This window comes from Myzus persicae, unplaced genomic scaffold (assembly GCF_001856785.1).
Source record: "Myzus persicae strain clone G006 unplaced genomic scaffold, MPER_G0061.0, whole genome shotgun sequence".
Lineage (NCBI taxonomy): Eukaryota > Metazoa > Arthropoda > Insecta > Hemiptera > Aphididae > Myzus > Myzus persicae.
In genome coordinates, this window is record NW_019104133.1 from 146,048 (window position 1) to 218,136 (window position 72,089).

General features: G+C 30.3%; 5 protein-coding genes across 36 annotated transcripts in view; 2 read left to right on the forward strand and 3 right to left on the reverse strand.

Moving 5' to 3' along the window:
- Positions 1 to 13,310: 13,310 nt before the first annotated feature.
- On the reverse strand, positions 13,311 to 20,542 carry LOC111039086 (cathepsin L1). Of its 2 annotated transcripts, none has more exons than XM_022322401.1 (6): positions 20,289 to 20,542; positions 17,174 to 17,279; positions 16,950 to 17,102; positions 16,683 to 16,886; positions 14,114 to 14,305; positions 13,311 to 14,051 (listed from the first exon to the last, which is right to left on the reverse strand). In XM_022322401.1, the coding sequence occupies exons 2-6, from the start codon at positions 17,273 to 17,275 to the stop codon at positions 13,677 to 13,679; spliced, it is 1,026 nt and encodes a 341-aa protein (XP_022178093.1). In that variant the 5' UTR covers positions 17,276 to 17,279; positions 20,289 to 20,542; the 3' UTR covers positions 13,311 to 13,676. The 2 variants fall into 2 exon arrangements, with proteins under 2 accessions (XP_022178093.1, XP_022178092.1); XM_022322400.1 differs by lacking the exon at positions 20,289 to 20,542 and adding an exon at positions 18,572 to 18,782.
- A 6,189-nt stretch (positions 20,543 to 26,731) lies between these two features.
- On the forward strand, positions 26,732 to 33,485 carry LOC111039085 (PHD finger protein 7-like). 3 transcript variants are annotated; one of them, XM_022322397.1, is made up of 11 exons: positions 26,732 to 27,261; positions 27,366 to 27,452; positions 27,539 to 27,714; positions 27,780 to 27,881; positions 27,939 to 28,063; positions 28,142 to 28,420; positions 28,907 to 29,050; positions 30,893 to 31,008; positions 31,965 to 32,173; positions 32,547 to 32,727; positions 33,330 to 33,485. In XM_022322397.1, exons 1-11 carry the CDS (start codon positions 27,240 to 27,242, stop codon positions 33,371 to 33,373), a joined length of 1,485 nt encoding a protein of 494 aa, XP_022178089.1. In that variant the 5' UTR covers positions 26,732 to 27,239; the 3' UTR covers positions 33,374 to 33,485. The 3 variants fall into 3 exon arrangements, with proteins under 3 accessions (XP_022178089.1, XP_022178090.1, XP_022178091.1); XM_022322398.1 differs by having other exon boundaries at positions 26,733 to 27,261; positions 28,931 to 29,050; XM_022322399.1 differs by lacking the exon at positions 27,366 to 27,452 and having other exon boundaries at positions 26,735 to 27,261.
- Positions 33,486 to 33,674: 189 nt separating this feature from the next.
- LOC111039084 (SWR1-complex protein 3-like) lies at positions 33,675 to 39,647 on the reverse strand. Of its 2 annotated transcripts, XM_022322395.1 has the most exons (11): positions 39,306 to 39,647; positions 38,775 to 39,020; positions 38,527 to 38,598; positions 38,271 to 38,423; positions 38,124 to 38,201; positions 37,542 to 37,581; positions 37,386 to 37,448; positions 37,089 to 37,309; positions 36,640 to 36,870; positions 36,245 to 36,571; positions 33,675 to 34,066 (listed from the first exon to the last, which is right to left on the reverse strand). In XM_022322395.1, the coding sequence occupies exons 1-11, from the start codon at positions 39,441 to 39,443 to the stop codon at positions 33,929 to 33,931; spliced, it is 1,707 nt and encodes a 568-aa protein (XP_022178087.1). In that variant the 5' UTR covers positions 39,444 to 39,647; the 3' UTR covers positions 33,675 to 33,928. The 2 variants fall into 2 exon arrangements, with proteins under 2 accessions (XP_022178087.1, XP_022178088.1); XM_022322396.1 differs by lacking the exons at positions 38,775 to 39,020; positions 39,306 to 39,647 and adding an exon at positions 38,683 to 38,703.
- A 9,654-nt stretch (positions 39,648 to 49,301) lies between these two features.
- Positions 49,302 to 52,345, forward strand: LOC111039080 (polyubiquitin-G). The gene is made up of 2 exons (XM_022322392.1): positions 49,302 to 49,441; positions 51,010 to 52,345. The coding sequence occupies exon 2, from the start codon at positions 51,017 to 51,019 to the stop codon at positions 52,163 to 52,165; it is 1,149 nt and encodes a 382-aa protein (XP_022178084.1). The 5' UTR covers positions 49,302 to 49,441; positions 51,010 to 51,016; the 3' UTR covers positions 52,166 to 52,345.
- Positions 52,346 to 57,396: 5,051 nt separating this feature from the next.
- LOC111039072 (ensconsin-like) overlaps positions 57,397 to 72,089 on the reverse strand; it is a 36,348-nt gene continuing 21,655 nt past the window's right edge. For 6 of the 28 annotated variants that reach the window (XM_022322368.1, XM_022322364.1, XM_022322366.1 and 3 more), the window contains exons 2-16: positions 71,116 to 71,187; positions 70,573 to 70,641; positions 69,728 to 69,828; positions 69,447 to 69,614; positions 69,207 to 69,334; positions 68,887 to 69,035; positions 68,662 to 68,757; positions 66,754 to 67,146; positions 62,775 to 63,070; positions 62,238 to 62,519; positions 61,874 to 62,115; positions 60,867 to 60,990; positions 60,462 to 60,781; positions 59,847 to 60,022; positions 57,397 to 58,659 (exon numbers count right to left, since the gene is read on the reverse strand). In XM_022322368.1, the coding sequence (XP_022178060.1) occupies positions 58,646 to 58,659; positions 59,847 to 60,022; positions 60,462 to 60,781; positions 60,867 to 60,990; positions 61,874 to 62,115; positions 62,238 to 62,519; positions 62,775 to 63,070; positions 66,754 to 67,146; positions 68,662 to 68,757; positions 68,887 to 69,035; positions 69,207 to 69,334; positions 69,447 to 69,614; positions 69,728 to 69,828; positions 70,573 to 70,641; positions 71,116 to 71,187 (2,630 nt within the window). In that variant the 3' untranslated portion in view covers positions 57,397 to 58,645. The remainder of the gene's footprint in view (positions 58,660 to 59,846; positions 60,023 to 60,461; positions 60,782 to 60,866; positions 60,991 to 61,873; positions 62,116 to 62,237; positions 62,520 to 62,774; positions 63,071 to 66,753; positions 67,147 to 68,661; positions 68,758 to 68,886; positions 69,036 to 69,206; positions 69,335 to 69,446; positions 69,615 to 69,727; positions 69,829 to 70,572; positions 70,642 to 71,115; positions 71,188 to 72,089) is intronic. The other 22 variants (XM_022322378.1, XM_022322374.1, XM_022322376.1 and 19 more) reach the window with 10 other exon arrangements.

Sequence of the window (72,089 nt, forward strand, 5' to 3'; positions counted from 1 at the left end):
CGTTAACTCAATCGTAAAAGCCGGGGTTTCATATAAAATAAAATGTCTACTGTAAATTGTGATTCTTAACCGTATAATTTAATTTTAACGTAAAAACATTATGCTCAAACACTCGGTACAGTTATTATGTTTGTGTATAGCTGTTGAACTGAAATATTTAACAATAAATAGGTTATACTATTATACTATCATAAATGTAATTATATATATGTATTGTAACATTGTATTATATGTGTCATTTATATATGGGCTATATTATTTACAAAACGAATGCATGTGACAGTTAATGTGGGGGGAGGGGGTACTGCTCGACTTAAAAGTTCAAAATAAAAGAGGTGATGCCTTATGAGTTACTATAATAAATGTACTGTATGTATCTACACTATACATAGATATGTACAAAATATAAGTACAATAGGAGATAACTGGATGATGTAAGATGTAACTGGACTGGACTCGAGCGGGATCGTTTCAGTTATAACTTATAGTGAATGAGTAGTGTGACTTATAGTCGTATAGACTCAGACTATAGGGAGTAGGTGGTCACTATATAAACAACAGTTTCGAGTATAAAGTGATGGTTCTATCGTGTCTTCGAGAATTGCGATTGCCGATGGCAGTATGAATCGAACGCCAAAATACGTAGTACAGCAATAGAGAACAATTTGAAAAATGCACTTCCCACATAACAACTATCAATTTTTAACTTTTCTTAAATACCTATTGAATATACATTGAACTCTCAATAATAATCCTATACAAACGTTTATTTAGGTAGTATTTTATGAGTATTATGTACCCTATATTAAGGTAAATAAATCAATTACCTACACAATATAATATACTGAATATTAATTTTAGATTAAAGCATGAATATTAAGTGACAAAATCTCAATATTCGTTTAAGTTAATAATATGTTTATAGCTTAAATTATATTATATTTTTACTAATTTGTGAATTTATATGTAAATTGAATTATATGTAGGTACTTAACTGTGGTCAAAAAATATAAACGTTTACAAAAAAAAAACCGTAATTTTGCAAGAAAATTTTCAATTGAAATGTTTGTTTTACTCTTAAATCCAAATAGGAGGAAGGCTTTGTTTTAAAAGTTTCAAGTTAACTACCATTGGAACTATTTGATGTTTAGTCGAACCAATAATAGTGTATTAAAAATATAATAATATAATACCTATCCAAAGTTTTTTTACTTTTAATGGTCAACATAAAAATGATTAATTAATTTGATTTCAACGTATACGCATAACATTGTACACTGTAAAAGTTGTCGATTCATAGACTTTTTATGAGATAACCTACAAAATGTATTTAATTGAACATAGATATATCCTTAGTTCCTAACTAGTGATCATGCATAGTGCACAGTACTTAGTATTAGAGTCGATATCAAAGGCTATATATAACTGATGAAAAATAATAAGACAGATAAAATATATACATGGTCTAGTTTCAATTATATACGCCATAAATAACCACCAAAAACATCTTTACATATTATTGTTTAATAGATTGATAGTTATAAAGTTTGCTTGCACTTAAAGTAAGATGAATTAAATTGTATTAAATATACATTATCTATTTTTGGGAAATAGTTTGCAGGTAAAAAAAAGTGTCAATGATCTGAAAGGAATGAATCTGTCCTCCACATATTATCCTTCTTCAGAAAAATGTAAATGTATGTATAGCTATACTATCTAATTACTAGAAAAATGGTATATACAAAACCAGGCATTTGACAAATTAGAAAACATAAAAAAATCTCACCTTACGTACATTATGTTTGCATTATAATAGCAGGCTATGTAATAACATATTAATAAATATAAATTATAAAAGTCTTAATGTCTGTAAAGAAAGATAATTTCAGCAACATTTATTTACGATCATTAGACAGGTAACAACATCATAATATTATGATAATCCACTACATTTATCATGTAGATCACGTAATTTATATAGATTAAAAATTAAATTATAAAGTATAATGTCGGTGCTTCTGATTCTACCTCTAAAATTATTCAAGGCATAATAATCGTCTTTCGATTCAAATCGTCTTAATAAACAAACTACTTAATCTAATTGAGTACTCGACATTAATATAAACAATTATTCGAGAGTCTATTTACATATTATAATTATGAGAAAATTATTACTAGATCTATAATATAAATATGTGTCGTACCTGTATTGTCAACAATAAATAAACATGTGGTAATATTTTGTTCTGTTTCATAATTTACATGACGAAGTTAATAGACCAAGAAACGGTAAATTGGTTACGTTTTATAATTCACCATTGAAGTCTGAATCGCTAGGTTAGGTTAAATATATAATATATTTAATATATCTAGGTACCTACCTATGAACTTAGAGGAACCAAGACACGGGGCGTGCAGGGTATGTGACAGCATAGACGATCGCTTTAATTTAGGTCACCAAGTTTTCGAACACCGGGGTGATTGTGTGTGAATTCAATTTTGAAACTTTTATTAGAATTTGTTTTACCATTTTATGCCATTTTTTTCATTTTATTGCATTTTATTGCATTTTACGGTATTTTTAAAAATTCTTTCAACTAAATGTTTATCACACATTTTATGAATAATTTTTTTTAATCACTTGTGGTTTATCATTTTTATCGTATTTAAGAACCTTCGTAAACAAATGAAATAGTTTGTTTTTAATCAAATTAACATAAAAATATAGTTTTACAGACTATATAGTGCATTAAATTACAGCCATAGATATCAGATATAATAAAATCATACTTCCTACTTAAAATGTTAAGCTCAATTATTTAAAAACTCTAATGCTTAGAATTATTCACATTTTTACTCTCACTTATATTAGTGGAGCTATTATCTTTTTTTTTTGGAAATAACATTATATAGGTATATAAGTTAAAAATAGAAATTCATGTGGTGGCGTAAAAAGGGGTAAACTATGTACACGACTTCAGACTCCACCCATGACGCACACTGTGATAATTTATTAACAATGTTTTTCGACCCGAATCAATTAAAAATGTTGTTGATATGTCTTTGAAAGTACATTAGTACTGATCAGTTGAATATATTTTTAAATTATGAGTTGCTCTTGGCTAGGTATATAACAAGAGAGTATATTTATATAAAGTGCCGTCTGCCTCTGTTATTTACTCTGTACAATGTGTAGTATAACTTTATAATATATTATGTTTATACAAGTCATGTTAAATTGATGCGTTTTTAGTGGAGTAAGTCCCCTTAGCAGATTTGAGCTCCGATGTACCTATAGGGTCTGCAAAAATAAATAAGACAACATAAACAGATATTTAATCTTGAAGTGTAATTCTGGGTACAGCAAAATGCGAGTAAGACTACTAAGCTACTTTTAACAAACGACTAAATCTAATACATAATGAACAGAAAAAACAACATTACGGAAACTGTAATAATATAATGATAATAATATTGTAAATTGAGGCCCTAGAACGCGAAACATGGACATCGTTAAGATTGTGGTAGGAGCGGGCGGTAGTCGCAATAATGGCCGAAGTAGTCTCGTATAACAGGAAAGTACCAAATTAATATTATATTATAATTATTTAATTAAATACCAATCAGCTATATGTAGAGATATAATTGTTTTTAACCAAAAAAGACGTTCTGAATTATTTTACCGGAATATTAAAATAACTATTTATAATAACAATAATTCAAATATTTTATTTCTAACAATAAGTGTCAACAAACCTCTGTAGGTACAAAAAAGTATAATATAGTTGGATCAACTCAAAAGCCATTAGGTAACGCCAGAGATAAGATTGATGAGAGTTCCATTTATCAATATAATATTAAATAATTTAAATAATAGTGAATATACTCACTATTATCACCGTAAATAGTTCACAATAGATAAGATAATACATACCTAGTCGTTAAAATAATAATTACAGTACAGTTTATTAAACCCACAAAAATAACATTAGATTAATTGAAGTAGTAGACTTTTAAATTATTTAAAATCATCTTTAATGAAAGAATTCATATTTATTCCGAATTCAATACAAAATCTTACAAATACATAATCATATGGCCCGCATTGCCCAAATATAGTTCTCGCCCTAGATGAAACTAAGTTAATATTTCGCCAAAAATTAGTACCAATTATCATAATAAGCAAAGTAATAAGAGTTCAGCTATCAGTAATATTCTTAAATCTAAAAACAGTTTTACAAACATTCGGGGTACAATATATAGTAAGATTGTAAGTTGTAAGTGCTCAAAACTTCATTAAAAGTTTTGAAGAGTTAAGTCTTGACTTGAAGAATAGCTAAAATGTCAGTAAAGAATTAAGAATTAATCTATAGATGGTACATGCGAGCCATATAAACCTGTATACAACGGATACTTATCTATATATTTGACACTTTTGGTGGTCCCGCGAGTGTCCCTTATAGGCAGATTAAAGTATTTAACCGTATATATACACATAATTTATGACTACAGGACCAAGAATATACATATTCGCATAGCCTTTGGAATGCTATTCGATTTCACGCAAAAAGGCTTTTATTTATATTCGTAAAAATGACAGATGTGTATTGCAGTTGCTCTATCAAAAAAAAAATCCATCGACCGATCGTCCGTAGCCTGTAAGTATGGGTACCAAATTACATATCATTCATAGACAATTATACTATTAGACAAGCAATGAGTGTATGGGAAGCGTATCAACATAGAGGACGCTTTTTGATTACTCGATTACTCGAACAAACTGTAGTGCGGGGTAGCCGGGTAAAATATATTTATAGAACATTGTATTTTTGCGTAAAGATAGCCTACATCACTGCGAGGTGTTGTTACGCAGCTCGTAACTCTGTTTTTATCCGTAGTTTTTATACACAGATTTTATCAAGTCGTAGTATAAGATCTATGGTATTATTATGTTATGTTCGTTTATCGTCATAAAGTACCTGTAATATGTAGGTACGCCATAATACGTCCATCATCAATAGTTTTATATTATTATACACACGTTTATGCGTTAATTTTCCGCTTACCTTGTACCTTTTACGAGTATTTTCTCAAGTGTATTTCTCAAGAAGCTCTTGCTGCTTAATAAGAAGAAACTACCGGTCCAAAAGAAGTTTTCTGCGACCAATACACTCCAATACGTTATATAGGTAGCTATAGCCTATAGGTGAGTACTCAATTGCCTCGTGCCATGCAACGAAGAAAGAAGTTTGAAGGGTTAACATTTCTCCACAGACGTCTACTTAGGTTTATTATATAAGTTTGTTTTTTTTTTTTTAATCAAATCCCAAACTCCCAAGAAACGTGTCGTTCTGCTCGTATAAATACATCTATATAATAGGATGGTGTGTTACTGCGTAAACAGTCTCAAATAACAGAAAGTAAAATAAAAGAGTAAATACCTAATTTACTTTTTAGGAATGCAGGATTTTAATGGGCCGGTATACTAATGGTAGTTTTAATTACTTTATTTATAAGTCCTTAAACGGTTTCTATTTAAATTAAATGGATTCTTCCGTTGTCTAAGAGACCTTTTCGTCCTCAGAAATATCTAATAGAACAGCTTTTGTTGTGTTTTTAATAACGAAATTCACAATATGTTTTAAGCTAAATTAAATTGCAATTGTAAGTGCTATGAATAATACCGGGAAAAAAGATTTTCGATTACGATCATTCGTTAGAATAACATATATATATTCAACAGTTAACGTGTGTATGGAAAACTCTGAAACACTCTATATAAATAACAGTGGTGTAGAAACAAATTTTGGTGCCTAGCAACCGCAGTTTTAAAAGTCAGCACCCTCATAATTTTATGCTATTTATGGTTAAATCTCGTAATTAGTTCTTATTATACAATAACAAATTAAATATGTACAATACAAAGCCGTTATTCAATATAAGATTATTATTGTACCAGGGTGAAGGAAGAATCAAAGTGGTTATAAATGATAAGATAATGAGGCTAGCTGAATAATTATTAGGGGGTTCAACACCCCTAGTTTTCTTTTATTGAAATTTTTCCCTGCAGGTTATTTCATCATCTCCAATATGTATCAATATATAGGTGAGTAGGTACCTTACTACAGAGTTACAGCCGACGGCAGGAGACATTTAATCATATTATATATTCATGGCTTACTGCAGGTTTAATGATAAATAATTTTCTGATTATATTATTAGTAAGTAAGGATTAGATATAAGTACTGTTTTATAACCAAATTTTTAGGGATAGGTAAAATATAATATATATATAATAGGTGTGTAGGTGTGCGAAATGAACGTTAATAAATTGTTCTGCATTTATATAATATTATATATATCTTGGCCGGTAATACGCACTAATACGTAAGTGGCTGCCTCATTTATAACCCCAATTAATAAGCCGCCTGGCCGTGTTTACGGTGTAAGGGCGCCGTTTTGGGCGCGTCGAGTCTATAGATTACGTTTTTATTGCGTTAATAAAGTGCGAGGAGATCGGAGCAGAAAAGGTATATTTACAGACTTAAAACAATCGACCTAGATGGTGAGAGCGGTGCGTACCTTCATTTGTCACGAAATTGTTCATATTTATACCTATATGGTCATAATATGCCAACCTCATATTATTATTTCATAGGTACACATTTCATTTGGCCCTTTTAATTAGGTACAATATTGCTATATTATTATACTAGGACTAGGACGCAGTTTTTACTATTTTTGCGTCTCATTTGGATAAATAAACTGTATAATATAGATAAATATAGCCAATATGTAGATAATACAACAACTGCAGTATTTCCCTATCTTGTAGTAAACTAGTAAAGGCAATATTAGAGCTCAAATCCCTGAAAAAATGTAATCTCTATATGTTTGCTTTACATTATAATATATGTTTACATTTTTAACTACAGTACAGTAAATCGCAGAGTTGGAACACTTTTTCAAAAACTCGTGTACAATAACATCTGCAGCCTGTGGCGGTCACTGGTGAATTGGAAACCTTTTCATCTGTAATACTCAACTCTTGATAATACTAATTTACCTATACCACCTGCAAAACTTGTGAAAGATCAGCTTTTGAATTCTAACTTTAACAGCGAAATATTACTTTTTTCTTTTATTTAATTCAAATTGTATTATAATTACATTATTTTACTTAACATACGAAAAAACATACGTTTTGTAAAAACGAAGCCCAACTCCCGAAATGCGGTGGGGATACATTATTGCAATCCATCCTCAATTACGTTCTACCTAATATCGAAGAACCTTTTAAACGTACTGCCCACTGTTAATACAATTAGTTTCAAGTTAAAAAATCAAAGTGAAGTAGCCTGCCTCGAAATCTAAGGTATGCCTATAGAAGCATACTCGGTTATACCTCTACAGTTTGTCAGTTTGCTAGCAGAGACGGGCCACTATATTATTTCAAATAGCATATATTTTACCTTATATTCAGTATTTAGTGTTTACAGAGAGTTTTTCATAAGTTTTTTTGCATCTTATATTTAAATACTATTTCTACACGACTACACTGTGTACTTAGTAATTAGTACTTTTAATAACAAAATAATTTTAAGTCAATACTAAATGATTTTAATTTTCCTACCAACTTTACCATTGATGAAGAAACTATTTATTCGTCTCAATACCAAGTTTGTGTTCCTCGGCCACGGTTAAACGTATTTTTCAACGATTGACTTCATCCATGCTCAGAATCAGTCAAAATGTTCAGACTATAATTTTGAAAAAATTTTCATTTTGAATGGCAACCGTAAAATTAAATAACATACAGGTGTATATATATTTTCATATATTTATAAAAATGATTTTGAGTTTATCAGTACCCATAGGTAGGTTAACCACGTTAACCTCTAGGACAATCCGAAACACTAAACATGTTGTGTAATACACTGCACCCGTGTACACACTATACTTGATACTCAGGGGAGCGTATATAGCTTCATTCTTAATCTACTATAATATAGTATAGTAGCATAGGGTAAATCAAACAGAAGCTTCGTTTTGGCTCACGAAAACCGATTATTTTTTGGTTTTTATGTAAGTACTTACCATATTCATGTACAGGAAGGGTTGCCCCATCGACTATGGAAATAAAAGATACTTTTTTTAATCTATTTTGTATTATATAATATGAAAATGAGTTTGTGTGCACTTTGTCGACCCTACGTCGTTAGTAAGTATAACGCCACGTTCGACACGGCGGCGGCGGCGGTGGCGACGACGGCAAAACGATGGGCCGGCGGGAAACTTTTGGTGGCGGCTGCGGTGGCCACGCTTGGCGTCTCCGCCTCCCTCCCCATCTCGTGACGGTACACCGTCTGGCCAATGCGTTGGAGGTACAGGTTGACGGTATTGTATACCAGCCGGCGGGCGGACGGCGCCACGTTCGGGTGGTTCGTGAACTCCCGGCACGAATCGGCCACGTTCCGGCGCAGCGCGTTGTAGTAATCGTAGTCGTACGGGCCCGCGTCGTTCACGCACTTGCCGAAGTGCAGAAGACACCGCATATAGTTGTCCGGCCGCATGCGTACCGTCTGCTCGGTACAAGTGGACGGCGTGTGTTTGTGGGGTTCGGCGGAGGCGGCTGCAGCAGACGACCAACATAACAGCACCAAAACCGTGGCTTCCGCGGGTGACCAGCGAAGCGACATCGTAATAATATTATTGTTATTTACTATATTTAGACGAAATCACATTGAGAGGACTTGCGAATTCGGGGGGCGATGGCACTCGCGAAATCACGACCATCACGTAGTCATTTTCTTCTAAGACGGTGCCCGAGACACGATGACTCGTGGACGATGTTTTTGCCGCGCACGAATGATTTCCGGAAAAAATGACAGCGGCAAGAAAAAGAAAAACCTAAGAAACCCAAAGAAAAGAAAAGACCAAATAAATAAATTATACAACAATATAATATATTGAAATATGTTTAAACATGTTCTGTTGTCATGGAAGAGTCAGTTTTCAAAATAATCTAGTCCTTAGGTATAGTGTTCCAGGATTACAATATTAGTTGTATTTATTGGGGAACATTTCAAGTAAAATAATTTTTACCCTATTATGCCTAATTTGCAGTACAAGTGTAGGTGGGCAGAGGCGATTGGCCCACCAGAGTACCGGGAGAGTCCCCGACGAGCCGATCCAAGTGTTAAAACTATCTGGACCGATGTACTTGGATAACAAATTATTTGACAATATTTAACTGCGTGTCTATGTGTGTTGTTTGTTGTCGTTTACTCGTAACACGATTTTAGGTGTCATTTTGTCTACACTAATATCAAATATCAATAGTGCAATACACATGAGCTCATATTTATGTCCGTCAACTATGTTTTGATATTTTATATTCTGAACGGAGCAATGAATGAACTGTAGTTATGATGATGTTTTTTTAAATTGTTGCGACTGTCATCAGTTTTTCAGGCATTTCTGTTAGGAAAGTGAATCTATAGTTGGTAATTTGGGTAGTCATAAAAATATGTTACGTACTCGCATGTTAAACGTAGATTATATTAAATTAGATAGCCTAAGATAATTCTTAAAAAAAAGGTTTTATGAAAAATTAATTATTATAATATAGGTACCTATTCAATATTGGGTGGGCCTGTCACACGGTAATTTCCTGGCCGAAATTTATTGTTAGCCAATCCGCCAGGCGCTGATGTAGGTAAGTACATATCCTTGAAAACCTTAATATCTATTTACCTTATTAATGGAATTTCATTACATACATTTCTAAAAATTAGTGATACACTAAGACATATGTCTTGCAGTGTCTCAACAGTGGACTAACTAAATAATTTTGTTCAATCATATAATAATAAATTAATACCTAATACCTACAAATAAAGATATCTACCTAAAGAATGAAATAAAGTCAAGTAAACACAGAGAATTGCTTGCCAGTAATAAAAACGTATTTTACCAACTCTACAATCTACCTGCAGATTTTTATATATGATTGAAATTAAAAAAGTGTAAATATTATTTTTACCAAGATTTTGGGAATCATTTTTATTCATTCTTCCTCTGTCTTTTTTACCGATTACCCAACAACCGAAATACTGGAAAATCCCTACGAAACACATAATGAAATATTTCTCATTATATTATATAGATTATGTACTCATGTATAAGTACGACTTTCAAGTGAGTGCGACGGCGTTCGTTCAAATACCATATTACCTCCATAATTTATTCTATATTATTATTGTTTAAGAGTATGTCGTGACGTCTCTCGTGCAAGTGGTGTCCCCAAACGCACAACACAAGTTCATCAGAATCAATTTTGCGTTGTTAGAAAATAAAAGTGCCGTATTTGAAGGGAAAGAGGTCCATGGGCGGAAGTCCATTGAAAATGTTGGGGGGCTACAATTTTTCTCATGAACTGAAACACACACTCCCTCATAAATAATTCTTTACACATTTTTAAATTTTTTTTTATTTTTTTATTAAAACTTAAAATGTTTCAGCATATTGTACATGCTATTACAAATTTGTTAACAGTTTTTATTTAATGACAAATTACGAAAAAGTAATATCATATTTTGTTAGTGATATAGTGATAATAATGTGATATGAAGTATACATGCAAATGTTAGTTATTTACCAAATAATTTTACTGAACCAAATATTTAGAATAAAATAGCTGTCAAACTATTTTTTAGATTCTGAGCAGAGTGATGAATCGTGAATGTATTTATTTTACAATGATGTGTGTTTTTTTTTAAACAATTGTATGTAACGGTATGAACGACAAATAGTCAAAAAATACTTCAATTTTCGATCTCAGCATTTTTCTGGTAGAAAAGTGAATCAAGCTAATGCATTCAGGAAGTCAACATTTAAAATTTCCAATAATTTTCAAAAGCACCGAAAAAACAAAAAAAATAAGGAAATACGAGAAGTCTTTAGAAAATTGGTTTTCAGCTCTATGTAAACATGGGAAGAAAAATGAAGTTCCGTAATAATATATAACATGTGATTTAATTAAGATTTTTAATTAATATTTACCTAAAAGACAGGCCACAATTAAGAAGACATTTTTAGCAAGGGACGCAACTAATAGTCGGAGTAGTCCCCGATATAAAAATTGAGATTACTGACGTACTAATTGCGTATCCGATTATTTAATATCAGAATATACCTATAAATTATAATTATCTCAATCAGTAATCGATATGACTACCTATATTAGTACTTTTGAAATAAATATATAGGCACAGTTAGTATGTCTTTCATTATCGTCGAGTTGACAATCATGCACTGTTCTGTTTCTATTTCTTAAAAGTTAAAATATGAGCTATATTCAGGTTCAATTACACGAAGAAATAGCTGTGAATCTTTCAATTCAAAATTTAATAGTATGTTTTATTCTGCTCATCCAAATATCTACAAATTTATTGATGTACTTAAAAACGTACAAAAGACACTTACATCAAAATTCGCAGCAGTAGTCAAGTAAAGAAAATAAGACGTGAAATATGTGAAAAACAAGAATTTTTAAGAAAACAAATGATTAAATACGACGTCAACGAAATAACATGTTTTGATTACATCAAAACTGTATTGTTCAAAATATTACCAATATATAAAAAATATTATAATAACATTTTATTTTATTAGTACAATAACCTTTCATTTATTTTTTTTTAATGAATTAACAACGAAAACAATATTTTTATGTACATAGGTAGTTACTAAACGATGAAAAACAATATTTTTAACCTATCTTTGGCAATATAATATTTAATGTTGCTATTGACAATGTCTAAATCTATTGTCTGTGTTAAATGGGAAGGAAAATAATGTATTTACATCAGACGCAATTAGTGTAGTTGTTAAATATTATCGGAACGCGATCCGTATGAAAAAGGGATCTTAAGACGCAAATACGCATGTTATTGGAAATGGTTTAAAATATCTCCGACACGATAGCTTGGATACTAAATATCTCTAGACAAAAATATCCATCAAAAATATCTCTAATAGAAATGTCTCCCGAAAATATTTTAATATGACCGGGAACCATTTGAAATAAGGAGCAACTTATTAATTAGGTGCCATATTCCTAAATGTGTCACTGGTTATTAGCTCTAAATCATTAACCTATTATTGAATTCAAAGGTAAGAAACAAAGAACCGAGGAAGATCTTAATTTTTTTATGTTCCAAGTTTCTGACCTTTAAGTTTGACAACAGTCAACAGCAAACAACACAAAATCAATTTCGATGATCACAAAATTTAAAATGCTTTACGTTTGTAATAGTTACTCGACAACAGGTCGTATGGGTACATCCTCTTAACTCTTTTAAAGGAAAGAATATTATCTCTGATTGGTTTTTAAGTTGTTAACGATATTCTAATTTTTGGGCGAGTTGTGAGTGCTTATAAACATTAGTAGGTACTTAACATAGGTACTCATAACTCGCTTAAAAATTCAAATACCGTTTAAAATCCTATGAGAGAACACAGATTAAATATTTACCTTTTGATAATGAAATAATTCACTCTTATATTTAAGATACCAACACAAAATTGGAACTACTGAATCCGGACTGTATGTAAATGTTGGTATGTATGCGGTAAGTAAGGCGGATACAACACGAGAGTACAGCGTCCACTTAAGATGGACAGGATTTAATGACTTTTTCTCATCTATGTATATTATATAAAAAAGAATTTCTTGTAATTAATAGACTCAAACACTACTGGACAGTTTTCAATAAACATTAAATTGAGACTTGGAGAGTGTTCAATAAGTAAACCTTATTTGTTCAACACCTATAGGTAGCTATAGGATGGCTTCACAAATGAATTGTTTTTGTGTCACAAAAAAAACCATTGTATTTGTTTATTTATAGAGTTGCCATTGATTACAGATAATAATAATAATTTTTGGCACAAACTACGAACAGGACAATAATATACAAGTACAATTTTTGTCAAAAATAATATATTTTTTACTAAAACTTTTATCATTATCACAAACTAAACTTATGTTTTATTCCTTATGTAATATTTCAATAATATGAAATAAAAGAAATAGTTTTGATATAAATACAATGCATTTTGCATGAATTTGTTTTAACTTTTAACCTAACCTTAAGTATTATTAATATCTAGTCTTTGACAATTTTAAATTAACCATAAATGACACAATGATAATATTATTAACAATTGAGTTAAAATAATACTAACTTTATTAATTAATGAAAATATTAAATTACAAATATCCGTTTGAATTTTAAAATCTGTTATATTATTCTACAAGTATTCTAGAACTCGAGTAAATAGGAATTATTCCTTTTTTGATTAGTCTGGCTTGTTTTACAAGTTTATATTACAAAAAATGGCATTTACACGTAAAACAATGTCTTTAATATTTTTTTAAGAGTAATGATACAACATAGATGAGTCATATTTGAGAGAAAAATCAAATTAAACACCATAACGGTTTAAATTGAAAAAAAAACTTATAATGTAAAGATATCATATTAAAATTTGTTTTAGAAATCAATATATTTAGTCTTATAAATTAAGTGTACATTAAAAATGCTATTATAAAAATATTGAGAAATGTTTAAAATAAAAGTTCACAGTTAATAATTTTAAATTACAAACATTTAGACTAAAGGATAACTGGCACTGGAAGCAACACCACAGTTATTTTTCTTGTTACGTGCCATCATTATATAACCTTCATCTCCCCAAGTCTTGCCCCATGAATTTTTAACAATCCAGTAGTCACCTCCTTTTTTGTCAGTGCCGAAACCAACAGCAAGTACACCATGGTCCAGTTCTGTGGAACTACAACGGGGATTGTAAAACACACCCTTTTTATAGAACTGGAATTTCTCCGAGGAAGCATCAATAGCAATAGACACTGGTCCTACAGTAGCCAAAGCATGCATGAGGGCTTCTTCATCGCCTTCAGGTATATCTACAAAACCTTTGTCAGTGGCACCAGAGTTATCAGGATTATAACGGCACTTGTCATCCTAAATATAATTGCAAATAAATATTATTGGTTAATTATTAAGGAAACTCATAAATATCTCACCTCGGCTTCATAAGGGTAAGATTTTTCAGTATCTAGTCCCTTGTTAGATTTGATGTACTTGAATGCAAGATCCATAAGACCACCTTCACAACCATTGTTACCGTATTTACGAGAGCAATCAATAAGGTTTTGCTCACTCAAAGATACTAGCACACCAGTTTTGCGGAAATGTTGTCCTTCCAATGATCCAGTCTGTAATTACATAACAATGGAATAACATCTTAATTTCTATAAAAAATGTTGTATAGTAAATAGAGATAAAACATAAAAAATATGTATTGATACAAATGTAGTGTATCTCGGACTCAATAAAACAATAAGACATAAAAAATACTTATATTAATTACCATGTTAACATATTATTAACAATTTTATAAATATCTGTGTCATCAATCATCTACTCTTAAAATTAAAATAGTGATAAAAACATATAATATCTAGATACCTTGAGGCTGAAATTAACTAAGTATTGTTTAATAAGTAAAATTATTAATGAAAAATGTATAAATTAGCAAAATAATCAAAAACATATCATTGTTTATTTTGAATAGATATAATAAATCAGAAGATTAAATGACCTCATACAACAATGAAAACTAATAAGAAATTACATTAATGTTAGAAAATCTTGAAAATATTTATATACAACACATGGGTATAAACATATTAAAATGATGAAATACAGATGAATAAAAGTAAGCTGTACAATAGAAAAATAAATAAATGCATCGAGATCCTGAAACTATTATACATTTTGTATAATTGAAAATTTATAAAATGTTCAGTTTATATAACTAAGGATTGAAAATTTAAAACAAGGTATCTCAAAGGTAATTCATACTGTACTACAAATTTAAATGAAGAATAACAATCTTAATTATCTCTGATCAGAACCAATTTTGTGTACAATAATAATAATCAGTGAATTCAAATTTAACACCATCCATTACAGTGACACCCCACTTGTAACCTACTGTACAGCAGATCAGTACACCAGTAGTTTTTTTAATTTTAGACTAAGTGCTAACTTATTTAATTGTTCACTGTTTTGTAGTGTTTTACAATATTCAATATACTCTAATTTTTAGCTAGTTAATATTTAAAAAAATTAATTTTTCAAATTATGATGGTTTAATATTTTCTTTACGTACGTACCAATACATTACAATTATTTTACAAAAATAGTTTTATGAATATCATACTACCCAGTTATTAATAGTTAATATAATCTGCATTGATAAATGATAATAAATAATAAGTTAGTTTATTAAATACTTATTATTAAACATATGTAACAATTATATAAAATAATTTGACCTTAGTCGTTAAAACAAATAAATCACATAAATAAACAGCATACAGTGTTTAACACATAATAAAAGAATGTAATAAATAAAGAATGTCATAAAAGAAAACAATAAAATTGTATTAAATTATTCCAAACTTGATTAACACTGAAATATTGCATAATAATAATTTGATATCATTACGTTTTAACATTTATTATTAATGATTAGTAGAATGGGTACTTTCAACCGTTTTGTTTTACCATTATCGATGTTTTATTTAATAAAACAATTATTTAAATTCCATAATGATTTTCAATCTATACTTATCATAAACTATTAAGAATAATGTTATTGGTACTACTGCATAACTGCAAAAGTCAAAGAAACAATATTTAACCACAATTAAAAAATTAAAATAAGATAAATAATATAATATAATTGTAAAGCTAGCAAAAATGACTAAATCAATTAATGTTAAAAGTATAAAAAAAAATATTCAGTTAACAATGCCTTTTAATAGTTGTGGATTTAGACTAATAATAACAGGAATAATAACAATTTTTTTACCAACAAATAAGACCAATAATTTAAATTTAATAAAAGAATACTTCACTTTTTTACAAAATTCTACTATCATTAACCACTATAAATCATTGTCTATAGCTTAACTTATATTTCTAACAACAACAATTTTTTTTATTTTTTTTTATTTTATAAGTTCTAGTTTTAAATTTAAGAAATAATAAATATTTAAAACATTTTTTTGTAAGGCACAGTTAAGTAGACACTGGCAGCAGAAATTTAAAAAAATGATTTTATGAGCTCACGAGAGATGCACACGTTACACAACAAGTAAGTTTGCCAACACCCAATTCCGATCAAAGAAATATTTGTCGGAAACATGTTATAGTGGTATGTTATGTTTGTAATTGGAAACACATTTTTTACCACAACATTGTCGAAAACATATGTTACAAACAAATGTTACTTGTTTAATACAGGGCTTATTTGGTTTTGTACACATTATACATGTATTTCAGAAAATAAAAAATACACAACAATTAGAATATGTTCTGTTCAAAATAAGATCATTACCAAATGGCAACCAGTTTTCATCAGACAGTAATCAGGAACATTGCTAGACACTTCCCTTATCAAGTTGATGTGCCAGACCAGAACTTTGAAACAAATCTACGCCCATGCGCACAACTCGGCCACCAGGTAATGATCTCATTTAGAACAAAGTATTAATTAATGAGATACTTCTAATATGAACTTACGGCACTGAATGACCAGCATGATCCACATTGACCTTGGTTTTTGACAGGGGTTACATATCCTTTCTTTCTCCAGTCAATTGATTTTGGAATAACAACATTTTCAGATTTCAAGAAAGTCACACCTTCATCGTTAGTGAAATTGCTATCACCTCCAGCCAAACTGGGTTTGAATCCATTCATCATTTTAGAATATTCATGTTGCATCTAGAATGTTTTAAAATGAATAATATTCATATAAGCAATGAAATTAATTTTTGCTATACTAACCAAATCACCAAAATGATTCATTTCCAATGCATATGTTTCTTCGCCAGATTCATATAGTTTATTATGTCTTGCAATTTTTAACTTATTATCTAAATAAACTTTTTTACGGAATGTTTCTTCTTTAATATCTTCATATAATTTCTTGAATTGCATCTTAAAACAAAATAATCCAGAAAATAAATACCTCAACTCATTCAATAGTACAATGTTAATATTTTACATACTTTGAATAAGCTCCATTCTTCTTCAATAACTTCATTTAAGTTTATCGAGCTAACTGAGCTGATGGCAAAAGCCACCAATCCCAAAACTATGACTACCTTCATGTTACTATAAAAAAAAAAAATTATTAAAAAAAATCCATCTACCTAGTGCTATTAAACTTATTTTTACAATAATATTAATAAGAAATAACTAATTGAATAGGTAAATTTGCAATCATAATAATTATTAAACAACAAAAACAAATTTACTATTTATCTAATGATTTAAATAAAATAAATAGTAATTGAAGCCGTTAGTAAATACCTAGTAGATAATAACAATAAAATTGTCAATTATTGAACTGAACAATTTTAGGAACTTAGAGGTTATCAAAACTGTTAACAACTTTTATACTGATAACCTTTGATACATCATGAAAAAATATTACATCGTTGTATTAATAAAAACACAGACTAAGATCTATATATATCAAATAATATTAATGAGAGGTATCAATGTGATATTAATTAAATCATATGCAGTATATAATTATTTATGCAAGTTTCAAAAATGATAATTGCTTGTATTGATTTACATTCTCATTTACACGATTCAAAATATTGTTTATAAAATATCATAGAAATTATCTACCTGTTGCGCATAATGGAGCATAAAACAATAATAAGTAAAATTGTTACAAAAACTAAACAGAATAAAGTCAGATTTTAAAGTACTGTGTGTCAAGCACTGAAGCACAAAATAATACAAGTAAAGTTATGTAAAGTAAAGTATGTTGATGATTTAAAAACTATCAAAAATATTCTAAAAACTTTACATTTTAATTTGTTTAACATATTTGACAAGCTTTAGATATAAAATTAAATTAAAATAAATCGGTTAAATACTCAAGTACATAACGATGTAACAAGCTAGCAACCGCTATTATTCTTAGGGAAAACTCGATATTTAATATTATAACCAAAATTGTCTTAAAAAAACAACTGATGGCCTTAAAATTTTGAAAGTAGGTATATCAACTTCTATGACGGAAGGTTAAATTAGGTCTACGACAAAACAATAGATATCTATTCTGTATCCGTTCCATCAATCACAATAAAAATTATTTGACCGACTTCTTGGTAAAAAATTTAATCTGATTACAAGATAAAACCTCAAATCGTAGAGAATACTTACAAATTGTAATACATCAAAGAAAAAAACTATGGGAATACTAATTGGACGATCAGTGTCATATTTTATAAGCGCCAGTTATGATAGCAACACTGAGTTATCTACCAGGATACGTTGAAGTAAACAAAAAAACGAAAAAATTGGGAGGAAATTGGAAATTTACGAACGCCGTCCATAGGTTTCATAGTTGGGCTGTAAGGGGGAAAAAAATTTCAAAACACACTTACGTGTTGTATAGCAGACAATAACGTAAACTATAATAATCTATTAGTTTGTACGTGCAATACAAAGAAGCAGAACCAGTGACGCAGCAACAACGCGTTTGTCGAGTGAAATTGATGTACTGATGTACCGCAGAGTGTACGGCCCGGGACGTAGACGATTGACGTGTGATCGACTCGACCAACTGCGCAATAGTATTAAATATTTATAATAACAAGCAACGCGACAAAGCACAAAGAGGCAAGAACGTGCGGAGGGACCGAAGGCCGACTGTTTTCGACATAGAGGGGGCTGGCGAGCGGGAGTGATTCAGAGATCTAATTCGACAACGCAACGGACGTCAACAATTATTACGGTCGATCGTCGAAAAATGTATAATAACATACTACTATAGTATATTATTATGGCTGTTTCATTTCTATAATAAAATTATAAAGTGTACATATGACTCATAGTACATAATGTTACATAAGCCATTACTGATTAGTAACATTGTACATTTGTAATAACAGTACAATACTAACAAACGTCGAGCGATAACCACAGACTTGAGAGTTGAGACTAGCCTAACGATAACAAACAGTAAATAATTACAATGGTTACTATATTATAATATTTATTGAACACTGAATTTTTATATTGTGCAGAAGCCAAAAATGTTTCTTCGTCAATTCCGACGATAAGAATCCTGCTCGGGGCGATGGGTATAATAGAATTTTTAACGAGGAAATTTCGATAAAAATGTATTTTTAAAGTCGATATTTATTATTAAAGTATTATTGTTTATATTATTATTATTATTTACTTTGTATCAACAGCTGGCCTTAAAAACCAACTGCTAGTAGGAAGTACTACAAGTACAGTTTACTTGACTATAGTTCACGGATTTGTAGGCAGTTATTATGCGTATCAGTTATCGCAATAAATTTTATTCTTTTCGATTCCAATCGTTGTAATCCCATCCTATGTAAACAATCAATATATTTTGTCAATTTTAAAAAGTGCAAGTACTGTCGCAGTATCGCTCTCTTCGTCTATAATAGACGACAGGTAGCCATCAGCAGTGGCAGACTATGGAAAATTATTTGACCAGCTCTCAAATTTGTTTCGTTCTAGACGAGATCAAAACATAATTAGTGATGTCTTGGAGGATAAATGCTTTCTTATTTTTAAATCTTATAGAACACGTAGCCCTCCAATTAGTAATTAGGTATTAACCAAAGCAACTCATATTTTGCACTTAATAAAAACAAAATATAGGTAATATTAAATTTAAAACGATATACAATGTTAACTATTCAAAATAGAGCCTAAAAAAATAGATGCCCTTCTGCCCAATTCCTAAAAGATATCGACTATAACATACTATTATATATACAAGTGAACTGAAATTTCGATCACCGAGTAGAGAATATTCGGTCAATTTCGTTGCCGCGTTGCGGTCTGAGGCGAATTCGAAACGTACGGTAACGAGGAAGAGAATAAAAACGATGACGGCCGTGAGACGTCAGTTACGAGAACGTCGAGAACAAACGTAATAAGAAAATTAATTAATAACAAACAATACGCATGATATAAACAATGTTGACATGTTGTTCAATTATCATGAATTTATGATAACGAATTCGGACTTTGGAGTTAACAACCGACGGTGACAACACAACCGGTTGTTGCTGAAGTTCCGAGTTCACTCTTTACTCTTTAGGTTAACATTTAACTCACCTCACAATGGCTGGCGACGCTAACAAAGAACAACTGGTCCGACCTTAGGTAGGTCGTTTCGACGAGATACAGCGAATGAACGCCTTGTGAATCGTAATTGGCTTTGCGTTCGTTTTCCGTTGTCACGCGGAAATCGTCAAATGGAGATGTGAGCGTAGTACGTAACGAGTAACGACTAGTAATGCACTAACGTTATCCAATATTCAGATTTCAGGTATTCGAACAACATATAAATGTATATGATGAATTATGACTATGATCGGAATTCGGAGTATCGAATCGTTAACCAGTAACCACAACCCCGCGACCCGCTGATCTATAATCGAGATCAGCTGATAGCGGTCGTCGTCGTTGTTGATGTTTTTGTTGTTGTTGTTGTTGTTGTGGTTCGGGACGACCGGTCTCCTTTGTGTTTACGTTCGATCATCAGCAGCTGTTAACCTGCCCCTACTGAGAATCTGAGATACCGAAGGTTCGGACCATACATATATCAGCAATACAGCTGTGGATCCACAAATCCTGGTTCGCTTGTTCGGTAGTTCTGCCCTACTACTGGGAATTTAGAAATGCTATAAGTGGCGCCCTGTAACAATAACTACAAAAATATTTAAAAAATAAGTTTTGATGACATATTGTTAGTTAAATAATTTTTTTTTATAGGGTGTTAATTAAAGTTTAACTAAGATAAAATACAGAAATACTTGTCTGGATAAAGTTGGTATTTTGGAGAGTCAAAAGTAAAATATTATCAGTAGTTTTTAAAATAATCGGAAACACAATAATAAATTAAGAGAAAAGGGAATTTTTATGCTCAAACAGTTTTCGACAAAATTTGTTTATATGTTCTATATTGAAAACGATTAACTACAAATACTTTAATTTTTCTAAACTTTACATACCTACCTAATTTGGAAAATATTTTGAATCTGTGCTGTACTGTGGTTTATAGAAATTTGAAATTTTCTCTTATTAGTTTCTTACGATTTATATTTGATAGCATTTATATTTTAGAATAAAAAAGCTTGGAAATGTAATACAAAAGTTCTAGATAAATTTTTCTTACTGTAATAAAAAAACATTGAAAATAAAGTATCAAAAGTCATAATTTTTTTTTAATCCGTTTAAAGTTCAAATGTTGAATTACCAAATTAAGTAAAATTACGGAAATTTGAGTTTTGATTCAATACTTTGTAGTTGGAATAATTAACAACAAATGACCTACATGGAAATATCATACCAAATAATACAAAATAAAACAATGTATACTTAACTAATTCTCGCCTTCATCTCCGGCCATTTCCCAGCCATTATACGCCGTTATAAAAAACTAGTGAAAAGTCACCATTGATATCATGTACACGTAAATGATTATTTGAGGTCAAGGGTCAAAACAGCCTTTTGTAAATATCTCGCTTTTCATTGGTCCTATGATAAAAAGTTTCTAACAAAAATTATAGAGGAGATAATTATCTATAAAAAGAAAGGTCTTATAATATTCATCATACAAGAGTTATAGTTTTTGTGCAACAAACTTTAAAGCATACATATAAACTTTTAGTGGTATATTGCAATAACGCAATGGTCCTAGTAAATTTAATTGGTGGATGGGTCGATGGGTAGGTAGCTTATGAAGCTTGCTCCTTGAATATGGCAGACTCAGGCCGATACTGCAGAGACCCAGTGATTAGGCCACTATTTAAAACGATTTTATATTATTAAATCCGATAAGCAGAAGAATTTCAAGCAAAAGTTTATACACAAATAAGAAACGTAGGAACACCGAACATTAAAAAACAAGAAACGAACTTTAATTCGAAAGAATTATATTCTTAGTAAATTTTAAAAGTATAAAGGAAAAAACATTTTGAAATTTTTTAAATCTGTATTGCATATTTGAAAAAATAATTTTATTATTAAGTGATTGAAAAAAAATCAATTATTATTTGACTCATTTTATGTATCTAAGTAGTTTTATGAATTTATATTCATTCACAAAAAAAAATTGTTAAAATTATAAAAGTACTATTATAATTAATAAAAGTTAATTACCTGTAATAAATAGTTATGGATGAATACCTCTTGCTTTGAGCTACCATGCATTGATAAAATTACATTTTTGAAGATGTCTTCAATGGAGTGTTAGTTGTACATTTTAAACATTTCTGCTAAATTTTAAAGATCTGGGTGTTTTTTAAATAGTTTTAAACCTTCAACATTTCCTTAATTAAAAAATACAAATGTTGTTTCACATTTAGTGACAGCATACAAAAATAGTATCGTTTATATACATTAATTAAAATGGCTTCCAAATGAAGTACCCTGGGTCTTTACTGTGTATGTAAATATCGATTGTATCTTATTTAGATTGAAAATCTTTATTTTCCATCTAGATGTAAGTTACATCATGTAACCCCAAAACGATTGACGACCCGTCCTTCTTAGCCTACCCTAACCTATGTCGACGAATATTTACTTATTTGATATAAATAAAATTATTTTCCCTGATAATAAAATAATATTAACATCCGTTATTCCGTTTGAGTAAATCGCATCAATGCTCTTAGTGAAAAGTGCTAATTTATGATTATGACTTTGGCGAACCATAGAGTAACCTATCATTACTCTTTGTGGCAAACAGTGCCAAACACACACTGAGAGGATTCAAAGGCGACTTTGCAAATCACCTGATTTCCGGAAAAAAATTCAGTGCTATGATTGGCTGAATCTATAGTGGTTAATAAGCACAATTTTATCATAGTCATATGGGTTCCCGGTTTATATTTTCTAATGTTAGAATTATTTTTTTTTTCCTAGGAGTATTATAAATGTAGCTTGATATTGTTGCAATTGCTTGTTGTATAAATAATATTTATAATCAATAATAATAAGTACTTGATATTTGTGAGATTGGGCAATAATTTGTATTGTTGCCTGTTGGATTTGTTACCTTTATTGTGTATTGGTGGATTACTGAAATAATAAAGCATTCTGGAATAGCAGATTTTTGTTATAACCAACTTAAAAATGTGTGATAGTAGTTTAATCAATGAATGTATAATTAATTTGAGCATTTTTACTGTAATTCCATCTTATGGAGATGAAAAATGTTGCCTTTATAATTTATCCATCATTAATTAATCTAAATTTATTAAATGAAATATCAGTAGTATTTGATGTCAGTTATTAAGAGGCCGTCACAGTAGAAAAAAATCGACCGTAAAACATAGTTTCGTACTTCAAATAATACGGCTTATTGAAGAGGTTTACAGTAAAAATACCTATCATAAAAATTGTAGAGGAGAATTTTATCTAGAAACGTAAGAAGCCCGATTTTCGATATTTTTATTAATTAGTTGAATAATTAATCCATAAAAAGTTAAAACCCGTGTTATTTACCATGTGATATTGGACGATTGGAATACGATATCAAAAATCGGGCATCTGTACATTCTGTCATATTGTAATGTATGTTTTATTTGGTTATTCGTGTCTTGTGTTGTAAAAGTACTCGTTAAAGCAGTTCAATATTTCTTTTGGTTGATCCGAAGTGTGCAGTTTTTCACCAAATTTGTTATTAATAGTTTGAATAAAGACATTTGTTTTAGAACAATTTGCTGCATCTTTAATCATTTTCCAGTATAGTTTAAAGTCATTTCCAGCTTCTTTTAGTTCAGTTAATTTTCTAGTTTAATTTTAGTTCATATATTTATTTACAACTGTAAGACGTATTAAATTAATATGTTATTTTTTAGTTTAAAAAATATATTATTATTAATTTTATATATAAAAAAAAGTAACCAATTTTTAACTAAATTAAGTTATTATTATTTCTAATCAACTTCTATAAGTTAAAAAAGTAAGTTAACTAGCCCTACCTTTTGATGGAGTATGTAAGCCCCCCACCATTAAGTTATATTTTATCATATAAAATTACAACACCTCTCTAAAATAACCCCAGTTATAATGCCTTAGTTATTATTGTAAGGGACAGTAGGAAAACATATTCTGTGGTATTGATCAGTGCTGCAAGTGCGGCACTACAACTCTTTGGAGCCCTAGCAACAAAAATGCATGGTTTATTGGTATCCTACAATATATTATTTTCATTACCTATACATAATACATCTATAGTATAGATTTTATACCAGTACAAATATTGAAATATCTAATTAAATTATTTACATAATGTGTAATTAATTGTATACAAGAGCCAAGAGGGGACATGAATAGAGTACCTTGGTCAGTAGATAGTTTAATGTTAATAAATAATTTACAGAATTTAGTTTTTATTACATCATCAACAAATAAAATAACAGGAGTAATTGGTTGTAAAAAATCAGTTATAATGCATGAAATCTATTACAAACTTAAAAAATTATAGTACCAATAACTGAAAAAAATTTGAACCTTAAAGCTCTCCTCCGTAACATTTAATATCCTATCATTATCAACGTTATCAAAATGTTTTGGAAAATTTAGAAACGACTTCATGGAAATCTTTTGAAATTCCTCATTTATTACACATATATGGCTAATTAATACATACTAAGTCATCATACTCATTCCTTAAATTTTGAATAATACAATATTATTCTCATGCCCTCTTTTTTTGACAAGCATTGTGTTTATTAGTATTTTTATATTAGACTGATACTTTATATTATGGTCTTAATATTTTTTCTCCTAAGCATAACAACAAAACAAATTTTATTTTTTTTAGAATTAAAAATATTTCTTTTTTCTTTTTTTGAATTGTTAACAGCCCGATAATTTCAAAAAAACATTAAGAGGACGTCACACACGCATGTGTGTCTCCGTCTTACCAATGTACAACACACAGCCAGGGGCGCAATTTCAATGAAAAAAGTGGGGGTGCTGAAGCATATTTATTTTTTTCATATTAACTTATGATTGTGGATACCTGCATAATAACTATTAAAATGTAAATAAATATGAAAACATTTGGGGGTGCTAAGCAAATTGCGCCTATGCACGTAGCAAAAACTGTTTTGGGCAGGAGTGCAACATGAACATAGTACTGTACTAGCTCCCTACATGTATTTAAAGTTGAATTACCCAAATTCCACAACGCATAGGAAAGAACTTTATCTGTGTAGTAGTGTTTTTATTATTTGGATAACATGAATACAATCAAAATTATCAGAACATTCAGAACATAAGATTTTTTTCATTTTTTTAATAAAAATTATTATACGTGTTATACAAAAATATACAAATAATATACAAATTATACAAACGACACAGATAAAGTTGTCTCTATGCGTTGTGGGATTTTGATAACTCTACTATAAATACATTATACATAGAGTTTTATAATAGTTGTCCCGCTCAAAACAGTTACTATGTATGTCGTACATTAATTATAAGACGGTGACAACACATGCGACATGCCGACAATATTAGGTATTTAGGCATTAGCAAGTCGATTCTATCGTCCGTCTTCAGTCATCCGTGATAATTTTACAAATATTACTATTTTTGTTCTAATTTTAGGTGTTATACTTTTCCGTCTATTACCGCCTTCATAACTTACTATGACATGACCCTACCATCATGAAAGCACCGGTGGGACTCAACCACTGTACGCCGATAAAGGCATAAAACCAATCTATAAATAATATAAAAATAACAAAATTAAACGATAGTGTAACCGAATAAACAAATAACCTATTTTCGTAATTTTGACAAAAAATAGGTACCTTCATTACTGCCATCTTTAATCAAATCTTCATAATATTATTCGTAGCCCGTAGGGTATTTATTTTGGGGTAAAATAAATACCGGTTAAACAAATGCATCAAATAATGCCCCCAAAATGCAGGTACTCTGGCGCCTATCGAATTTATAAACGTTGAAGTTGGCGCGAACTCGGGCTACACATAAGTTACCTAGGTATAGAATATTGATTATAGTATTTTATGTTTTTGCTTATTTACTAGGGTACCTACAGTGTTATTGATTTTATGATTATTAGCAATCGCCACCGATTGTTTTCGACTCTAGACAGTCTCCTATGTCTCCATAATCTCTGAAAACTGTTGACGTTCATAACATCTGCTAGTTTTTTTTTAGTTTAATATAAAACATATTTTTTTTTTGGTGATCCCCCTCCCCTCATGCAAGCCAACACAAGACACTTAAAGTCTGTAACATAATTTAATAATTATATTTGTGTAGTTGGACTCAAATATACAAAGTCGGCAGTTGCTCCTTAGAATCCCGCCATAACGGCGTCAGCAATAAAGAACATTTTATCGTCGGGGAGGTGCATGGTGCACCAGCTGCAGCTGGGACCGGTTCGGGAAAACTGATACGGCTGCGAGCTGCACTATGTACGCTTGGCAACACTGTGGAGCCCGGTCGGCCCCGCCGGAACATCCGCGCTTGTCTCGAACACCGTCCGCCTACCGACACCCGAATACCACGGTACCACCGGCACCGAGTACCGAACTACCGACTGTTGAGTGTTCTATGGTATGCACCGGGGATCATCCGAACCGAATAACGATAGCCTGCTGATACACTCCGCACTCGTTTTTCGGCGTTCTGTCCGTGTGCCCACCATAACCGGTCCGCGGCACATGACGGGATCGCTTTTCGTTACAACTTCCGACTCTGTTTTACAGTGTCCCGACAACGGCCGTTTTGTGAGCGCATCTCGCGGGTCAGTGCCGAGCGCTTGCCGCGCTTTCTAAAGGACGGTGGACGCGGCACGTCGTCCATTACCGACGACTTACCGTTACGGCGTCGCGCACTCCGGCACTCGTCTGTTTGCCGTTTTTTGGCGGTAGAGTTTTTGTACAGTAGATCGGGAACAAAAGACCGTTTTCTTATTCTTCGCCGTCGTCAGAGCAATCGGGTCGTACCCGACGTACCCTGTGGTGACAAACAGGGAACCAGGAGGACTGTACAAATATTTATCATTCCACTATGGCGCCGACTACAAGGAGAAGTGAGTAACCAGCTTCCCTTTTGCCGGGATTTTTTTATTTTTGGTCCTCTGAAATTGTTGATGTTTAAGTTTTGAACTCAGAAGTCTTACATTTTTGGTTACAGTTGCTAGGTACGAGTTACCTAACGAGTACAAAATAATTGTTCTAAAAGTATCTAAATTTGATGATTTGCTACAGATATTATATGCCTGTAAATTATTATTTTCTTATTTAAAATATAACAACTATTTATAATTTTTTTAACTGCAAGTTAATGAAATATTATAATTTTGACAGGTAATGGAGTGGCACGTAGGCCAACAGCTCGTCAAGCCATACCCAAAAATGTGTTAGTGGAGCTGAGCAGCAGTCATAATAAAGCGTGTATGTTTTGTGGCCAAAAAGAAATCAGTGAAAAGTTATATGGACTACTCTATCAGCTCAATGATGTTATTTGTCATTATTTTTGTATTGTAAATAGATTTTTTCAAATATTTATGTATATTATATTCATATATAATTATATATTGGTTTTCAGTTATTATCGTCAAGAGCCATTCAAAATGGTGCAGACAGGGAAGGGATTTGGGGCTTTTTATTAAAAGATATTAAAGCGGAACTAACTCGAGGATCCAAAGAAGTATGTTCTTTATTATATAGCGTGTATTGTATAGTTACATTGTAATTGTGATTTTAGACTTGCTTTTATTGCAAGAAGAAGGGTGCAACTATATCATGTTGTGGAGCAAAATGTCGAAAAGTGTTTCATCTTCCTTGTGGATTGAAAAATGGATCTATGCATCAATATTTTCAGTCATTTAAGTATGTAGTTCATCTTATAGTTTCTAACCAATTTTGTATCATTTTACCATGGATACTCATTAAAACAAATATTTTTAGATCGTTTTGCCAACAGCATCGAATTACGCAGGCCATAGATTTAGCAGAGTTACAAAATTCTGCTCCTGTACAATGTGCTATTTGTAAGGATGATGTAATACCGTCTCCTTTACCTACTTCTATTTGGGCTCCGTGTTGCAAGCGTAATGCATGGTTTCATCGAGGATGTATTCAAGATCTGGCATTAAGTGCCGGTTACTTTTTTAAATGCCCATTATGCAATAATGTTGAAAATTTCAAGTCCCGGATGCTTACTCTTGGAATATATATACCATCACGGTAATTGAGTTTTATTTATCCTAATTTTTGAAAATTGATGTATATGTGCAGAACTAAAAAATAAAATAAAATATAAAATCTATTTTAAATTCACTCTTCAAGTAAAAAATATTTCGTTTTTATATAAGTTAAATACATTTTCATGTTAGTTCATGGGTTAAACTCTGGAATCTAATATAATTTGAACAAAATCTCATTTTCATACATTGGAGTACTGTGATAAGAATTTAGGATTCAAAATTTGAAATTTAATAAAGAAAAAATTTGATCATAATTTTTTTTCAAAAGAGTTAAAATTTTAAAATAATAAGTGTAATTACTTAAATCAATCACCTTATGCAATTAAATATGCATTATAGAGAAAATTACAATTTTTTTTTTAAAGTAACTATAGAAATCAAGAAGTTAATTAGTTGTGTGCATATCTATGTATAATATGAATATGCGTACACTGATACGCTTACATCATTTTTATACCATATACAGTTACCTGAAAAAATTAAATAACAGGGACGCCTCTTGGGAAACTGTACCAAACGCTTTTGCTGAGCTCTTAGAAAGGCATAGTTCGTGCAATGCTTCAAACTGTCTATGTCCTCATCAAGATAAACGAACATTTCAACAAGAGTCGTAAGTTATTTGTTTTTAATAATATTAAACATTTTTATTTTACTCTCTAACAATATATAGCAGAGTACATTTTAAATATCAAAGCTTGCTCTAAGGGATAGTTTTTATAAATACACATTCAAACAGTATCTAAAATGATTGCATTATTTATGAAATTGATATATAAATGTAAATTCAAATTTGAATTCCAATATTTAACCATCAATATTAATTTTATCAATCAATAATTGTTATTTCAATTACATTGTTATCAAATGAGATATCAACTACAGTGTTGTACGAGCATTTTATTAGTAATTAGTATAGGTAACTTATTAAAGTCATTATTACACAATATTACCATTTACCTTCAGTACTTGTTTGTTATCGTTCAGCCAGTACACCATATTAAATGTATCTCCTCGCCACTCTTGTTTGTTATCGCTCTGCCGTATAGTCGTGAATGGATGGCTTCTCCCATCAAGCATTTCATGTAAATATTGTATTGTTTTTTTAAATTTTTTTTTAAACTTGTGTAACTAGTTTATTTAATTAATATTTAATATGATATGTATTCCTACTCTCATCATATATACTTATTGTGCTCCTATGTATAGATTGTATATTCCAAATAAAGAAAAAAAAAAAATAATAAGATAAAATGAATTTTAGTGAATTACTTACAGTTGTTTTCAACTGTGATACTGTCCACACTGGAATTACATTTTTATAAAAAATAATATAATTAAAGTTAGTGAATGTGTGGAAATGGCTGTATAATATTTATTAAGGGACTGTGATGGAGGAGTCAGAAAAGAAGTAGCTGGAAGGAAAAGGGTTAAAGAGTTAATAATTGGCTAACTGGTTCTAGACTACCAATACACACAATTGCACATTTCATATACTACTGAGTCCGAAATGTCTTTTCAACATTTATAATTATAATATAGGTATTTTTTTAATTCAATTTTTATGTATAAAATAGTGTAGAATATTGAAATATTTTTTTTAAATTTATAATATGCACAATATATTTTTTTTTCATTTTTATTGTTTATTTTATAATATATATTTTATTTATGGCGAAGCAATAACAAACAAGAGTGGCGGGGAGATTATTTTTTACGGTATGCTAGTGGAGCAACAGCAAACAAGTATCACACCTATAATTTTTATTATTGAAGTGAAACTTCTTTAGGCGCTGTAGTGTAAGTCGGATTTGTGGGCTCATCAGTTGCAACTTTATCAATACAATTATCTATTTTTGTATGCTTCAAATTCTGAAAATGCATTTCAGCAAGAAAGTTATCTACTTCGCTAACTTAACCCAACATTTGTTCAGTATTATTTATAGTGAAGAGTACTTTTCATATTCCTGATAGGTGTAGCAAACCAGCTGTAATTGTATGAGTCGATACTGGATTGTCTTTTTGGTGGTCGTCTTCTTTCTAATTCTATACTTAAGTTTGTATTGGAGATAATTTCATCTAAATCCACTACTGTTGTCTGGTTAGGAGTTTGTCATCCACTGTTGCATAATCAGAAAAATTGTGAAGTAGCTGAAAGTCCTCTTTTAAAAGTGAGGTATAAGCCTGTTCATAATTTTTCAATACACCAAACACTACCAATTTGCTTTGTTGTATGTCATGTTTCTTTTTTAACAAAGTTATTTTTTCTTAAATAACTTATCAAGATAATTGTTGAAAATATTTTTAATAAGATAATTTTTGGTATGTAGTTGGACTTAACACAAATACTTTTTATTCTAATATTGATAAACTTAATTAAAAAAAAAAAAAAATGAATACTTATACTATTAAAATAATTAAAGTACAATTAATACTTTTTTTATTTTCCATTTAGTGGTTCCTGGGAGATTATACTTTGCCATACATGTGGTTCAAATGGAACTCATCGATTGTGCAGTGCTATCAAATGTGATCAACGCTGGTTTTGTATAGCTTGCCAAGCTGTTGCAGGTATGTTTATTATTATTGTATTTATTTGCTTTACTTTATGACCCCCCTCCCCCCTAATTTAAATCAATAGACAATAACCAAATGAGATGTCAGGTATTTAACAAATCCCTGAAATAAAAATTCTTTGAAACATTTTAAGTTCTTCTCTATGCATAGTGGATTATTTATAATTCTACTATAAATACAGAGGAAGTATATTTGTCCACCACAAAACAGTTTTTGCTATGTTGTTCACTCTGAAAACAAACAACACATGCGGGTGTAACTTCTCTTGAGACAAGTTTGTTAAGGATATTAAAATTGCATGCTGACCTTTGACTAGACTTCATCCGCGGCAGCAGCCTAGCTAACAACTGGCACTACCTTCAGAACCAATAAAATCCCTATCAACCAAAGTCCATATACTGTGAAGCCTCCCCCATTGCCATCTTACTAATAAAATATTTATTTAATTTTAAAAAAGCCTGAATTATCTATTAACAATTAATAATCTACAGTATTTACAGTATCTTTTAAAGATAAAATTAAACCGGAAAAATATTATTCATCTACAGCCCTGTAGGATTACACTTGCTGATTACCTTGCTACAAATCAAAAAAATAATAAAATATCCAATAATAGATGATGCCAACCATACCATCGTCTGTCTCAAGTCTATATTATAGGTTTTTCCGAAGTTGGGAACATGCATCTTTATAAACAAATAATAATTATAACAATTCATAAAAAGACATTTTTTTTTAAAAATAAAATCTACAGAATTAAATCTTGGTTGATTGGCAACTTTTAAAATTGAAAGTGTACTCTAGGCTGTCACTGTGCACACGCCTGTGGACTGTTGAGTAGGAATCAAAATAAACTGACACAAAGAAAACATGGGTCCACTAATATTCGTTATTTTCTATATTTTGATTTGAATTATTTTTTTGAAACATTGATTAATAATGAATTTCAGATAATAAAACAAAGATACCGAAAAAACGATTAGAATTACCTATTCATGGTAATTGTAGTGGTATTTCAGCTGTGTATGGAGAAGAAGCATTATCTCAAAACAGAGGAACGTCTCAACGGCTAAATATTCCAATAATACGTAATGTCCCTCAACCAATATCAGACGATCCAATACTTATTTCAGATGAAAGTAATGATAGCAGTATACAGGTAATACATTTTGAATGTTTTCAGGTTTATGCTATTGAAATATTCACACACAAAGTGTAGTCTATTCTAATCAATATCACAACTGATTACACCTGATTCTTGAAGAATACAATACATTATTCATTCTAAAAATATGATGAACAGCTGTATTGTATAATTTTTAATTATTTAAAGGATATGTTTCAATGTTTGTTTTATTTATGAATTTAACTTTATTTCTCAACTTCTTGGTTATATGTTTTTCTTATTTTAGCTTTTTTTCACATAATTGAATTTAAATATTCAATATTGCTTAAATTACCAGTTTTATTAAATTATGTTAACTACTGAAATAATATATTTTCATTTTATAAATGTTCAATTACTTTTCTAGATTGTAACTTATATTGAACCACCAAAACCACCTCCACAAGTTGTTCAAATGCCTCAAATTCGGTTGCCAATAATAGCTAGCTACACATCAATGAGCACGGGGTCTACTAGAAATCGCTTTAATCGTAGTTTTCCTGTTTCTTCAAACCAATCAAAATCATTGACATATGCCATGTCAGAAAGTAAGTAATTTAAATGATAAAATATTTATGGTAATATTGTCTGAGTATCATTGAATGTTAACATTTCTATCCTCTGGTTGCATATAAGAGTAATCTCTGGTGACAATATGTCGATCTGATCAGAACACAAATAAATGGATATTCATTATCTTTAATTTATAACATGTATCATTTATGGCTGGAAAATAGCAATATATTAGCTTAGTGTAAGTTGGCCTTACCAATTGCTGTAAGCAGAAGCCTACTATCTGAGGTTACTCTTATGTGATAATATGGTATAGACAATTTTTCTTTATGTACAAATACTCTAAAAAGGAACTGGTGCCGTGACTTGTTATATAAAAAAAAAAAAAAACGAAGTTCTAGACTCTAGACAGCGAAATTCCCAGCCAAGTGTCACCAATGTGTGATTTCTTAATTCAAGTTATTCATGTTACTATTATAATATCATATATACTTATTGTGCTATGTTGTATAGATTGTGTATTTCAGATTGTAAAATAAAAAATGTACAAATACTAGAATATAAACATTTTGCAGAATATATAAAATTTATAAATTTATATTATTTGAAAATATTTATTTATTTTGTATTTTCGCAGGTATTGATTTAACTTTAGATGATGATGATGAAAATAACGCATGACATATGTATGTATATATATAATTGAATAATTGGACTACCGGTTGAATTGAATATTTTATAATGTTCAGATTGTATACACGATGCTTACCATGGAGCAGATTATACAATTGAAGACTGATAGATCGGTTTTCCTTTATTTTATTTTTGGCTATGTATATTATATAAGCTATTTACCAACTTTAAACTGTCTGAAATTAAAAGGAATAGTTTCCACCCAGTTTAAAATAAATATTGTAGTTAATTATTAATTCAGTGAATAATATCTGTAAAACACTGCCCATAACTGTTAAAATGTAACTAAGGTAATATGGTATAATTGATTTTTTTTTTTTTAATATTTTGTTTGTGACCAAGTTTTGTTAGAACTGTTACATGTTTAACTATATTTATAAAGTATTCAGTTTATATAATAAAAAAAGAAAAATAGAATAAGTATGTATCATATAAAACTGTTAATATATTTTGATGAATGAAAAATGAAAAATTTTCTTTTTTAATATAAAATACAAAGTACAAAGTTGTTTATGAAACTATTCTGAGCAATTGTTAATCAATTTATTGGGATCTTCGAACTTGTTGTTTTAACTTTTGATGTTCTATAACTAGTTGTTTTCTTATATTCCCTAAATTTGATAATAAATGTTTATCAGTTGGCAACTCATGACTATTTTCTAGTTGTGCATCTCTTGATTCCTAAAAAAAATGAAAGTATAATAGAAGAACATTAAGGTTTTATATAATGAAATAATATAATTTATATGGTTAAAATATATTTTATGATTACTAAAATATAACTACCAACTAGTTGTAATATGTATGAAATATATTTAATTTATTAATTTTAATTAGCCTACCTATTTTTGTATTTTATCAATAGTTATATAAAACTAATTTTACAATTGGGTTGCATTTGCTTGTGCTAACTGATAATACCACAGAAAAATGACCATGTAGACTAGCATAAAGAGACCAAAGACCAAACTCCCATTCTAACAACATCTCAAATGAGTTGCAATCACTAAAGTTGCTATTTTAGTCCACTTAATATAGAAATTATTCATATGTTAATTGTTTTATGGAAAATATATGCTTTATTTTAAACCATGACCCTTTTTAAATTGTAAACATATGTTTATATTTCATATATATTCAACATTCTTAAGAAACAAATTTGAAAGTAACGATACATATTGGTATAAACCACCGTTCAAGAAGGCACATGTGTATTTTCTTTTTATATTGAATAGTATCCAGCTTAGACTAACTGTGAACACAGATTACAGTTTGTATGATTTAATTATTTACACATTCATAAAAGTGTTTATGAAATATACACATTTATTAATGTATATTGTACGAGCTCTAAAATTTATAATAACTGATGAGTCATGGTTTGAAATAATATTTTTCAAAAAATATGAATAATTCCTAAATTCTAGCAATCGCAGAGCCATCTGTTACTGTTTAATTGAGCGACTCGCTCCAGTACGTTTTTTTCATGCGGGTGGCTGTACGAGTTTGGTCTCTTTATTCTAGTCCTCATGCAAATGACAATATTATCATAATACAATTTGATGATATTGTTTTAATAAGTAAATTAACTGGGATAGAGTAGAATCTATATAAAGTAATATTTTTCAAATTCCATGTGCATGGCAAATAAAAAATTATGTGATATGACCTTGAATGCACTACAAATCCATGAATACTTTGTCAGGTATTAACACACATTTTTAATTAAATGCTGGAAACACTAACGTTGGTTATTGCATAGTTCAATTAAAAAAACTAATTACAATAATTACAATATTTTTTATGGCCAGTATCATTTGTTTTAAAAATTATATTTGCTTTTTTTACTAAGTTTAAAATGCTCGGGGGCTGCTATATAGTTGAATTTAAAAATACTTGAAATAATCAACTAACATTATGAAAAACTGAGGTGTAAAACAAAATAATTAACTATAGTGAAAATTTGATGACAACATTACAACTCTAATTTTCAAAATGTAGATTAAAAACTACATGTACCTATTCATTAAATAACTTACATCATTTAGTATTTACGATGATAATACCATTGAGAATCAACCTGTACATAATATTATAATTTTACTGATTAAAAAGGTTTACAAAATCATAAATCATAAGAAAAATACAAAAAAGTACGCAATCAAATTGTTTACTTTATATTTTATTATTAATTTATTTGTAACCTTTAAACAAAATTAAATAAATATAATAACCTGATAACCTAATAAGATACTCAATGATGAACAAGAAAAACTTCTTAAGAACGATAAAGTTGATAGGTATTAGCATTTGAGATTGATTATAAATACTAGAATAAATTAAAAGGTAATCATTGGAATAAGTTAATAACCAAAAAAATGTATATTTAGAATTTTCCGATATTTTAGAATTTTAGATTTTGATAACAGTACATTATAATTTCATTTCATTTCACTGCAGTATTTAATATCAAATTTTGTCAAAATTAAACAATAGCCATAGCTATTTATAATAGCATTTGATAATTATTTAATTATCAAATAAGCAGAAATGATATGCAAAATAAAATGTTGTCATTAGCTTGAAATATCACGATTTTTTAAAGATTATTCACAAGAATCTGAAAGTATAAAAACTAAAAACTAAAAGATTCAATAATTGCATAAAAATTTTCCCTCAACTCATAAGTTATGATATATTTTATGGGGTATAAACTTAAATAAAGATTTAATTTTAAATCACTTTTTCAAAGACAGCTTAAATATTAATCACTAATCAATACTCAATAACTAATAAATGAGCCATTCAAGTTTGAAATTAAATTAATAAGAAATTGTGATGTAATTAATGTTTTTGTACCTGATTTCTATATGCTGCTTCAGTAGGCTCAATAGCTTCACAAGTTCTATTATCTTCTTCATTATCACGTAATCCAGCCAGTGCAAGTGTAAATGGTGAATCAATGATTACAGATTTTGTTACCGGCAGTAGAGCTGCAGGGTTATACTCTGTTCTACTCATAGGAGGATCATTCGCAAAAGTCACATGAGCTCTTTCCGCCTTATGACTCATTCCTGGAGGGGAAATGTTCTGGTTCATACATGGATTTTTAAATGTATCCGTGTTGCATGAAACATCTCTCAAAGTTTTTCTGTTTACAGATTTGTCATCTTCATCATACACTATCTAAAACAAAAATTGTTCAATAAATCTAAATTAAAACATAATTTAGGGATGCCAAAGTATTTATATACTTTTCTAGGAGCTCGAACACGTGTAGTTGGTAAAGGTACATTGTCAAAAGTACTCTGAGGAGGGCACTGAAACTCTTCTGTATCATTGTCTTCAAACGATTCATGGCGACTTGATGTGTGTTTTGATAATTGCCGGGAGACAGTTTCAGATGGCATATTCCATGATTTTGATTCCAAGTCCTTTTGCTTTTGCATTATTTCATTTTTTAACTTTTCTTGTTGGAGTTGTTTCTAAATGAGCATTATCACTACAATTATTATTACTTTATAAACTAAAACTATATGCTGACAACTCTTTTTTAAGTTAAAATTTCATTTTATTCATTACAGGTATCTAACTAACTTAAATCTTTTAGAGAAACTTTAAGCACTAAGCTCTAACTTGTATAAGTAGCAATATAAGTTTCAAAAAACGAAAAACTAATATTACTTATAAATATATTTCATACCTGGAGTTGAGCCAAAACTCGTTTCTCATTTTCTTTTTCAAACTCCATCTTCATTTTTTCTTCCTGTTCTCTTGCCATTCTTTCAATGGCTTCATCTTCCAATTGATCTTTACGTTTTTGTTCTAATTCCAACCTTTTTTTCTCTTCTATCTGTTTACTTAAATCAAATCTATAAAGTTCTTGTTTTAATCTATTAGTTTCTTTTTTCCTTTCTTCATCAGCTATAAATAATATTAAACAATTATGAAAATAAGCAAAGTATCAAATTCACAATGTTGAAGAATGCAAGTAATTTACATGCACATGATTCAGCTCCATCTATAAAAGTAGATCGTTGTATCGTGACTTTCTGATTGAATCCTAAATAATGAAATTAATTTTTAATACCTTTAGTCATTATACGTAATTTCTTAATAAGTATTAATATAAGTCAAATTATTAAATTTAACTCACCTTCTTTGCTTTCTGCTAGGTCAGAACTGTTGTTATTTTCCTAAAATAAAATAAAAAACAATACATGTATAATAAGTAGAAATAAATAATATGTTAATTGATTTTCCAATGAAAAAGTGACAAAAATAACTTATTAACTTAAAAACCTGATTTCAGCACACAAATTGGCTATTGAGCATGTTTCTTAACTTGAATAAAGTATACAAATATATTATAATATATTTCATAAATCAAATACAAATAAAATTGTTTAAAATAGTATAAGTTACAGTATATGATAAGATACATTATAACTTTTAAAGACTTTATCTTAATGAAATATCCATTAATATTTTTATTTAAAAATCATTAATATAAAAATGATGTATAATAAGCAATAACTATACTCTGCCCAGCGAGAGAACGCACCGGATTTTGCACATCCCTCCACATCACCTTCACAATACCGATTCCCCTATGGCAGTCGTGTAGGGAAACCAGATTTGGACCATGCGCGAAACGTTCTCTCGCTGGACAGAGTAAAGTAATTAATATTCTTGAATCTAAAATTTTCTTAAACAATATTGAAGAAAAATTGAATACCATTGCAGTTTTATATGCTTCTTCACATGAATAACCAGCTAATTTTGGTAAATCTGAAGTATTCTTATCTTGTTTTACCTAAAAAAATGTAATCAAAAATTGAATATTATATACATAAGCTGTTATAGAGTATAAAATGTTTATTACCTTTGATAAATATTCTACATACTCCTTCCTTTGTAATTCTAACAGTTTTTTTTTTTTATCATCGTATTCTCCAATTCCTAGGAAAGGTTGTGAATCCACTTGATTGGCAGGATTAAGCGGTGAATATTCTCCAAATCGTACATTTCTCCTCACCTTAAAACATTTTTAAACATAAAACCATAAACTAATTTTTTGCAATATATATAATTTTAGAATTCATGTGTTAATAAGTAATAATAACCACAATTATAATTACCTTGATACCTGGATAAATTAAATTGTTTGTGTTTTTACTATTTATTAGCTTAGCTTTATACTTATTGACTTCCTGAAATCAATAAATAATCACCTTTATTTGAATCACATATAATGTATCTAATTCAACATCTTACAGTGAAATGTGTTACATTACCAAATTAAAATAAAAAGTCCCCTATTTTTGCAAGACCTAAAAATCATTTATAACACTATATTACAATATTAATGATAGCAATAAGAACTTACATTGTGTGCTGTTATAGGCATATTGTCCTTCAATAATACTTGGTTATGTTTGACATCAATACAATTGTTACTATTATCCTTTGTAAAGAAACTAGGCGATTGGGTAAATAAGTTTGCCAACCTTTCGATTTCATTCACTCTGTCACATGACTGATTCAGTTCAGGTGAATGATTTTTTAGAGTTTTAAAGATAGGTAAATTTTGTTTGAACATATTTTCATTTTCTTTCAACGATTGTTGTTGTACCTAACAAAAAAAATTAGTTATGTGTTAATAAATTCAGCTTTAACAATAGCCGGATATGGAAAAGTTATTAATAAGAAACATATAACTAAAGTGAATCAGATAAATTTAAAAACAAACATTGAAGGGTAGTTATTCTACATTTATAAATTTTGAGTTTCTAACGATATGAATTTCGGTAATATAAATATTTTATACTACAACACGTTATATTTATTGATAAACTGCAAAATGTGCGTTATTTTCACTTTATATGTATTTTTGTACACAAGTAAGTCTATAAGTTACCTTCATGACTTTTGATTTCTTAGCCAATAACCCAGTGTTTTTATCCATTTCGAGTTTCCTACTTTCTTGTTGAATTATAGTATCCAGAGATTCAATCATGACCGCATTGCTTATTTCACATTGCTTATTACATTCCATAATAAATCGTTTTAAAATTAGTCATTTATTCATGCACAATAAAACAGTAATAATATAACAATCATTTTTCTTTGGAAAACTTAGAACACAAAATCAATAAGAATAAGTCGAATAAGATATAGCCTGAGTCAGACACGAAGACACGACACAAAGAAATACGGAAGTTAAAATTAGTATTTGTCAATAAATTACTATTTTAAACCAGTATCAAAAACGTAAACCGTTTTTTGATAAAAAAAATTTCAAATAATATTGATGAGTGATAACAATATTGAAATAATGAACTAAATGATAACCTAAAAATGTTCAAGGTTAGGTTGGTAAATTTAGTAAATTTCATAAATTAAACATTAAAATATTATAATTTTCTAAGTACTGTAATATTAGTTTTTATTAAATATTTTTAATAATACAATAAATATCGGCCAATTGCTTTATAAATGTTTATAAAAAGGATATCATGATTTTAAATTTAAATAATTCATTAGATATACCTACCCAAAAATATTATTAATCCTACAATTTTCATCAAATTTAGTTAGTTAATAAATATTTAGTTTATAGAATATTCATAATTTGTTTGATTTCGTTTCTGCTAACAATAAGGTGGTTAATAATATCAGTATATCACAGAACAATAGTATGAAATCATTATATAATTTTGTTTACCCAGCTTATTTACCTCTATCTTTGCACACCATTTTCAATTTCTTTATTCTTTAAAAAATATGATTTTACTACTATGGCGTCATTTCAATTGTTCATAGAGGGGGCAAAAGTTTTTACGAACCCAAATGGGTAACTTAAAAAACCGCTCGCAGGCGCATAATATTAATATAATATGTTCCTTTTCCTATAAAACACAAACGACATATTATATACCTTTCTTGCAAGTTCCCTCATGTGTCTAAAACTATAAATATTAATAAATCCCGATCAATAATTAGTAATGACCAATTTATCATTACATGACAATAATTTCTTAGTACATAATATAATATTTCCTCAAAATATTATACGAATTGGCATTTTTTGCACTTATGAAACATAGTAATAGTTAAATGAAAAAAACCGTGCATCGGCCCATCGGACTGCGTTTAAAATCAGACTGGCAAATTCCCACCTTGCCACCTCCTCGCTAAATTACCACTGTTTTACTAGCTATTTTTTTTTTTAAGAATTCTGTATCATTACTCAGTTAAAGTTGGACTTAATATGAGAATGTCAGACAGTGGCGTAATCAGGAATTTAATATGGGGAATTATTTTGTTCTTCTAAGTCTGCATGAGAGAACAATTTTCGTGGTTCGAGATCAAAGCTTACTGCTTGGAGTGAAATAGAATTTTTAAGTTTGGTGTCTTAATATTTTTCGTATAGCAAAATAATACTTATACGCCCTTGAATAGTTGAATACTACATGGTATTATACGTCATACTAGCACGTACTGAATTGGTGTAAACTGTATAATCTATACAGTTTAGACTTTGAAGTGAAAAGTGAACGCACTAAGACCATAAGACAGCAAGAAACAATAGTGTAATACTGAAGCCACTCGCTGGATTAGTTCACATGACAAAATAATTCATTTGCATACTTTTTTATGTTTACTTAATATTAACACAGATACATACTATATTATGGTATATATCCGTGTTATTGTCTTAATAATGACATAATTATATTAATTTGTAATAATTACTATAGTCTATTATAGTGCTTATTATAGCTCATGCCTAATTCAGTTATCGCTGGTGACCTCGGACTTTGGCTGTCCAATATCGACGTGCTTATAATACGTGTACGGTTTATTGTCTATATCTATAAAGTATAAGTTAGTTTATAGGTTTACTTGTGTACAACGGTGTACGCGCGTGTCACAAATCGTCGATTAAAGATTCATTTTATCGACGTTATTTATAACTCTTTGCATTTGAACATAATATAGAATCAAAGTTTAAATAATTACTGAATGTATAAATATTCACTATTAGTGAATCACTAAAATTAATCACCTATAATATTGATATTTTAATAATATTATATGCTTATATTATATAACACGTTGGCAATGTGCGTCGTCGCTTCGCGATAAAATATTATTCGACCGCTCAGTTGTTTATTTTTGAACCACAATACATTACCAAGTGTTTATTACGAAGTAAATAATAACATTATTTTACAGCTAGCCATAGGCGCAAATCGCGGGAGTCTTAAAGGAGCACACAACACAAATAAAAAAATTCTTTACATTTTTTTTAAATGTTAAATTATTGTAGTTATGGTTATATGAAATGATTTTGTGAAGATACGATGTAAAAAAAAATATTACTTTAAGAGATATTAAGAGATGTAGAATAGCCGCGTGACGTCACTGGGCCGGAGTCATCGTAATTGCCTATCTTATACGTGTAAAAGTTCCTTGCTTCACACAACGATTTATCAACCTAAACATTTTCTTTTTAAAATTTAATTGACGTATAAATGTGTGGTTTTATGTGTTTAGGACGATGCAAGAATCAGAATTTCATTATGACGTTTAGTTTTTTAAGTATTAAAAATCTTAAAACAGACATTTTGGTTAAACGGCGGACACGTTGTTCGAACGCCACGCGCCGCTCGCCATGAAGTGCGGTTTAACCAAAATGTCTCTTTTAAGATTTTTAATATTTAAAAAACTAAACGTCATAATGAAATTATGATTCTTGCATTGTCTTAAGCACATAAAACCACATATTTACAAGTAAATTAAATTGCAAAAATAAAATGTTTTGGTCGATAAATAGTTGTGTGAAGCGAGGAACTTTTACACGTATAAGATAGGCAATTACGACGACTCCGGCCCAGTGACGTCACACGTCTTTTTTCAATTGCTCATAACTTATTGAATAATGTGAAAAGAAACATAAAACCTATACCATTATCCTTAAAATTGAACATTCTTTCAAATAAAAAAAACTTATTTTTTGTGTTGTGTGCTCCTTTAATGGGGCTTAGCCCCCCCCAAAAATACACAGTTTTTTCGTTGTGTGATTGAAGAACCCCTCCTCCTCCAATCACAATGGTGTTAAAAATGGTAGCCCCGCTGAAATTCTAATGGATTTGGGCCTATGCAACTGGGCGTAGGAAATTCTGGTTGTTTTGTATTATTTCTATCGATTATAAGATTTACTACAACAGTAGTAGGTTAGAATAAATATAACGTATACCACTTAAATGTGGCGTGCCAGTCTTAAAAAAATGACCATGGTGGGTGGGGGCTAAGAAACCCAAATCCCCACACCAATAATTACGGCACTGTACTCGAGTGTATGCCGTAATATTCGTAACTGTATTATATTGCATATTATTTGCATGGATCGTGAATCATTGGGACGATCGTCAATGGGCTGCGTGTTCCGGATGAATTGACATCCCCCTCCCCCCATTTATAACTCAAGGACTGCAGCCGAATTGCGTGATGCCAAAACTCAAAATAGGGTTGAATTGCGTGCAGTTTTCCATCGAGTGCATGTCCGTACTATACAATTTCATCGAGATAATGATATTATGATTAAGTATTTAAGTGAATAAGCGATGATAATATTATTATGTTATTTATCATTATCACGAATGCAGCACGCAACTCATACGCATCTCACACGCACCAAAAATAAATCTCGCATGCAATATTGCAAATTCGGTTGTTATGATTTTTAAAAATCTTTATCTGTCGCTGAGCGTTCGCACGCGCCGGATTCAAGGATGTCTATTGTCGACCACGTTATGATGCAAAACGTCGAGTCGCCATTAAAACATACTTTTGTATTGATATTATGCGCTGTACAAGTGGTACGACGACCCCTGGGCCCCGGGCAAACGTACTTCGGCGTATAATAATAACATGACCCGTGCCCGTGAAGTGTGTACTTGAGGCGATGAGGTCATTGCACCACGACAGTGTTTCTTTATTAATATAATAAATTACACACTTTATAAACTGATGGCGAACGTATGTACGTAGATACTACAAAAATATACGACAACGCCATGGCGACTACAACAATTATTATGTATTTGCATACTATCATTATTTGTACGACGACGTACCTAATACAAAGTAATTCTATTATCACTCACTTAATTACTTTAAGAATTCGGTTTTATTCCTCTCAAAATGTCAAGTTTGTCAAATGATCTCAGGAATAAAAGGTTTTCAAGTATACAAACATTTACCGAAATAAATACTGTCTAGTGATCAGAAGACGGAGGATCACATTGCCAAATAATAGGAAATACGCGTAATGTCTTTATATAATATGATATAATACTTACTAAAATAACGCTGTGACTCATCGCCCTTAAGGGCGTCGGGCGAATAATGCAACTTAATTTTTGGTGGTGGAAATTTATTTTCTTAAGCCAAATTAACTTGCCGTGGTTTTTCCCATGTTTACAATTGATAATGCTATAATGGATCAAATATCCAAATGAAGAATTTTATGCTCGGAAAAAACAAAATAATACCATAGAACAATATACATGATTCTATGGGAGAATATATAAATGTATACTCAATGATATTATGTGGAAATGTCATGTAATCAGTAATTTGGTGAACTTTAATATATAATGTTTTAAAACACAGAGCTTTCCTGATTCCATAGTTTTATATTGTATTTTAAACATTATGTGTTACCGCTACGCCACATTATTATTATTTATTATAATTCAATTTGGTGTACGTAAAAGAAATATATTATTATTAAAATATTAAACTTTGTGCACGGTAGGACGGTACACACACAAAGCAATTATTATTGGACATTGGTTGTATATAATATTATAATATTACAATACGATATGGTGAAAAATATTCTTACAGTCAGTGGCGCCCTATCATATACTGTAAGTTACAGTATATTATTCAGTATTCACAGATTAACCGATGTATAAGTTTTATGTTAAAATACTTCTATTATAATATTCAATATCTGTAAAATATTAGAAAAAATTGAAAATATAATCTAAGTATTTTAATTGGGATGACTGATGAGGCTTAGGTTAGGACTATGTTTATAACTCGGGATAACAGTAAAGTAGGTAAGACTATAAGGAATTTTTAAATTACAAAAATTAAAAAATTAAACTTAAGAGGACGCCACAGCCGCATGTGTTGTCGCACGCTAACAAACCAGTAACATACCAAATTTACGCTCAGCAGTTCAAGTTTTATGCCGTTAGCTTAAAAATTAGAGTGAATCGACCTATTATAAAACTTTATGTTAAGAACTTAATCTGTGTTTTGTTGAAAGTTTTTTTACAATAATTCAGTTTTTAAGTGAGTTATGAGCATTTTTAATTTACATTTATTATACAAGCATACCTCACTTAAAAACTGAATTGTCGTAAAAAAACTACCAACAAAACACGGATAAAGTTCTTATCATCAAGTTTCATAATAGGTCGATTTACTCTAATTTTTAAGCTAACGGCATAAAACGTGAACTGCTGAGCGTAAATTTGGTATGTTAAGCGTTTGTAAGATGGAGACAACACATGCGGGTGTGGGGTGCTCTTAAGTAAAAAGTTACAGCTAGTTTAAAAATAAAAAGAGTAATGTGTAATAAAATCATTTCCATGATCACTATTGCCCGCTAACCAATGATGCACAAAACAGCTGTGACTACGTGGGAGGTTTGTCAACGGTTTTGCAACAGAGAAGATTTATTTTGTCATGAAATAGCCTTTTAGCTAAAGAGACAGTCTGAAGTTCTTTACATATTTCACCTCTGAAGATCTATCCAAATTGTTCACCTGAACATACAACAATATAGCATAGAAAAGTGTAACTTCACTTGAATTCGATTCCAGGTATTTATTTTGAACGTAAGAATGTCTTTTTTAAAATGTTATGTTTGTGGATTATGCATTTGCGTAAATCGTTTTTTTTATTGTTTCACTCATTCAAGAGGCTGTTCTACCCCAATCCCTAAGGTCGGCGACAACTAACAAAATCTCTTTATGTCTGACTGTCTGAGGTCAGTAATTTCGACTTTTCAGCAATAACCAGGAGAACGCCGATGTGTTGCCTCGTCCTTGCGGCTTGCGTTTTAGGTTTTTTGATTTGCTGTGATACTGTGACAGTAACTAATAAGTAATAACTTATAATATTACGATTCTAATGACTAATAAGCAATAACTAATAATGAAACAAACATCAAAGTGTAGTGATTTCGGATTTTATGCTGTAGGTACTAAAGGTATATAGTCAACAGTGTCAACTGAATAAATCTCGTTAGGTTTATGTTTGATTCTAAATGTTTCAATTATTGCTTACATTAATCAATTAACTATGGGTTTAACAACAATAGGTTTTTGAATAATAAATCACATTTTGTTCGTTCTCTCATTGGACTTTCAACAGAGGGCACTGTTTAATGTATTTATATTGTAATAAATGTTTTTCCTATATGAACATTTATCATTTATATCACTGCTATTACTGCTAAGTGCTAGGTAATCATAACATAGTGCTATCTTATGCTAGTGTGCTGACTGCTGAGGCCTGGCCGCCTGGTGTGAGCGATGCAAGACAAGTGCCTTTAGATAAATGTCCATTATTAGTTGTAGGAAAATTTCACAAATTATATTTGATAAGTACCTTGTACCTAAACACTTATTTTATACTTAAATCATATTTTTATTTCATGAATATAAAATTTTTACAATGAATTTTTATAGTTTGTGTGTGGAGACAATTTTTATAATAGAAACAGTTTGAGGGAGGTTTCTGGTAGAAAATTGACTTAAAATTTAATAAAAATAATAAATTATAAAAATATATACAGTATACTATACTAATATAATAATTGCATACTATCGCCAAATTGTATGATTATATTATATAGAAAATGATAAAAAAAACATTGGGTGTAAAACAATAATTGTTTAGTCAGAAACTGAATTTGCTTAAATATTCCTTTTTTTCTTTAATTTAAAAAAAAATCCACTTAGAGTTTTAAAGTGTTGAATACATTTTAAGGCCATTTCAAACTAATGTTATTTTTTTATTAGAATGACCGACAAGATTACAAGAACAATGCATTCAAAACGAAATCAGTTCAAATCAGATTTAAATTTTTTAAATATTTACATTTACAGGAAATTCAAACAAATAGTTTTGATAGATTATTTAATTGAATAAATCAAAATGGAAACTCCTCCTTTTAATCCAGACACAACTTGGATGATGACCAGAAGTGTGCCAGCTGAGATACCTGCAACTAAACTTGGGCTCATTGATAGATTATCAGCTATGACAGACCTTGATAATGGTAATGTGGTACTAATTAAACTGAGTACAGTACGCCAGTACTTACATAAAATGTAACCTAAACCTTATATTTTTAATTTAAATTTCTCATATATTATTATACCTTTATAAGGTTTTGGCGGAAACAACTACATTCTCAATATAATGAATACAACAACTATAAGTAACTTGCCAACATCAATGATGACAAGCCATCCCCTAGTATTATAATTCAAGTATTTAGGACTTGGGTTAGGATTAGATTTAGATTATGTTTATAACTTATGTTAACAATTAACAATGTACCTATTTACCTAACTAACCGATATGTAATTTTTATAATAATAAAACAATTTATTTATAAAATACAACTTAATTTCTTATAAGTTTTTATTTTTATACGTGGGTAATAAAATCATAATGTAGAATTTTAATCTAAAGAAAATACATTAGAATATTGGTAAGCCCAATCGGGTAAATAATATCATATAGGTAACATTAAAACTTACTGATTAGTAATTACCTACTATATAAAGAACATAATATTATGTATATTATAATATTATGAAAGTATAAAAGTTTAAATAACAATAACAAGACACGATATGCTTATAATAATAATATTATTATTATAGCTTGATGGTAAAAAAATGTATCTTAAAAATGTCTTATGATGTTTACTTGAAAATTAAACAAATAAATGCCGAAAAAAAATCGTTTTATAATTATTTATTAGATGTATCTAAGTTTTTAAATTTTATTTTTCTTGTAGTTTAATTCATAATTTGTTAAATCGAATTTCGCTGATAATATTATCGACATTTTATTTATTATTCTAAATTTATAAGGTCGTAATGTCGTATTATATTTTAATAAACTATTAAAAAAATGTAGAATGAAATGATACAGTCGCCATTCACCGCGTTCAATAAACCAGTACGTTCGATTAGGGACGGTTTCTAAAATAATTTGAAATCTTCGTACCTTCATGCTATATCTAATACTTTATACAGACGAAAACCAAATCAATTTACTCTCGAAACTAAGCAAAATCGTGAGTCAATTGAAATAGGTATTACGTAATTGTGTAATACACACCTACATAATATAGTGTAATACATTACATACAATTACGAACAACCAGCGAAAATACTATGATAGACATGCAAAGTCTAAATTAATTTTACGAAATTTTCAGCGTCATAGGTCATAGACCATAGAGAATTCAAAAACAATTATATACTCATTAATTCCACACGTGCGCAAGACATGCGCAAACGAATAACTACATAATATTATTGAGCGTCGCATAACATATTGTGGACACCCAAATTATTATAATAATCAATGGCTTATGTTTGATCACACTTTAAAACTTTGACCGACCAGAAAAAACTAATCCTGAATCCCAATAATTTACAAAGCGATTCTGGAGCCTTGAAATATAAGAATTTATGAAATTATATACCTACAACCTACTCGACGTCAACGTAGTTGGTTACTTTAAAAGTTCGACGCCACTGAATTATTGAATAATCGGCAAGTTTGGCAATGTTTGTAAGCACAACAATTATAATCAATCGCATACAATATACAAAGTAGCATAACTAGGAGGGAGTGGCAAATTAAGATGCAAAACTTGTTTGAAAAAAATGATGTGATGAAAATGCTGTAATAATAATCACAGAATAATTTTGCGTACCTAATAATATTGGGTTATTTTTTATAACTCAGCTAATGCGATAACGTTGACACACGTCAACCCATTATTCAACAAGAGAAAACAGAAATAAATGTACTTTAGCATACAATATGAGAAAAAATATTTTGTTAGCAAGTATGTGTGAAATGTACTGCAATCATTGTTTCTTAATTTTTTACGGTATAGTTTTCTACCATTGGCATATTATATTATTATTTTCTTTCTTATTTATTTTGGGGCAGGTTGTTATGAATTATTATAATTTTTTACGCCAGCTGCGTATTGAGAGCTAATAAGCACCTAAACAAATAAGTAGGTAATTAAAAGATATTCAAAGACGTAAATACGTAATAGTAAAATAATTTAACGTCGTTTTCGCAACGCAATATTTTTCATGATTGCGACTTGTGTTACGTAGTATTTTTGATAACGAAAGTGCAGTAATTTAATGCAGTAAATAGTATTGCACTAAGTACTGAGGCCAGCAAATAATCCACGAGTCATAATTCGCGTGCGGCCGAGGTCGTAGGAAACGAGTCAAACGTTTGGTAAACAACAAACATTAACAAACAAACAAACAAACAATAATTTACATTTTAGTATTTTACAGCGTAGAAAATTCTAGAAATTTCTTTGTCTGGGCCCTGGGGAAGTGGGGACATGGATGTCGTGGAAGGGGTATCATGTGACCGCGGTACAGCCACGGAACTGTACGCGGTCATCGATTTTTCCATGACTACCACCCTCCGCCAGCCGAGTCACACACAGCTGTGATCACGTGGAAGATCGCGATTGGTCGACGGTCTTACTGCGCAATAACCTAGTTCCCCTTTCTCAACGGATGCCATCTTCCTGAACCTGGACGCGTCGCTTGTTCAATAGCTTTTTGTCCGCTGAAGTCTGAACACTTGTTTTCTAATACGATCGATCCGAATCGCTCGACAGAACAGTATAGCATTGCTGAAGACTCCATTTATATTCGATTCCACTTATTATTTTTAATCGTAAGTATTTTTTAGTTTCTTTTTCAAACATCTACCTATACGTTTAATATTTTTGTTCGTTTTTTCGTTCGTTTGTAATGCCGTTAAACAGGCAACAACTAACCAATATGTCCGACTCGGAGCGAGTGACGCTCACCTCCGCAAATATGGCGGTGCTTGTTTTGCGTCTGTGGCAATCAATTTTCGACCTTTTCCCGTTTTCTGTTCTTTATTCTATACGTTTCTCTATCGATAAGCCATTGGGATGTGTTGAATCGGCGGGCCCTTTGTTCATCGACCGCGCCCAAGCTAATGACGTCATCGTTTTTTTTTCAAGCGAACCATTTTTGTTACCTTTGTTTCCCCATTCGTGGCGCCCGAGTTGAGGAAATCAGTATTCATACTTTGTTTGTTTTTCCTTCCTAATTTTCTTACGCCATAATTATTACAACGAAAAATATACCAAATTGGTTAATTTGTTTTTGATTATTGATTACCTACTGTTTTATATTGTATATCACCCTCACTTCTTATTTATAATGAATTTTTAATAATATTTGTTGTGATTTTAAATTGTAGGTTTGTTATTTTTAAGTAGGCACATTAATTATGTATAGTTCCCTTTTTTTTCGTACTAACTACTAATTACCTAGGTGATGCATTTTGAAAGTTTTACTAACGCTTCGAATAATAGTTGATTTGTTAATTAATCTTATTTTATTTTATATCATCACAGTTTTTATACATAATAAATTATACCTATTACTCGAAAGCAAAACCGACACTGTTCTACACAAGGTAATAACTTTGTATTGACTGTGATAAATTTTAGTAAACTTAATATTAGGCTAAGTTGGAGTTACCACCACACATTTGTTATCTATCTTTGTCTTAAAAATGGCTAACATCTAATTATTATTCAGTGCATTCACATTAATATTCATTTTAATTGGTATTGGAGTGAATTGACGGGTTCAGGATTTTCAAAATCAAAGATAATACATTTAATTATCTTGAATTTTGTTTTTACATTATTTTTGGCTGTAAGCATAGATAAACATCAAACATTATTTTTCAAAATTACTAATTTAGTTTATTTGGAAATCTGCAATGAAACACTTAGTATTATCATCTTTAGGTTTGATAATAGGTCACCCTCTTGACATGGTAGGTACATATATTTTAGCTTAAAATCAGTAAACATTTTTATTTTCATATGAAGATCTAAAGTGATTACCTAATAATATTAATTAGTAAAATTAGTAATCACAATCCCAGTAGACTTTAAATTATTCAACATTTTCATTTTTAATTAATTCATATTCATATAATAATGTGCTCTTTATATAGTTAAATAAACACTCCTTATATTCACAAACTTTTAATACAAATTGATGCATCCCTTAAGTAATATTACTATCAATATTCAATGAATAATATATATGTCATTAAAGTCAATATCTTTCATACTCAGAAGTTAGGATGGAAATCATTAAACTAAAAAATTATCAATTACAATATTCTTGAATCGCAAACAGTTATTTATCTATTTGAAATAATTACCTAATTTATGCATTTTATTTTTTTAGATTCAACATGCAGATCTTTGTCAAAACTTTGACTGGTAAAACTATCACTTTGGAAGTTGAGTCATCTGATTCCATTGAAAATGTTAAAGCTAAAATCCAAGACAAGGAAGGTATCCCACCAGATCAACAGCGTTTGATCTTTGCCGGAAAGCAACTTGAAGACGGACGCACACTTTCCGACTACAACATTCAAAAAGAATCTACCCTTCACTTGGTGTTGCGTCTCCGAGGTGGTATGCAAATCTTCGTAAAGACCCTCACAGGAAAGACCATAACATTGGAAGTAGAATCATCTGATTCCATTGAAAATGTTAAGGCCAAGATCCAAGACAAAGAAGGTATCCCACCAGACCAACAACGTTTGATCTTTGCCGGAAAGCAACTTGAAGACGGACGCACACTTTCCGACTACAACATTCAAAAAGAATCTACCCTTCACTTGGTTTTGCGTCTCCGAGGTGGTATGCAAATCTTCGTAAAGACCCTCACAGGAAAGACCATAACATTGGAAGTAGAATCATCTGATTCCATTGAAAATGTTAAGGCCAAGATCCAAGACAAAGAAGGTATCCCACCAGACCAACAACGTTTGATCTTTGCCGGAAAGCAACTTGAAGACGGACGCACACTTTCCGACTACAACATTCAAAAAGAATCTACCCTTCACTTGGTTTTGCGTCTCCGAGGTGGTATGCAAATCTTCGTAAAGACCCTCACAGGAAAGACCATAACATTGGAAGTAGAATCATCTGATTCCATTGAAAATGTTAAGGCCAAGATCCAAGACAAAGAAGGTATCCCACCAGACCAACAACGTTTGATCTTTGCCGGAAAGCAACTTGAAGACGGACGCACACTTTCCGACTACAACATTCAAAAAGAATCTACCCTTCACTTGGTTTTGCGTCTCCGAGGTGGTATGCAAATCTTCGTAAAGACCCTCACAGGAAAGACCATAACATTGGAAGTAGAATCATCTGATTCCATTGAAAATGTTAAGGCCAAGATCCAAGACAAAGAAGGTATCCCACCAGACCAACAACGTTTGATCTTTGCCGGAAAGCAACTTGAAGACGGACGCACACTTTCCGACTACAACATCCAGAAGGAATCTACTCTTCACTTGGTGTTGCGTCTCCGAGGTGGAGCACAATAATTTTAACTTGATTTATTAATTCGTCTTTATCCAAAATGTGAACCAATGAAATGTATTTCAAAATTTAAATATTCCAATCCTCACTAAGCATTTTCTTTTTCTTTTTTATTACAGTTCAACATTATTCTAACACAACATTCAATTTGAAAGTCAACAAATAAAAATAATTTTACTATTCAATTATTTGTTTTTATTTTCTCCCTAGATTTATATTGTTCCAGGTATTTTGTAATCTGTCGTGTGACATGTAGCTATAGCAGTGTTGCATCTATATTATATGACATGAATAGATTTTTTTAAAAATTCAATGACTTGCTTTCTAGCTTTGGTTTATGCCTAATGCCACTGGGTTTAATAAATCAATACATATTTTGGTAATGAGATGTGCCAAAACAAATGTTTAGATTGTAGTAATGGTATATATATAGTATCAATGCAAAATATTATTTTTTTCGCTATGTTTCTTGACATTTCATGAAAAAGGTCAAATGCAAGTTTTTGTGTTGCCTACTAAAATGTACACCAAATATGATACACAAAAAATGTGTAATTGTTTGTATTTATAGTACATGCTAAACACGACACAGTTCATAATTGAACATGCGCTTAATATTAACTACTCATTTTAGTATAATTATTTGTATTTCTTAAAAAAACAGAACAAGTAACTGCTCCGGTTAAAATGAAATATTGTGTAGCTCTTTAATTTGACAAATCCATTTTTTATGTGTATTCTATTTGAATCAAAGATAAGCGGAAAATAAATTTTAGTTAATTTACAACTCTTAAATTATCTAGGCACAGCTTCGTGCACATTCTGTGTTAGTATTTTGTAAAAAAGCTGACGAATAAAGTTAATAAGATCTATGCATTTCAGTATATAAACGTTCATTCACCTTATATTATAATGCCTATACTATATGCCTCTAATAATGATTTAAAATACTGAATAATTTATTAAAAATAACTATTGAGAAAGATTTAATTTAAATCAATCTATTTTAACAATTTAGTACACCAAAATATATTGTTTAGATCCATTAATTTTAATTGGGATATTATATTTATATTCATTTATCACAAGCAGACACTTCAATACCCAAGTAATCAATAGGCTCTTAAATAAAGATCCTGAATCAACATTTTACCTATTATAAATAATAATTATTTCTTGAGCATATGGGAGATCAATATTCTATAATATAAAATAAATGCAAACAAATAGATTTTGATTGGTATATTTTGTTTGACCTATTTAATTGGATAGTAGTGGTTTTTTACTTACAGTTATTTTTATTAACTAATTAGAAGTATAAAATATCTCCAATTCTAACTCTTTTCTTAACTCAAAAGTAATTAACAAAAAATTTTTATTTTTATTTTATTATTAATACTTATATAATATTATTAGGTTATAATAAATAAATCAATAACATACCTTTACTAGATACCTTAGTTATATCTCATTATAAGTTATAATACACAAAATATTAATTTTATGATTATATGTTATAAATTTTATTTTGTAATTATTGATCAATTACATTTTCTTTATATGTTTTTCCCAACGTGTTTGATATGGTGAGTGGTGACCCATTGATCATTATAAGTTATATCTTTTTACCAGTCAAACCAAAAAAATAAATTTTAGTTGTATTGTAAAAGGTCTTAGTAGAATTTTTTTAATTAAATCATTTAATGTAGATTAAAATTGAAGTGACCTATCAAAACAATTTGAGATCCGTATAGATTGGAAAACACATAGTATCATATTAAATACAAGTTATTCTTAAACATTTTGCTTAGTTAAAATATCAATCAGAACTCAGAAGCTAGATATTTTATATTCTACATATGATCGAAACACAAAAGGTTAATTGATTATTTTTAAATTGTTATACAGATTTCTATTTGAATGTACCGTTAATTTTGTCTGTCTTAAAATTATTGCTTAAAATATAATAAAGTCAAAAAAAGTCTGTTATTTTTAATTCAACTAAATACTTGTAGTTATTAGTCATATTTATACTATAAAATACTGAATAAATAATAATTAATCGTTTGTGCTAAAATAAAATTAGCATTGAAATCAAACATTTTGTCTATTTGGGTATAGAAATAATTTTATCAATCGAATATAGGCACAAAATCGTTGACATTTTTCTAACACTTAAATTTTGTGTACAGAAAACGTTAAGGAATTAGAAAGTACGAGCACTAAGTATAGTACTTATAGATATATAACAATACTATAGTAGGTATTTAATATTATTATAGGTGTACTTAATGTGTAAGTGTAATTTATGAAAATAATTATTTTGGATAAACCTTATCATTATTGTGCTTTTATAAATTGTACTCTTTAAGTAGAAATCGTTGAAATTTATTACCTTCAATAGTATATTACCTAGAACCATTAAACACATCAGACACAAAGGCTCAACTCACCAGCAAATTGTCCTGAACAATATTATAAATTCTACTTACCATAAAATTACATCTTGTCTTGAAAATGTAATAGCGAATTAAAAAGCACAGGTGTCTCAAAGTATGACCAAAATAAAAGTATTTTCTTACCTATACAACTTATTCAAATCGATGTAGAGTATGTCTTCAGAACTTACCAGTACATAATTTATTTTTTTCAGGACTGGAAAACTAAGTAGGATGTAACAACTTATAAAGTCAAAAATAATAATAAATATTTTTTTTGTATACTTTTATATTTGATGGTATCTACCTAATGTTATTAAATAAAAATTGCATCTAAGTTTTAAAATTAAAAAAAAACACTTTTAAAGTTCCGAATATTGACCCAAGTTGTTTTCCTCTTGTATCAGAATAATACATTTTTTACTATGCACTCATCTAGTTAGTGTGATGACTGCAGAATTTAGTTAATCCACTCCTCGCAAGTTGTGTTCTAGAGTTCTAGCTATGTAAAGTAAAGTTTGAATACATTTATTTTTATTATAACTTTTTTTTTAAGGAGTTTAATTAAATCAGTTATTGAACACATAGCACCTGTTTATTTCCTTTGTTGCATTAATTATTGTTTATTATACAGTACAACTTGATTTAAGAAGAAGAATGACTGAGCAAGGACTTACTTGAATGCGTTACCAGGTGTGGACCGGGCTTATTAGAGCCTACTAACCCTTAATCATAGGAGGCTCCACATTCAAGAAAATTCAGAGGAACAATTAGTATTTTTTGTCAAATACAGCTGCAAGCCCGTGGAAAGTATTAAATTATTAAATGGATGTAATATAATAGCTTATTGCATATAATAGATCTTATTTATAATTGAGTTCCGTACCAATAGTATATTTTTTCCAATAGGTCAATTTAAAACAGCACCTGTAAATATTGTTTTGTCTAATCCGCCATAAATCATAATTAATAATGCCAACTGTGAATACATTTTACCAATAATATAATATCAAAAAGTTTTGATTTATAGTATTCTATTATTAAATTCAGAAATTGCAGTTGAGGATACTAAATATTTAAGATGAGCTCTCTCTTAATTTATACGTAGTGTCTGTGCGGCCCTGAACGTTAATTTGCTTACAACACATAACCTATGTAATTTTGATGAAAATTTTCTTAGTAACAAGACTGGTAATGGAATTATTTTTGAAGAGCGTTTCCTAAAACATAAAGTGCTACAGTTTTGAGACCAAGAATTTAAAACAAAAAAAAAAATGTTTTATTTAACAGAAAAAAAAATTATATTATAAATATTACTAATTGGATAAATTTATTTTAAATGTTGACTCGTCACAATCCAATTTTCAACGTTTTTTTGGCAGTTGATTGATGTTTGATAAGAAATTAAAGGCTTAATAGTGATTTTTTCTCCATTACTTTTATCTCACGTGATGAGTAAAGTACATAAGTTACATTAAAAAAAAATCTTACCTAACATGGTAGGATTGCCACATTTAAATATGCACCGTAGGACATATCTTTAACATTGACACTATTGTTTTGCTGCTTGCCTGCTTCTAATTAGTTATGAATTTTGTAATTTAATATTATTGCGTCATTATATTATGCACATCAAATAAATTAAATTTGTGAATTATGTATGCCGGCTATACATTTTATTATATATTTTCAGCAAATAAATGTCAAGATCATAATATTAAATACATAGTTTTTTTTAAATATAATGATGTATTTTGTAATAATAATTTATTTATTTTATTATATGATCAGTGAAGAATCAAACTGAAGAAGCCTTTTTGGTGACACATTCACTTATAATATGTACATATAGATATCTTGTTTTGTGTATAACATCAAAACATTATTTGAATATTAATCAGTTGGCACTCAGGACAATTACAGCAGACATTACCAACACTTTTTTTGGTAAAAATACTTAAAGGTCTAAAAGTTTTGAAAATATTAGAAATAGGCTAATACTTTTCTGATTTTCATTGTATATTTACTTTGTACCAGCAGATCCATGTTAATTATTTTGAAACTATTAAAATGTAAAAGTTTGCAATTTAGAAATATCGGTTGATACAAAATCGATTAATATAACAAACTGTAATGTTTGAGTAGATATATAATATTATTTTTACTAAAAACATCAAGTCGGATAGTTCTTAATTAGGTTTACATAATATTATTATAACTAATAACATAAAAAATAAAAACAATTTACAAGTTACAAATTATATAATATATAATATATATTACTTTAGTCGTTTTTCTTTTTATTGAACATAAATTTTAACAATAAACTGAAAAAATACCTTGCTAAGTTTTACATGAAATCAGTTTAAAAAATAAAAGAAGGTATATATTTATATAATATTAATGGCTGAAAAATAAACGTAAAATTTAATAATAGTCTATTGGGGTATTATAAATAAAAATTACACTTAGAAACTGTTTTTACATAAAAAAAAAAGTAAAAAGTAATTAAAAATAATAATAAAAATAAAACAATTACTATTTTGAATAGCGATGATTAAAAATGTTAGTTGTATAAAATAATATCGCTATTTAGTTTACAAAATCAATGATTAACATGTTCGTTTAGTTTAGGTATTTATAGAACTCTCCCTTGTTACTATTAATTATAATAATTAAAAAAAAAATTAATGATAAAATAAAATAACATATAAGATGGCTTTGTCTTTCCATGCAACAAACATTGTCGTACACGCATATACATACTACTACTGATTATTGAATCGTTGGAAAACATGATTTTTTTTGGGCCAATTAAAAGACAATAATAATTATAATATATTTTATTATAATTAAGAATTATTAACAATGATAACGATTACAGACTGAAAACTTAATAAATCACGGATACAGAATAATATTTAGCAAAATTAAAAAAACCCACAAATCAATAATTACAATAAAACATATTTCTTCAGTATGCAAAAAAATAAATCACTCGCAACAATTAAAAAATAGATGTTTATTAAATTATACTTTTTTGAGATCAGGGAGGTTGATGGAGAATAATTAATCTTGTGTGTGTAAGACACAATTTATTCGACAATATCGATATGCTCAGTCATTTCTACCAGTCTCAGGAGAATGTTTTACTTATTGCATAAGACAGTGCTTCCCCTAAATAGAAGTTGCTGTACAGTTTTTTTAAGATCAACCACTGGTCAACAATGTCATCATCAAAAATAAATCGAATAATATTGTAAAAACAATATAATGTTGGTTTAAAAATTTGTAAAAAGAAAAAATATTCTAAAATATTGAAACAATACAATTTATACAACATAATTGTTGGATTATAAAAGCAGAGTGGTACAATCAAATATACTGGATAGATTTCTAAAAAAAAATATATATATATAAGAGACAGTAAAAAAATCAGACAATCCTCACTTTGCAATTCACCCATTACAGTATCATTGCTTGTATGTTAATTATTATTATGCTTCTCTTGTCATTAATTTTTTAGAGGTACTGGCTAAACGCATTGTTTTATTACCGAGATACATTCGGACGGTTTTTCTTCAAGACAAAGCGATCTCATGTCGTTTTTATATTTATATAATTAATACATCAAAATATTTGTATTATTATTATTGTACATTAAACATGGTAATAACAATAAATATTAAAATGTGTTCATAGTTAACACAATAAGGGCTATTATTATTATTATTATTATTATTATTGTATATTTATGAAGACGAAAAGGTATTAGAAAGAGAGAATTTTTTAATTATTATTTAAAATAGATGATGGATATTTATTGTAGTAGTATGTCTAGACGTGTCTAAATAATAATTATAATAATAATAATTGTTATTGAACGTTTTACTTTTTTTTTCAGTTTTCTTTTTAACTACTTAATAATTTAGATAAAAATAATAAAATAACAATAAAAGTAGCACTCGTGTTTAATACTTCAATCTTACGCCAAGTATACAATACCCACAACAATGCAACAACAATCGCAGCCACTTCTAGTGTTTATTAAGACAGTAGATCTGAAAAATAAAAATTTCATCAGTCAACTATTGTTATAATAATAATAAAGAAAAATATGGAGCCTTAAGAGGATGCCACACTTGCATGTGTGTCCCTGGCTAACAAACATGATAAATTTATGTTTAGAAGAACCAATTTTGTGTTGTTAGCTTTAATATTAGAGTGAAATGCCATAGCTAATAAAAATTAATGGTGATAACATTATCCATGTTTCTTATTGGTTTATACAACATTTAGCAAGTTATGAGCATTTTTTATAAATGACACTCATATTTTGTACATTTGAAAGACAGAGTTTACTATAACCTGTTGCAGTTGAATTTTCTATTACCACCTAAAATTATTTGAAGTACAATACATTTTATATTAAAGAAGAATTTTAAAACTAAACTTTTTTTTGTTTGGACAAAAAATAAAATATTTGATTTTTGGAGAAAAGTAAAAAAGTAAGAAATATTGTTATTTTATACATATAAGAAAATGTTGTGTATCAATTTTAACAATTTTATATATACCCAAATTGATCCCCAGTAAATTAATTATATTTACAATTTAATTTGTATAGAATTAACTTATTGTAAAGATCCAAAAGCTAATGTATTGCTAACCATGAACCACTTACTATATTCACCAACCTAACCAATAAGTTAGATATTATTAAATTAAAATGCTTAGTTAAATAGATACACTTTTGTTTTTTTTTTTGAGGAAAAGTATAATATTCATGAATTATACAGATCAGAGTTTCTTAAACTGTGCATAAATTGTTTTTTTCTCAAAATTTTAACACATTATTATAAATTGTATTGCAAATAATTCTTACATAAAATGTTGCATTAAAACTATTGAAACAAATGTAGTGGTTCTAATTGGCGTTCTGTAATAATGTATTGTTGAAAGTTAAATAAAAAAAATTGGAGTTAAACGATAAAAGTGCACATTAACAGGGTTCCACGGATAAAGAAGTTTAAGAAACACTGATAGAGATAAATACATGTTTTTAATATAGTACAGGACATTATACTGTTTTTTTTATTTATTGTAGAATGTAATAAGAAAGAGTGTGATAAGATTCAACATAAAACCGAAAATTAGTATTAAGCTCTTAACTTATGTTGTATGACTGGTAGGCAGGAAAGACTGTTGTTTATTATAATCTATTATAATAAATAATAATTTTATTTACCATTGACAATTTGTTGTTCTGATCTATTGGTTTCTTGGTACGCGGGAAAGTCCGCGGTGTTGCCTTGGATGCACTTGCTCATGCCGATATCAATGATTTGTTGCGTTGACAGAGCGTCAGACGGAATGGGTTCTAACGATAAATCTAGCAGATTGTTAGTTACGTTGTTTAGTTGTCTGGAAGAAAAAAAAACAAAATGTTAAAACAAAAATAAAAACCAAATAAAAACTAATATTTTTAAACTGAAAATCTTTGTATTTTTCATAAACATTGAAGTACTTATGTCATGACACCAATTTTTTATTTATTTTTTTACGACTTATATTTTTAATTTCCAAAGTAGAATATTTTTATTCATTATTATACACATAAGACCAATGGGTTTTATAAGAAGAATATAGTGCGCAGTATCCCATCCCATAAACATCATCTTTAGCCACTTAATTTTTCTTATCAAAACCTTTAAAGTTAAAATGCTTAAATAAAAACAAATTATTACAAGATTTAATTTAAAAACGAAAAAAAAAATAATGGCATAATATTATTATGTGAGTGTCAAGAATAGCTTATACGGCGAGGTTAGGTAGATACTGCATTGTATATTTGTATACGTACACTTCCGAGTTGAAAACGGTGCCGCCGTTCGCCGTCGGAAGGCAGCCGTTGCTTTGATGCACCGCAGAGTTGTCCGCACGGCCGTTTTGTTTGGAACCGGAAGTTTCTACCGGAAGCAATCCGTTAGACAGTGTGTCGCCGGGCGGTGATGTTGGTGACGAGGATGCCGATGACGTGTTTGACGACAACGAATGAACCCTCTCGGCGGTCAACATCGCTTCGGTCTCGGATACCGGTCCTTGACTAGTCGTCATCGGGTCAGACGACGGTTTTTCCGTTTTATTCTCGCCGGCTTGTTGCTCGGCAGATTCAGTCTCTTCCTGAAAAACGACAATTAAATTTTTTTTTTTAAACTGACGACAAAATGACCATCAGGAAACACCCTGACAATAAGGATATACGTACTTTAGTCGACGCGTTCCCTTTGCCTTGGTTCCTAGTCCGCAGCATGATGGCTTCGACTCGTTTACGTCTAAGTTGCCGGTCTTCTTCCTCCTTTTTCAATTTGATTTCCATCTCTTGTCTCAGCCTGTGGAAAAATGGAAGTTTAGTTGAAGTATTAATATAATACCTAATATACATATATCTATAGTATATTAAATATAATACACGATGATTATATTAAAAGTAGGTAAACAATTATTTTAACGAAAAGCAGTAACGAACGTTTTAGATACTTTGAAGATAAGATACTTAAAATTTATGGTAAGAAACAAATACACATTTTTGAAAAAAAAAATTATAATTACATAATATTTTTCTGAGAATTTTGACAAGTAAAAAATGTATGTTTAACAAAATAGCTAATGAGTATTTTAAATTTAAGTTGAGCGAACTAACATAAAAACCTTGCAAAAGCAGGGTACTCCAATCAACACCGTTATACATCTTTTTGATATTATTTTTTTAGTACCTTTGACCTAGTATAACTTTTTTGTACAGATGAAAAAAAATAATAATTTTTCAGAAATCTCAGGAATGCCACTAACAGGTGGTAAAATGCTTTAATAGTTGATTTATAATTTTTAAAAAAGGTTTTTAGCTCTAAAATAATTGTTCAATTTTATTGTGACGTAACCTATATTCAACGATTTTTGCAAAGTTACGTGGGAGAGACAGAGATATACCGAACCTTATATGGACATAATAACGTACCATCATTATAAAGTATTGGCGCTTAGCCAGTTGACTGCAATATAATAATATAATTATTTTTCAAATGTTCAAAACATAAAATACCTACCGATTTTAGGTAAGTGCATAAGACTTTATTTATAATAGCTTATCAATTGAATAAGCCCCCCCCCCCTCGAGAAAATAAAAATAGTTATTGGCGGATTAGAGTCGTTTATGTTCTATACTTGAGTAAACACTATTTACACATGGTAAAAATTGTGTATTATATGACTTACTTTTCCGCTTCTTCTTTTGCTTTGCGGTCAGCTTCTTCTTTCTCTAATTTCAACTTGTGCTCTTCCTCTTTCCGTTTTTTATCTTCCTCTTCGCGTTTTTTCGTCTCTTCGATGGCCAACTGCAACCGCAACTCTTCAGATTTTCGAGCCTCTTCCAACATTCGCAGTTGTTCTTCTTCTTGTCGGCGTTGTTCTTCTTCTTCACAACGCAACCGTTCTTCTTCTGCCAATCTCTCGGCTTCCTGTCACGCACGAACGGAAAGAAAACCAACAGAGTAAATAACACGTCCACGTTGTATATAATCAATTAACAGCATATCAAAGTATTATTATATATGTGCAAGTTAACGTTAGTCGGACATACCAATCGTTGTCTTTCTAACTCCGCGTCTCTCTCTGCTTGTTCACGCGCCAGTTTTCTGCGTTCTGCCAATGCGGCTTTGGCTTCTTCTTCGGTCGAGATCTTCTGTTTCGTAGCCAACATCGAAGCTGTCATATCGCATTCGGCCAGGTCGTTCACCGACCCTTGGATCGAATTTTCACGACTGTCTTCGTCTTTGGAAACCACCGAGGTGGTATGATGCTGATTAGAAGATTCGACGTTATCGGAAGTTTCAGTAGAATTCTTTGCGTTTTTATTTTTGTCCTGAAAACACATATAGCATATATTATTATACTTTTATAAGCCTAGATAAAATATCGCCGAATACAGTAAAATACTACAAAAATACTTTTTTCATACATAAAACATTATAAAACATGTACAAATTCTATACCTACAATACACGTTCTAGGTATAGAAAATAAAATTATTTTTAAAAAAATTAGACAAAAAATCACTATCATTAATCGCCACTGGCATCGTAATGACTAATGAATAATATAAACGTCAGTATTTTACCTTCACAGCCGTCGACGTTTGCTGTTTTGTATTGTCGTTGGGGAACTTTTTGGTCTCCACCTTAGGGGTAATCGACTTTTTGGTAACATTCACTTTGGGAAGTGGCGGTCTTTCGCCAGTAGCCGGAGACTTTGCGGGTGGATCGGATGTGACGCCGGTCACGGCAATACTGATTGGTCGCGGTTTGCGTGGCGTCGCCACTGGCCTGGACCTCGGTTGCGTTGGCAAAGGTCCAGTGCTTGACTGACTCATGGAACTCTGGGGTCGATTCGGCGTCATTTCACCAGATTTCATGCCTAAACAATCAATCAACGGACAGATTAGTTTGTTTCGATGCTCGTTGCATGTCACGCGCATGTTTTTGTTATATGCGTTTAATAGAAAATTAAATTATAAAAAAAAAATTAACGAGATGGATATTAGACAAGAAAATATATATATATATATAAAGATTCAACCAGAAAATCATACACGCAGAAAAGTTAACATTAATGTTGTACAAGGTCTCACGACAGAATAATATTACATTATTGTAAATGTTTGAGTTTAATAACTGTGTAATTATCGTAGTTTTTTTTCCTACGATTGTGGGTATTTGTTACAACCGTACTATGTTTTGTACGGTTAATATGTAAAACATTGTTTAATTCAAGGCTTTACACCCAAACGAACTATTATAGGTGTGAAGCCTTGGTTTAACTACAAAATAGTAAAGCAGCCACTTTTTTTTTTAATTCTATTACCATACAGCTAGGTCAATTATAGTATAAAAAAAAACAGAAAACCTCAAATGATTTATTAGTATAGAATTGATTTAGAGAAAAATATTCTGCGTGTATGAATAATTGGCCCCTGTAACCGCCTATTATAGTATTATAATGATTAAATATTAATATCGATTGACATTTTAGTGAATTTGAAATTAATGTGACTGGAAATATAAATATTAGACAAAGGTAAAATACATTTAATATTAAACATTCGTTCAAAATATTAGTTTTGTATCAAAATATTATAAATATGGAAACTCAGAGTGGATATGAATCGCCTTGGCCCAAACTCGAGTACCGCCACCTGTTGGATAAAGTGCACTTACTGTTTGATCGGGTTCGGGCGAGACCAGTACGCATGCATTGAGGACACAAACATTAAAATAAGTAATAATTAATAGGTACATGCATTTTTTTTAAACGTTACCTAGTAAAATATGGGTGTGTGAATAAAGTACGCAATGGTAGGTATACTGACAAAATAAACTAAACTAACTGAAACTATATACTTAAAATTAAGACGTCGAGAGTCACACAGTTGGTAGGTATATTATTATTTATTAGACCAATTTCTCAGCGTACCTTTCCCATTATTTCATAACATAGTTGCGAACGTTCTTATTATATCTGTTGGGCTAGGTTAGGTAGTTAATGAATTGAAAATTACTAGAAACACTTTATTGAACAACATTTGTACACAAAATATAATCAATAATATATGACATAAATTGTGCCATAAATGTTTAATTGATTAAATAATGGAAACATTGATAATCAGGCGTAAAACGTATTTACGAGTTTAACCTACATTATTATGACTACAACATAGGTAGTTGGATATTTTATATCCAAAACTGAAAACACACATTTTAACGGTTAAGTAAGACAACCAAATAGGTCAATAATAAATTATGTAAAGTACACTATTTGATTGTAAGACAGATTCGTGCAATAAACATGTATAAAAATATATTGTACATGCATACAAATATAACTATAATATAATTAATAAACAAATAACTAATAAGCACAAAAAAGGCAAAAAGCGTTTAATAATACGAATTATACTATACTGGCTTTTGTAATATATAAGCAAGTATATGTAGGTAGTACATGCGCAAATATGCAATTATATGCAAACTTCCACCTCGGTCTATTCGTTTGTTCACGTAGGGAAATATTCAAGGCTGCGCGATTAATGAAAACTGAATATAGGTACAGATGTTGCACAGGTGAAAAAGTTATGGATTGTTTACAAATAATATGTGAAAAGCTCAATTTTAAGAGCCTTGCCGTAAGTGAAACAAGATGAAAACGCTTTTCAATTCAAATAACGAGTATGGTTAAATGCAGAAACATACTTTAAAGTCAGAAGACGCATGCTCGATCGTAAGTCCTAGACTAGGCCGTAAGTTGAGCAATGACGATGAAACGAGCGTATAGACGGCAAAAATTTATACGATTTCGTATAATATTGATATTATATAATGAACGTTTGGTAATATATATTATGTAGTTAAATGTTGAAACGGTGATAGATTCATTTTTTCCCCACACATTGCAGGCACAGTAGTAATAATAATGTAACATGCGATATGCATGGATGATGGTTAGGTTAGGTGAGGTGAGGGTGGTTGGATGTATTTGTGGGAGTAAATGTAAACCATAACGACACAACGAATAACAATATAGATATATACAGGGCAAGAGTATCAGTATATCTGAAACATAACATTTTAGTAAGGATGTCCGTAGCGTTATACACATTTGTGTTATCTCTGTGGGATACAAATCGCAATGGCGAAAACAGATTTCACATTTTTTTTTTGTAAGTAACTAAACTGTTAGGTGAATGTATTTAGAAAAGTTGCGACCTATTGCAAGATTTCCTATGATATGAATCTAATGAAGGATTTTTTTTCAAATACTTAAATTTTTAATTTGTTTTAACGAGTTCTAGGATTTTATAACACATAAAATATATAAATAAAAACAATTGTCAATAAAATAAAAAAAACGATCGATAGCTGATTGTTAATTGAAGTTCGAGTGTCCAAAAATATGGAAAATAGATCATTTCGCAAAGTAGGTACTGCCATCAAAACAATAAAGTTCAAAAATATAAAAAATTTACTTTAATAAGCACACACAATGTGGCCTTAAATAGTGCAAGACACAGACTGGTACCCGTATAATAATGCATAAAATGTTGTTTTGCGACTATCGACGGAAAAAATAAACGATAAAAAAAAAAAATGTAAAAAACACGATATGGGCATATAGGTTGATTACCTGAATTACGAGAACAGTTCGATGCTGGTAAAGATGAAAATTAAATAAAAACAGTACATTTATAAAATACGACCAATAATTTTTTCAATACAATTTCAAAAAATATAAAATATACATATAGTAGGAAAACACTAGAAATCAGTAATCACATTTTAAATTTCGTTTCTTTGTAACAGAAAATACATTTTTATTGAATTTACTCAGCTGTGGAATTATTTATAGGTATTGGGAGTCAATAAAAATATGCGAATGTAAATATCGAGTCCGTTAGGCTATATATAGTGTAACAGAGAAGTATTATAATATTATAGTTGCATAAACCATCAAATAACAGATTTATTTCTGCGTTAAAATATATAATACTTTCTCGACATATATTTTAACGGTTGAGTTATGAAACGAAAGAGTTGCTGTGATGGATATACTCCAGAGACGACAGCAATATGATACACTGCGGTATGACTTGTACCATATACCTACTTAATCGGTAGGTACTTGAGAAGTTAAATGCATATATATATATATTATGCGTCGGTCGAATATAGATTTGATTTATCACTGACGTGATCGTTTTCGAGGGGAGAGTTCGGTGTGTCGGTAAATCTCTGCAGTGAACATGTTAGGTGGTCGTCGCCCATATTGTTATAGGTACACACACATTATATAATAATCGATAAGTTATGGACACACGCGGACTAAAATAGGTCGGAGGGTGGTGTGCGTGGGTTAGGTTACGGTCAAACGAGTAAAGGAGGATAATATTGTTGTCGTGTTAACGAGGTGCAGTTTGCGCGACTAATTTCCGTACAATAATAATAATATGTCGTATATCATATTATTATCATGTCGTATATTACACAACTGGCCGGTATAATAATAGTATACGACTGCTGCTGTATGATGTATCTTGCACGTACCTGCACCACCGCCGTTTGCGAATTCTCTGGCGCGCTTGCGCAGTCGCTCGGCTCTGGTGGGTCTGGGCGGCGGCACCGGGTTCAAGGCGATCATACTACGGTGGTGCGTCGAGCGATCCTTGTTGGCACCTAAAACAACAGATCGCCCGCCGCCGCTGGCCAAGTGGCTCATGCTGCGCGCCGACGACAGTAGTCGTCCACCTCCGCCGCCGAAAGCGGTGGCTGCGGTGCCGTCCAGCCGAGTCATCGAACTCGCCCTACCTGGTGACCGACGGGACGAACTGGACGATCCGGGACGGCTGCAGGGCGTCAGGTCACGCGGGGACACAATGGTGGGCATCAGGTCCGTCTTCCGTCTGGCCGCCCTCCGTTCGGCGCTCCCGTCACCGCCTTCTAAACACACATATGTTACACATGTACAAACGCGCTGCACCGTCACCTCCAGAACAAATCACCAATAGTCGGCGCGATAATATTATTTATTAATTCTTAATTCAGTGGCGCCGCGAAGGTTTCTTCAAGCACATGATATTATACAAGGTATTATTATATACACTTAAAGGTCTTAGCGTTCGATCGTTCGCTGTGGGCGTATATGGAAAGTTTGAAGATCAAACGAAAACCGGAAACGAGTGCAGATCAAAGATCGTTATTCTATACTTATATAATATTGGTACGGAGGACTACGGAATTCAAGCATAGCTATGAAGCCATAACAAAGGAACAACACCAAAAAGTCACATGATATTTGTTTTTCATTTTATGGTTTTGTTTGATTCAAGATGGCTATTCAAATTAATTTATTAATTTCGATTCGAAGTATATTAAAACGGGTTTGAAAGCGCCGTGAAAATCGGACGTTCAATACGACTGGTTAGGTTAGGTACAACCTGAAGGCTGAACAATAATATTCAATTTATTTATATTACAGCCATTTCTATTAAGGACTGTAATGAGCGTACGAGCGGTAAGGACGAGCCTTTTCTTTTGAAAATACATACATAATATTTAATTAACAGATTGATCCCGTAGGGTAATGCGAGTTCACAACGCCACTGTTGCATATAATACAATTTATATATAATATTAATGTATATATACATATTATATATAAAGTATGTTCGCGAGCGCGGGTTCAGCGTGTAGAAAACACGCGCGTGCAGTTTACAGAGCTAATTAATTAATTAGTATACAAAACGACGGTAATTTTGTTCTACTTAGTGATAGGTACACGCGCAGTAAGCGGATAGAGTAAATAGGCGTGTACGCGGGGCTAGCCAAAAGCTAATTAAAACATAATAATATAACATAATGTTCGCGTTATTTGGTCGATAGATGGAGGGGGTTTCATTACGATAAGCCACAAATATACAAATACTGTTGTTATAAGTACTACTAATCTATATAAGTATACTAACTACTGCCACCTAGAACGCGTTTTTTGCAAACGGTCAATATTACAATATAATAAAATTATCTTATTTTCTGGGCGCCTAAACCCTATAAATAGTGTTAATTATCATCTTGAAAGACTAATTTCAAACAATTAATTACGTTGACGGTTAGGTTGAACACTCAATTTGTTTTTTAATTTAAACTTATTTCATAGTAAGCTCTAAATTATGTAAATTACAATTTCACACCAACTATTTTGACCTAACAACAGAAGGAATCGATAGAATAAGATTATTCAATCAGTATTAATATACAACATACGTAAAATCACGCACTAATTCACAACAACGTTTTTATCGGACAAATTGGTTCTCGATTCGCCAATTTGCACGTAGAAATACATGCATTTGCAGTTAACATTATATATTACATAGGTATTATGCAATCGACACACAATTATATTAGGATATGACACACGTATATAGTATAGGATTTTTGTCCCCAAAAACTCACCACACCCCACATCTACAGGGTATTCTGGGATAACAGGGTAACACATATCACTCCAACGCAAGACATCCATTACGGAATGTCTCTTATTATTGTACTCTGAAAAATCTGAGGTTCAAACAATTTCGTTTTCCAAAGTTTATTATATTATCATACTCGTGAACCAAGAACACTGATCATCTATATAATGTGAAGGTAATACTACAAAATATATGTAGACGAGCTTACCGTCAGTACTGCGATTCGACAGACCGCCAGCTGAAGCAGCTCTTTTCTTCCCAGAACATTCGTTCAGCTCGCGCTCTGATGACCTCCTCGTCAGAGGGCCCATGGGAGTTGTACTGCTCAGCATCATCACATTGCTGGTAGATGTAGCTCTAAAAAACAATTCGATAAAATCAAACATCAGCATATATCCATTGGCGATGAACGCGCAAAATACAGACGCTTAACTATGTATTTAACAATAAGAATCTAATTAGTTACCTATTGTGCGAAAATAAATTGAGAACAAAAATTACTTTCAAACCCTGGTACACTTTATTTACCTGCGACTAGCCCAGTATGATCCACCGGTTTCTGACGGTTCAAGCATGCGAGGCGTCGAACTTCCGAATGCAAAAACAATTGAACTACGCTCATTTCTTCTTTTTGACACAATTCTGGCCTCGCGTTCCTATAATGAGTAATAAGTATATCAAGTAATGCTATTGCGTATAAGAAAAATAATCGATTGGACACAAACAAGATCAGCGCAAGTAAGCCAGTTATATTATTTTTATAATTACTAGATTTTTTTTTAGAATAGCGTCTCGTTTCTCTCTCTCGGCTTCGAACAATTGTCTTTTTCTTTCTTCTACTTGTTGTCGCCTTTCAGAATCTCGTGAACGCATTTCATCTAAACGTCTCCGTCTTTCCTCCTCTTTTTGTTCTCGATACCTTTGTACAGCCAGTGCCTGAAACGAAAAATAAAATATACGGTTAATGTTTACGAACGCACAGATAACGCCCACTGGATAATGGATAAATAAAATATAATAAACGTATCGGTCCATCGATATGAAATTACTTGTTGTTTGAGTTCATCGAGTTTTCTTTGGCGTTCTTCGTCGTGTTTCTCACGAACAAGTCGTAATCGTTCTTCGCGGTCTTTGATTGCATTTTCTTTTCCTTAATAGACAAAAACGATAACCCAATTTCAATACAATGTAAGTTCAACAAGAATTATCTAACCCATAATAACTGCAATCACCCGCTCAAATGGCATTGAGAAGCACGTGTGAGCAGTATAAATAGTAATGCTCACATTATTTAAGATCAAAACACAAAACTCACAAACACACGGTATTATTATTACGATAAAACAAAGGGAAAATATTAGTTTCGCAGCTTGCTATTTATATTCTCGATGTAAAAATCTACACCCAGCATAAAATAATAAATTCAAAGACTAAACAAAATTGTTAGCATAAAAAAAATCGAATAAAAATGAAAAATGTACTCCATTTGATTGCGTATAGCATCGATAACCCATAAAATAACAAATATTTTCAATTTGTGTTTAAAAAGCATATATTGTACGTTGTTTTTTTTGTAGTAACCAACCAAACAACAATTCTGCGATTACTCTGAATTTAAATATTAAATATACAATAATGATATAGCATTTTATACATGTAGTTGCAACTGAATTTAAACGTTAAGTAGGTATTATAATGAAATATTATAATACTATTTTATTAAAGTTCGAACTCAATATAAAACTATATGCTGCGTTTAAAATACCAAAAAACTGTTAGTATAACACGATAATACAATAATAGACAAACAAACTGACGATAATTTATCTAATATTATGTGTTAGTTTTTGTCCTATAAAAGATACATAAACAAGAGCAGAACATTTATGTAAACCTGTTTCGTCTGTTTCATCATAAAAGTCAAATGAATCTGCACCATGAGCAAACCAATGAAGTCCGCCTGCTGATCGAATAGAAAAAAAAATATAATTGAATTTATATTTTAAGAATATTATATAATATTGTAAACGATAAGATATTTTTTTTCTGGTAGTTTACCGTTTTTAAAATATTAAAATTTAATAAATAATATTAGTATACCTATATTATAATATTTAATTATCTAGTATATGTATCTATATAATCTTATATCTTATAATATATTTCATTATATTAAAGAAATTAATATTGAACATGATAAAATAATTTCGGAAATAATATGAAATATTACACTTTATACACTTCATCATCGATGTATATAGCCAGAATTTAAGTTTATTTAAGAAGAATAACACAGGGAAACATTGTGTAGACCTAAAATAATAATATTTTTTTAATGGACGGGATTAAGCAATTTTACTTTTGAGGTATAACCATAATGTAAAGTGTCGTAAGATATAAAGTATAATACATATTAGTGAAACAATGAAATGCTAACCTCTAGAAGAATTTTGAGGTGGTGTTGGTGCGGTACTTGGCCGGTTGTCAGAGTTAACAGTGGTCACTCCTGCTAAAAAATAAAAAAATAAAATAATAATACAAATTATATAATTGCATATAATGTTATTAAAGCATGACACATTATTAAGATAAATGAGGATTATTCGTAGGTCAGAAGTGTACTATCATAATGGCGGCATTAAATATTCGGCCGATCCCGTTTACTGCTGTAGTGCAGTTGACTTTAATTCAACAATAATATTATATCCTAAACGTACCTATTGTGTTATTCTAAGAGTCGAGTGGGTATACGAAATTCGTGCCCACTCACGTAAGACTCATCATAAATTATATTCGTACATAATATGCGGAGCAAACAATGTAATAACTCGCACGAACCGTCATCTAGCCCAGAAGACAGAGAGAGGTAGAGAGATAGATTCTCCTTTAATTCGGTTATTCGAATGTGATCGTGATGTGTAAACATCGCGGTCGAGTCGTTGTAGTGTAGCGTATATTAGCCGGAGCGGCATGCAACGATAATAACATGTAAGCCGCTACTATATAAGTATATTAAATACATATAAAAAAATGAAGTTTTTTCTAATATGTATATATTCTATTCGAAATTGCCTCGTTTATTTCGTGCCACCGTAAATGGAGTTTAAGAAAAAAAAATTATTTTTCGAAAATGACATCATGGCGGTCGCGACCTTCACGAACGAATACAGACGGCCGGTGACCACTCCTAAAAAGAAAACGTTATGCGGACTGCATAGTGGACACACAATATTATGAGCGCAAGGCGCAAAGAGAACGGTCGCGCACGTTGTTTCTATTCTTAAACCGGACGACAACATAATAATTTTCGGCTTTCGGCCTGTCTCGAGCCTGTATTTTACGTTTACCGAGAAATAATAATATTAAAACGCCGGCGAAGGCGTTCTGATAGACTGCACACACGTTGTCCGT

What these genes read in the sequence shown, in the direction of transcription:
- LOC111039086 (XM_022322401.1), bottom strand. Translation starts at nt 17,275, where the DNA reads ATGAAGGTAGTCATAGTTTTGGGATTGGTGGCTTTTGCCATCAGCTCA. An exon ending in TGAATCATTTTGGTGATTTG is followed by an intron (nt 16,887 to 16,949) that starts GTTAGTATAGCA and finishes AAAACATTCTAG; the next exon opens with ATGCAACATGAATATTCTAA. An exon ending in CTTACCCTTATGAAGCCGAG is followed by an intron (nt 14,052 to 14,113) that starts GTGAGATATTTA and finishes AATTATATTTAG; the next exon opens with GATGACAAGTGCCGTTATAA.
- LOC111039084 (XM_022322395.1), bottom strand. Translation starts at nt 39,443, where the DNA reads ATGGAATGTAATAAGCAATGTGAAATAAGCAATGCGGTCATGATTGAA. An exon ending in AGAAATCAAAAGTCATGAAG is followed by an intron (nt 39,021 to 39,305) that starts GTAACTTATAGA and finishes TTTTTTTGTTAG; the next exon opens with GTACAACAACAATCGTTGAA. An exon ending in CCTAGCAGAAAGCAAAGAAG is followed by an intron (nt 37,449 to 37,541) that starts GTGAGTTAAATT and finishes TTCATTATTTAG; the next exon opens with GATTCAATCAGAAAGTCACG.
- LOC111039080 (XM_022322392.1), top strand. Translation starts at nt 51,017, where the DNA reads ATGCAGATCTTTGTCAAAACTTTGACTGGTAAAACTATCACTTTGGAA.
- LOC111039085 (XM_022322397.1), top strand. Translation starts at nt 27,240, where the DNA reads ATGGCGCCGACTACAAGGAGAA. An exon ending in GGAATATATATACCATCACG is followed by an intron (nt 28,421 to 28,906) that starts GTAATTGAGTTT and finishes TACCATATACAG; the next exon opens with TTACCTGAAAAAATTAAATA. An exon ending in AGCTTGCCAAGCTGTTGCAG is followed by an intron (nt 31,009 to 31,964) that starts GTATGTTTATTA and finishes AATGAATTTCAG; the next exon opens with ATAATAAAACAAAGATACCG.